This window comes from Periophthalmus magnuspinnatus, chromosome 16 (assembly GCF_009829125.3).
Source record: "Periophthalmus magnuspinnatus isolate fPerMag1 chromosome 16, fPerMag1.2.pri, whole genome shotgun sequence".
In the NCBI taxonomy this organism is placed as follows: domain Eukaryota; kingdom Metazoa; phylum Chordata; class Actinopteri; order Gobiiformes; family Gobiidae; genus Periophthalmus; species Periophthalmus magnuspinnatus.
In genome coordinates this window covers 13178478-13250566 of record NC_047141.1, presented here as the reverse complement: position 1 = coordinate 13250566, position 72089 = coordinate 13178478, and positions in this window count along the sequence as shown.

Sequence of the window (72089 nt, the reverse complement as noted above, 5' to 3'; positions counted from 1 at the left end):
CTGGTTTATTCTTATTTACAAAACACTGGATATGAATTGTTTAGGTTAATCATTTGGTGGTTTGATTCTCAAGATCATTATCTCATCAGACATCGCATTTGGATCAATTTCAATGCTGAAATCCAGTTGGTTTAAGCCTAAAAAGACTCTCTCCGATCTAAATCCTCACTACCTAAACCCCAGCACCTGCAGCTAATCATTTATCAGTGCTAGTGCATCCTCAGCTCAGAGAGTGAATTCTGGAAGTTCTGAGCTTTCACATGAGGTCTGTCCATATACGGATAATGAGAAAAACTGTGTTCTCTATCTGCAGATTAATGCAACTGACCAACCAACCAATGCAAGTTCACATGTGATTTTAGTACAAATTTTAAAACTGTAACAGCGCAAAATCTAAAATAGTATGTGTGTAAAAATGAACTGTGAATCTGGTGTCTGTTGCTAAGTGTGAAATGAATAATATTAAAAGGACTGCAGCACATCCACTGTATTAGCAACTTGACGCTAACAGATGTGTGAATAGATTTAAGACGATTTAAGATCATAAGTTTCCGGATAGAGGTGTAAAACTTCCTGATGATAAAAATATTCATCCAGGTCTGTTTTCGAAGTGTAAACATCATTGTAAAATAAAAGTTCAAGTTTAAAAACAGAATATGGGAGTTTTATTGAACAAACAACCCAATGAGAGAAATCACATATCCTCTTAGGCAGTCATGACCATTTCCATGTTCCTTCACATTACATTGAGCCTGCAGGATGTCATGGCTGGTAAGTGTATCATTAGGAAGAATCACTTGGGCCCAGATTTGACAAAGCGTTTGGGAAGGTGTATATTAGCCGATGGAAAAGGTTAAGTGCGCTAAAATGAGAGAGGAAATGTGGCGGACAAATTGAGAAATTAGCAACGTGCATGTGGGGAGAGTCTCCGAGGACCCGGCGCTGAGGCGAGACCTATTACGACACATGGCACCAGGCAGCTGGGTGGTAATTATCGTCATGTGTTTAGCAAGGCACATGTATGCAGACCAGCGTACATATATGGCCCATTTAGCTTAGATGAGTGGGGGATGTGAGGTACAGTCTTACCAGTAGGTAGCTCCGCCCTCCGTTGGGTCCTAAGCTGACTCCGGTGCAGGTGTGACCCGGGCCGAGTCGCTTGGGTGGGTGGGGTGTCTGCGCGGTGACCGGGTGTCGCGTTCTGTCCTTGGGGAGGACGAGATACTGACCCTGTGAAGATCCAGCTGGAGCCTGTTGAGGAGAAGCCCAGATGTGAGAGTTGTGCATTTACAGTGAAAATGTTAATGTGTGTGTACGTGTGTGTATGTGTGTGTATGTGTATGTGTGTGTGTGTGTGCCCACCAAACAGCTGGCTCCTACCATCTGCTGCTGCTGCTCCACGTAGCAAGTCTGTATGCTCTACACGTGGGCTTTCCTCAAGATGATTACAGCCAGGCGTGTAATATCAGAATGATTAGAAAATATATGTCAACGAAAGGAAACTTCGCCGTTGTTTTATGCGTTTTATTTGATTGGATTGTTTAAAAGGTACATTGTTGGCGGCCCATTAACTTAAACAAAAACTATCACATTTTATAAAACCAAGCAACTATCTGTGAACATACAACTTTAAGTGCTTTTAAATCAACTGCAGAGTCTGTCACCACTTCCATGGAGACAAGCAGGTGGACAGTCACATCCTTTTATTTGCTATTTGTTATTTTTCACAACAAAATTACGTAATGAGGCTTTAAACTATGGGTAAAAACACTGTATGTGCATAACTTTTCATATTAGCTATTCGATGCGACCAAAAAGTTAATGTTATCCATTAAAAGTCAAAACAAAAATACTAACGGAACGCTTGTAACCAGCTTGAAATCTCTGGGTTTCCAAGGTCCTTCCATTGCCAGCATAAAAAAACATCTCCTGTCATTTCTTTTTGAAGGAATATTACAAATGTACAATTCTTTGAAAGCTTAACCTTACCCATGTAGCGCACGTTAGCTTCTCCCTTTGGTTGTTAATCTTTGGCTCGGAGCAATCGAACAGACTAGGGGGAAAAGAGCTGTGGATCGGGAGGTTGTGGGGGGTTAGTATGCTAAAATCCACCCAAAACAAGGCACTGGAGACATATGGTTGTGCTGTTAATTAGGGAGCCCATATTACAAGATAAATCAGAGATGGAGGGAAGCTTGTGAGGAGCGGGAGACGAGGGAGGAGGCAGGCTGAGACAGTGTTGATTTGAGCAGGGCCTGGGGGCAGCCTGGGGGGCCAGAGTGGGGAATGATAGACTGGCTAACCACGTGCTGATCAGACTACTGCTACTGCTCCGTGTACTATGCTTTTCATCAATATAGGGAACCAGCACAGTGGCGAGTGTAAGTCAGTTAGGCACTCACTTAAGGGCTTTAAAGTGTGCATCAACCTGTCAAGTGTCACATGCTTTTACAAAAATCAATTATGCATTTTGAAGTGCTAATGGATGAAGTGTATTTCGCAGATGTAGTGCTCTACGGCGCTCTATGCAACACGTTTCGTCTTTGTGGTTTAAATTAAAGGAACGGGCTCATTTTGTGATGTGAGTGAGCAAGTTAGACTGCGTAAGTGACAGAATATGACTCAGATGTTTCAAAAGCCAATCATTAGGACATCGTTCGAGACGTTTCAACTGACATTTTCAAATCAGAAGGTACTGGTCCGAGAAGCTAGAACTTTACACTGTCCTCTGCATTTGATCCATCCTTGTATAGTCCTGCAGCAACCTGTCAGGAGCAGTGCGTGTCAGGATGCAGAGCCCAGGGACCCCATCTCCAGATCTTGAGCTAGACTTTGTCAGGACTACCTTAGCTGGAGGATTTTACCTATTGAGCATGTTATGGGGTGATGGGGGAAACTGGAAGTGCCTGGAGGAAACCCACCAAGACACAGAAATATGCAAATTGTGCACAGAAAAAAACTATGCATCAAACTCAGAACCTTCTTGCTGATTAATGTCCCTCAGGGTTGTAGCCAGAATAAAATTTTGGCAGTCGGTTCTAGGAGTTTAACTGTAAGAAATTGTTGTTTCGTGGAAGTTATTTTTTTCCTGGCAGCAACAGGTACGCTTCATGCTGTGGACGTACACCATGAAGCGTTACTTATAAAAGGTGAACTATGCAATCTGCTTTGCTCCTAGGAGATGTTATTGTCTAAAATTTTCCACAGTATGGCATTAAAACAACTTCTATCTAACATCTATATTGCACTTATTCAATTATAGATGTTTTCATACTGTGGAGCATTCTAGATAATACAATAACAATCCCATGTATATAAGCAGGTGGCAGATCTTTCACCAGAAAAGTCACGGAGAGCGCCTTTAAAGTAGGCATTTTGAGGACAATATTGATTTTTGATTTATTTATCCTCAAATACACTGTTCAAAGTTGATGACAGAAAACAGAAAATATCTTTGCAGCTATAATCGTCTTCAATTTTGTGCACACTGCCAGAGAGAGTACAGAACATCATCAAGAGTAAAAAAAAAAAAATCTATAGTCCACAACTCAAGACAACCCTGCTCTTCCTCCACATATGTACCATGCAATTACTCTACAAAAAGTATAATTATTATTGGAATAGATACACAGAAAACATATTCATGAACCACTGCAATATTTCCAGTGACCCAACAGGCTTCACGTTGCCCACAGAACAGAGTGATGAAAAATGGCGTTGTGCTACCTCCCCAAATCCTCAAAGTCTGTCCACGGCGACAAAAGTAAGTAATGTGTAATGGGAGTGAAGCGGAGGAGTGCGGCTCTGCTAATGTGTCCAGACCCCGCTGTTTGGGCTGAGGAAGACAGCGCTGGAGGGAGGAAGAGCACACAGGCGGACGGCAGAAGGTGTCGAAACAAGGCGCTCTGTGTGGGCCCCATTATTTCTACTCCCCATTCTCTTTTCCCCCTCTTTCCTTTTGAAGACGGCGGGATTTTTCTCCTCCTCCCTGACATAAAAGTAAACAACGTTGCCTGCAGGCACAATTTTCCCGGCAACACAATAAAATGTGCAGTGAATTTATGATGGTCATCCATTAGCTCTTACCAAGGAAACATCACCCGTATCTGTCGTCCATCATTATAATAGAGGGTTAATGCACTGAATTTACATAAAAAAGTCATATTGTCTGCATGAATTATTTACACCCTCAGCTGTTTTTTCCAATTTCTCGTTTTTTTCTCCCCTGCTCCGTCCTTTGGATCGTGGCGAGAGGGGTTTGCGTCCAGATTCTTGGGGAGAAAATCTGACAGTAAATTCAGCCGTGAGGTGATTCTGCGGAGGCCACCTCTCCGTACCAATATTTCTCTCCCTCCCTCCCCGCCTCGTACATTACTCTTCCCACTCCCCCATTTGTGTCGGGGGCCGGGGACAGTGAGCTGGGGGCTTTGTGATGGCTTGTTTATGACCCTCTGGTTGTTATACAGTCACTAAAATCCTTCACCGGCCTCCCAGATTCACTTGTAAACCTATTTTATTACAATATGAACTTTGACTGTGACCAAGGTGGACAAATAGAAATGTCACGGTCTCTTTGACTGGTTGCTATGACAGGGATAATTAGCTGGTTCATTCAACTAAAATTGGGTTATAGAATTTGCACTTGAATATCACTAAATTATTGGATTAATTGATTGAATGCATAATTTATTTATTTAGTTATCATATCAAGTGCTTTAATATGTTTTAGTAGCCATGCAAATTAGATGTTTAAATCAAATGACAAATATAATAAATAATAAAGATGGTTTGAACAAATATCAACCCGGTGTGCGCTGTCAGTGAGTTAGCAAGTGGTGCTATATAATTCCACAAAGGCCAAACTACATATAAACCACTTGAAAAATGCACATTCAGCTTCCTGTCTACACTTTGACGGACATTTTCAAGCACAGATAAGAGTCCATCCAGACCCAGTCAATGGTTATCTCCCCTCCTTCGAATTCTTTAGCGTTTAATCTGATAGAACTCGCGCATGATTGCTAGGGCTTACAGTAAGTGAATTATGCTGCTATCACACTCCTGTAATGAAGGCTTGTACGCACGGGCTGTTAACAGTTTGCCTCTCAGACCCAGGGGGAGAGCCTTGGTGATTGAGCAATTATGACAAGCTCAATTACTGTCATCATATTATCGCTGCTAATCCAGGCCCCTCCACGCTGCATGTGTCTCTTCTTCTACTGCCCGGATCGTGCCCGTCTTTTTCCCCACTGTCAGCGAGGAGAGCAAGTACTGTCGCCCCAACTGCTAACGCTACCCAGAACAAGCTCAAATACGTCAATCTACCGGTGGCTGTCTCTTTGCTATGCTATCGTAACACCAAGTCTCCGGGATGGATGTCTTAATTTTTTCTAATTCGGCCTGACAGTGCCACGGGCGTTGAGGCGTTTCTAGCTTGGATTTGTGGCCCAGCCCTGACAGGGAGCAGTTCTGGTGAGTTATCTGATATGGCTAACGTGCTAAGTGACGATCACAGGGCTAGCAGAAGTGGTGTGGTGCAAAGTGGAGATTAATGGAGGGATGTGACAAGGGAAAAAGTGGAATAAAAAGAGAAAAATTGCTAAGATGAAACAGATCATGTTTGATAAATAGCAACAGGAGAATTGGGGTCGTTAGCGAGAGTAATGTGGGAGATGTCAAATGGACACAGGCGTTGCAGCAGGTTGTAAATGGGATTGCTTTGATTTGCTAGATTTGTGCCGAAAGACCTTTAAAGGCTTTTTTTTTTTTTTTTTTAAAGCAACAAATAAAAAAAAAGTTCCAAGGTTTAAAAATTTCACAATCTTTCGAAATTGCATGGGCTGGCGGCGTGAGTGGAGCTTTTCATCAACGTGTAAGGCCTATCTCTTGGCTGGGTATCCATCTTTAAAACTTGTCAATTATTGTGCCATTAGTTTCGGTACGTAACCCCAATACTAAATCCAAAATAAAGGCAAAAAAATTGTAATTTTCAGAAGCACAACATGTAAAGATTCTGTGAAATAAGAGATTCCTGGTGCTGGACTTGCAACTATAGGTCTTGCATGAACCCACATAGACGTCCACCAACAATCAACTGTCAACCATGTGTCTACAATTAAAAGTATGTACTCCAAACAAAGTATATATTCATTAAGTCCATGGGAGATCTATAGACTTACACCCTGTCCATATTTCTTTGGACTGTTGAGTTAGCTCAGAAACCTCAAAACAACCCACAGTAACACATATGACATGCTAACTCCCCTCAGATTGACGCTAGCAAGCCTCAGGATCCCACCCACAATCCTTCTCTTGCTGTACGCCTCACATTACCATCAAATAATAAAAAAGGCATGAAGCAAAACAGCCAGCAGTGTCCGGGGGAGCCTGGGGGATATTTCTACTGCTCTGGGATTGACATGGGTCAGTCAAACAGATGCAGATAGAGACGTTGACGCATAAGTCCAAGCCAAATCGCTCTGAGCAGGTGTTTTGTAGATACAAGAGTTCAGCGCTGTGGAGTGAAGCCGGAGGTTCGCTGGAGAAGGTGAGTTGGATCAATGGTTTGCGGAGCCCGTGGTCTAACCTGTTCTCATCCATATAACATCTCTTTACAGCAGCGGCTCCCGTAGCAGTTGTCGGTCTTCTTGTTTATTCCTCTCGCCGGTGGAGCTCTCCGGAGGGGCCTGATCCCTGCTTGCCTCCGGGCCGCTTGCTCAGTGCTGCTAAGGAGCTGGGGATTAGAGAGGTCGGATAGGCGGGCCACCTCCACGGCCTGGCTCTGCCCTGAATCGATCGCTGTCCACTTGTCGGAGGAAGGAGCAGTGAAGGCCAGAGCGGAAGACCTGTTGAGGTGGGAGGTGAGGGAGTGACCCGGCGCAAGCTTCAGTGTGTTGTGGAAAAGGCAGTAAATAAGAGTTGCTTGTGAGAGGCTGGAGATGGGTAAGGAGTTAAAACAATCTGTAGTATTAAATAAAGAAAATATGTAGAGATGTGAATGTAATTGATGCCATTACAGATTATCTTTGATTTTACTTTATACTTTGCTAGTGTCTTTTACGGCATCTGCAGTCAGTAAGTACAGAACTATTTTGGCAGTCAGACTAGTAGTAAAGTGGTGAACAAGTTACTCTGGGGCCTTTCTGTGTAGAGTTTGCAGATTTTTTTTTAATTTTTTTTTTTGCAGAAATTTGTTCATTCACACATCACAATAAAATCATTTTCCACAAAGGTACTTCTAACCAACATCTGGAGAAGGGTCCTGGTGACTGCTCCTTGACAGGCTGCCTCTGTAGCTCGAACACAGTTGTTAATACTCTTGAGTCGCATTCAGTTTTCTATATTTAAACTACAGCATTTGAATAGATTAATTGCAAAATCCTATAGATGCTAAACCATAAAAAAACAATATAAGCAGTGTCTATTCAAATGGTTAATGTTCTTTATGGTCAAAAACTCCAATGTTTCTACGCTGATAGCTACTTTCAGAGAAGTTGCCAGAAAAGTAAACTAATCACTCACTTTGAAACAAAGTATCCCATGATGCTAAGAAGTGCTGAGAAGAATCCAGGCGGGTCAGCTTACTGTACAAATAGGGTGGCAAACAAATTTGCATGACAAAATTAAAAATCAATGCATTCCAGCTCACCTAATGACCAATCTCCCCAGCGCTGCTCCTGGGTCTGATTAACATTCTGGGAGGTTCAGGAGAAAATGTTAGAGCAAAGCATTAATCTCTCTCAGCAAAAAAGCTTGTATCTTCTGACAGGTGGGTCAAAGTTGCCGTTTAATCTAGCCCATAATTTCTGAAATGTGCTGACAGAGTGTATTTTAATACATTCAAACATGGCTCACTGTGCAACACCTCAACAGGAAGCATGTGTCCCCACTGCTGACTTATGGCACAGGTAAATATGAAATGAATATGACAAAAACATGAGAAAAACCTTGAGTGACTACCCTCAATACTGGTAATAAAAAGGTAATGTACACTGCTTGTTGAATGCGTTAAAGCAGGGCCAGCGTGAAAAAAGGAAGTAATAGGTAGTTTTAAGCTAACTTTGGCACATCACTAGTATTCACATGTGCAGCTTCAGAGTGACTTTTTCAGACGAGGAAGTGAAACAGGATGTACAGCTAATTAACTCTCATCTCAATCACAATAGCAATCTGATTTAGGGGGGGTAAAACTATTTATTTATAAGAGAATAGTTGGGTAATGCAATTTTAACAGCCAAAAAGCAATATTTAAATAAGCAACCTATTCCTACCTTCACGGTATTTGGTCCTATATTTCATACTATGAGCAATACTACTCCATAAGCTGAAAACCTGGCTGTTAGTACGAACCGAGAAAAAAAAAGATATTCAGAATGACAGTAATTTCATAATCATGTGTAAATATAAAGCTTAATTGCTTATAAAATGATCACCATTATCACTAAGCTGACGGGTAAAGAATGTGGTAAGACGGTGCAAAGATGCTATTTGGCGCTGTCTGTATTGTAGTTTAAACTTTGTCAGGCGTGTTACAGCAGACCTGTTATCTAGTTGAACCTTCAGCGCCCTGCACGTGGCACATGTATTTATGAGCTGGATGGCCCGCACTTGACTTTATTGCCCATTGGCAGAAAGGTGCCGTTAGAGGTGCCTCGCTGCTGGCCTATTGAAAAATGTGGCCCTTACCTCTTGGCCAGCCTGGTGGAAATAATATCACTCACACTGAGGGATCACGGTGTCAGGGTCAATTGTCCTGCAAAAGACAGGGGAGATGGGAGACACTTATTGATTTTTCATTTTGTTGGGGTAAGCAAGCACGTTGAGACCGGTGGCGCGTGCAATGAGGCAGAGACAATGTGCTGCAGCGCTCTTTCAGCCTGTCACCCTGAAGCCGCGGCCACTCCGAAACAATTATCACAAAAATAACATGAAGAGTCTGCAAATGTGAGCCAGCGCTTTCAAACTGACTGCAGGAAGCACGCCATCCGCTTCCATGATGAATGAGGAGTTTTTGGCATGAAGCGCAAAGGGAGAGGCACGCCGACGTCAGCCCAGAGAGGGGTGAGCCGGGGCGGGTAGAGGAGCGGCACGCTGGGCCTGCACAGGGTGGAAGTGCAAACGCTTGTCAAACACATTAGACTGTGCTCCAGGACATAGACATATCCCAGCAGTCCAGCCTCCTGCCCAACAGCTACAAACTATGAATACATCAGGACTGGGGAATTTCCAAAGATCATATTTTGGAGTTTTTCACGATAGTATGTACAGTATAATGTACATTAAGCATACATTGAAAAGTAATACCTTAACTGTATCAAATAACCCTTTAGTTTGCAGCAATCAAACAAAAATTCACACAGATGGTATTTTTAAATATACTGCAGTATTTGATATGGTGTTTTGATCTATTTTTTCATTATACCACCTGGAATTTTACGCTCACAGTTTTGTCTCTAGCCACTGGAAAATAATTTATTTCCTATGGTGCCATCTTCCTGCCAAAGACAAGTACATACATGTGGTTGAATTTGAAAGTTATTCCGACGATGATTATACCAGGAGATGATAAAGTGTTCACCCACTGCTCCAAAGGTTGACGGTTCAATACCCATTCTAACCAGCACAAATTGTTCAGACCTTGAGCAAGACACTTCTCCCTTGGTGTGTGTGTGTTAGTAGCCATGGTGACATTAAAATTCTCAACAATAAAATGTTACAAGTTTGTATTTTTGATAAGTACTCTTTACACTTTTCCAAACCCGTTCTGCAATTGCAAAATCCCAACTATTTTCAAAGGCAATCTAAATCATATACCAACTGTTCACTGTTTACTTCACCCACTCATCAAAAGACACTGCATTTGATAAGTAACAGAAGTGATTCCTATCCCACGCCATAGACCGGTGCCCTCTTTGACATTGCATCGGGGGGACAGTTGCAACACTTGGGGTTGTAACCTCTTCAGACCTTCAGATTTATCCCTGTTGGCTGGACAAAACAAAATGTCTACAACTTATTCCCGAGCATGGCGTGGCTGCTGACTGAATATACATAGCCAGGTTGAAGTCTCTGTGCTATTGTGAACGCTGCACCTCATTTGCAAAGGCTAGCGTCTGGTCAGCGGTCCGAAGCGTGACAGACGTGGAGAGGTGGAGAGCACTGCGGTCATACACTCACCTCCATAAATGATACAAGGCTTTGTCCAGCTCCTCTTCTGTGAGGAGGGGTCAGAGTGGACAGAGGGCAATATGGTTCTTCGGCTGTTTTCTACAATAGAATGTAAAATGTTGTTTTTATGGGAGAAAACACATTGGAGGAAGCATGTGTGTGACAACAGTTGAGCTCCAGTGATTTATAAAGATAAAATGCAAAACTACTCATTTGATATTGTGTAGTGTATATGAACAAATGTGTCTTGAAAACAGGGCTGTGATGATTATTTGATTAGTTTACTAGTCAAACCATTATTTCTATTTTACACTGTTTGTTAAATATATTTTTAAACAAATAAAGGTTGAAAAATGGTGACTGAAGGTTTCTAGATTAAAATACAATTATGATTCAAAGTTATTCCAGTTAATCGCTGCAGCTATATTGTAACAAATCTTGTAATATTGCCACTTTTCTTCATGCATTTCAGTTTCCTATTTATAGGCGCCATTTTGAGTACTCTCGACCATTTACAATTTAAGATAATGCACATTGTTTTGAAATGTTAATTGTTATGGCAACGGTGCAAGCTTGTGAGTGTTCGTCCACTGACCCACAGGTTGACGGTGTGATTCCAGCTTCCAGAGAAGAATGCTGTTGTTGTGTTCTTGGGCAAGACACTTAACCCACCTTGCCCCCAGTGTTTGCGTACGCTAGTGTATGAATGTGTGTGTGAACGGGTGAGTGGTCCCTTGACGTAAAGCGCTTGAGTAGAACAGCGCTATATAAAAATGTGACCATTTAACATTTTGGGAAAGTAAATAAAATACAAAATACAGATATAATAGTAGCAGTAGATGTGCTGTGTGTAGATGCTATTGTATCTCTCAGGTTTCTATTTTCCCTGTTCACATGTGCAGAGCAGCCACCTGTTCTCAGACTCTATCCTTACATGTCTGCTGTGCCCAAAATTCCCCAGACGCAATCCTCTCAGGTCAGCACTATTTTGACTGGGAACATTATATTCTAGCAGACCAGATGTAACCTTTAGGACATTCTTTTTACATTGATGCTCCTTAATTAAACCGTTTTCTCACTTTACAACTTATTAAAGGGTGCAATGCTGTCTCATTTCCAGACAATATCAAACCTCCACCAATCAGGCCATAAATCACATTCCAATCAGAGAGCACTTTGAAAGGTGTCCAGGACGATTCCACAGCTGCTGGGCATATCAGGGTATAAGTGTATGTCTCTCTTCTCTTACTCCCTACCTCTCCCTCCCTCCAACCCTATCCTTCTCTATCTTTCTCTACCACTTCCAACTCTCTCTCTGCCCTCTCCACCTGTGCACGTAGTACTTCCAGATCCTCACACTGAGAATTCCAGGTTGTTGAGACAGTGGGTGGATGGAGGTGAGAGAGAGGGCGCTCCGGCAGCTGCTCACCTGGGCTGACTCCACACCTGTGAGAGCACCGCGTTACACTGTTAACATGCAGACGTACAGACTGGAACAAAGGCTGATGCAACCACCTGGTAATGGGGCACGCATGAACTGGATTTGGCTCGTCTAGTGTTTTAAAGTGCACTGTAAAAATGTACCCAGACACGCAAGACTTTATCACAGTTCATATATTAATGAGTGCAGCTTGTGGAGATTGAATGATCCAGCAATTTTAGAACTGTTAAAGGTTTTAGAAAGTAAATCATACCTGTTTCACACATGGCGGTCTGTGGAGCAAACCCAGTGCACATTAGATTTAGTTCTGTTTACATCATTTACCCCAAACATGCACCACAAGTCACGTGAGAGTCCAGCAACTGATCGACAAACTTATTTAAATGAGAACGTGCTTCAAACGGACAGAGCCCCGTGAATATGCGGTGGTCTTTTCTTTCACCTGTGCCTAAATACACGTGAAGACTGTACATCTGTAATGATGATGGAGGAGAAAAAGCTTTTGAATGACACACAGACAGACCAAAGCTCACCTGCACAGACAAACGCAGGTGGAGAGTGTCACCAATATCAAAATGATCCAAACTGCCTCATCAGACTAATGTGTCAAACAGCAGCCCTGCAGTGTCGATTCACACAAATATATGTGATTCGAGCACTTTTTTGCTCAATTCTCCCTCACTTCCACTTGCACCACGGACTGCATAGGTCAGCCCAAGGTCGGCTGTGTTCACATCGCACTTGCCCTGCTTCACAGTGTGAGGCAAACCGCTCTGAGACCAGATGTTTCAAGCACGCTCAAAGTGGTCTTTTAATGCGCTACATAATGCCGCTGTTGGGTTCACACCGGCCCAAGCACCTCTCTCGGAGCAAATGCTTTTTTACATCGACCTAACTAATAGCAGTTTGAAAACTAAGAAAGTAATAGTAAGTTTTTGTCATTTACAGATTTTCTGATATTGGGAACTTTAAAGTGGAACTCAACACTAATTCCACTTTTGTGCTACTAAACTGTGTATATCCTGCTTTGATAGTATTATCTACAAGTCATTTTTGGCCATTTTAGTGCAAACTAGGTAAATGTGCAGCTTTGTGGTCAAAAACATATAGAAGTTGGTGTGTCCTGGCTCTGGTGGCCACTGTGCTTGATGAAATGAGCAGGACTGTCCTGATTACAGCCAGGTGTTTGTAATCAGAAACACCTGGCTGCAGGGGCGGAGTTAAAAGTGTGGATACCTGTTAGACCAATCACGCTGTTCTTTATTTCTCCAGACCCTTTCCATAACCCCCCTCATGCTCTTCTTTTGTCCTCCAGGTACTGTCCAGTGTAGCAGCTCTATTTGAAATGTGGTTGTGCATGGAGTTTATGTGTTGTCTTTAAATAAAAATGTATATTGTTAAAATCTTGTGTGATAATACGGCTTTGAACAGTGGTTCCCAAACTTTTATAAGTGGACCTGCTGCGAACTCCCTACCTGATAAATGTGGTTAATAATATGGTTGATTAATATGTTATAAAAGTGAATACTTTATTGAAGCAATTTACATTGTTATAATTCTAGTTTGGACCTCTTTTTAGAAACCCTAAACCCTTTTTATATAAATATTCTTCAAATTCCAACATGACTCCTTTAATCTGGATGAGATCATATGAGAGGGATATCTCTTAATACTAGTGTGTCAGCCATGAAGAGTACAGCAAACATGTCAAACCACATGAAATGCACTGTGTGATATAAAATACAGGAGTTTCCTCTTTAGAGCAGTGAGTGTAGAGAGATACATGTAAAAGTAGTTCAGATTCAGAGCGGCTGCAGCCAACACTTGAGGCTCAATTTGTCAAATTCACTTTGTGCAGAGTGACAGGCTGTATTACCCTGGTGAGCAGCTCTACACACTACTGTGAGAGAGTATGTGTGTGTGCTGGGAAAGGAGGGGGGATAAAAAAGTGTTTCTATAATACTACTTACAAAGAAAAGTTTGAATTACATAACATTATCAAAGCATTAAAAACTGCATTTGCCTAAGCATCTATATATCTGGAAGGGGGGGGGGGGGGGGGGGGGGTACATGGTTCTCTCCAGGTAGCTTGGCATCCCAACATCAAAAGTGAATATCTCAGAAAGAGCTCTGCAATTACAAGCTATCGTGCAGGGTGTTCACAACCTAATTCCTGTGATAGGACTTATTAATGTACAACAATGAATTAACTTTTTTGGGCAAAACAAGACTATAATGGTCAGAGCTTCAAACTTTGTCTAAATGCATAACATATATTATTGTGCTCTGTGGTATCAAAGGATAGTGTGAGTGAATCATTGTGGCAGCCCTCAATGGTCCTGGTTTTAGATCTGCTTTTGTGATGGTTTAGTCTTGATATTACTGTGATTGGCAGCTTCACACTTTGTCCTCGTTTAGTCCTGGTCTGATCCTGGTCCCAAGTGTGTGAATGGAATGTTTTAGACTCACTTTAGTTAAACCTGCACTGTGCAACTTATCTGCTTGTCTCCTTGCTACTGCCTCTCTGGAATCTTCCACAGAATGGTATAAAAAGTTTCCATCTTGCATTAATGTCATTATTGTGTATTTGTTGCTCAAAATTACCTTGAAAGTCTTAAAAGTCTTCTGATTCTGAAAAACATGTATTCCTTCTCTGAGCATAATCATCAAGCTACAGGTCTAACCCGCAACTTGACTTCAACATCTGTTTCCTTAGAGATAGTCAAGTTTAATACCATGCTGCTAAATATTCTGGACACAATGACATCCCACAAACCCACCACCAGAAAAGCTACACAGTGGATCTTTAAACATCAAATTAGTTCTAAAACAATGGTAACTTTGAGAATATGTACTCTCTCTCTCTCTCAAGTCGCCTGTATATACGCCTGTATATACCCCTACCCCTTCATGTATGCACCTGTCCAGCCAGGCCCTGCTCCTCGGACCTCTCCTAATAACCCCACTGTACATGTGTGTGTGTGTACACCAGTGTGTTTAATAATGCATGGCCCCTGCTCAGGACGGCCCTTTGATAAAGTACAGCTCAGCAGCACATGCATAAGCAGCTCCAGCCATATGCACAAAGAGGAAATTGATGGTGGAGATAAAGTCTGGGTTGCTGTAGCGTGCATGTGGGGGGAAAGGGGGGGAGGAGAGCTGTGAGGTGGGGGTGAGAGGGGAGGAGGGGGGGAGGTGGGTGACAAGAGGAGATTTATGGATTGTATCAGTGACTTTACACAACTGTCTGATCAGGTGGTGATTGGGAGTTTTTCTAAGGGTAGCTGCACTGTAAGAACTTGTGTAAATGACTTTGTTTGATACTTTGGATTAGCCAATAAAGAGACTAGGAGACAGAGAAACAGTTGAAGCCAGAAGTTTACATACACTATATAAAAAGACACATACACTTTTTTCTCACTGTCTGACTTCTTGTTTTAAGTCTAGATTTTAGAAATTTTTTCATGACTTTCTTTTTACAATGCATTTAAACAATTTGGGAAAACCCAGGCGGTGACAGGTATATAAGGTTCTGACTTCTGACTTTGAAGAAAGTAATGAAAAATTGTCTTTAAAAGTCCTTCTCTCATTATTCTGGCAGTTTGCAAATAGAAGTCATTTTGATAATCCTAACTGACCTAAAACAGGAAAGGTATAATCTGATTTCTGATTAATCTAATGTCAGACAGTGGGGAAAAATTATGTGTGCGTCTTTGTATATAATGTATGTAAACTTCTGGTTTCAAAATTTCATTAATATTAATAGTAGTACCATAGCCTTTAAACTGTATGACTTTGGTCAAAAGTTTTGGATATCCTTCCACCTGCTTCTCACAATAGTTGGCAGGAATTTTGGCTCATTCCTCTTGACAGAACTGGTGTAACTGAGCCAAGTTTGTTGGTCGCCTCGCTCAAACATGCCTTTTCAGGTCTGCCCGTACATTTTCAATAGGACTGAGATCAAGGGTTTTATGGACACTCCAAACATTGATTTTGTTATCCTTAAGCCACTTTGTAACCACTTTGACAGTATGGTTTGGGTTATTGTCCATTTGGAAGACCTATTTGCACCAAAGCTTTAACTTCCTGGCTGATGTCTTGAGATGTTGCTTTAGTATTTCCACATAATGTTCTTTTCTCATGTAGCCATCTTTTTTGTGAAATGCACCAGTACCTCCTGCAGCAAAACAACCCCACATTATGAGGGTGCCACCTTCTGATTTCACAGTTGGGATGGTGTTCTCAGGCTTGCAAGATTCCCCCTTTTTCCTCCAAAAGTAACAAAGCTCATTATGCCCAAAGAGTTCAATTTTAGTTTTTTCAGACCACAGGACACGTCTTCAAAACTTAAGGTCTTTGTCCCTGTGTGCATTTACAAACTGTAATCTGGCTTTTTTGTGTTTCTTTTGGAGTAATAGCTTCTTCCTGGCAGAGAAGCCTTTCAGTCCATGTCAGTACAGCATCTCATTTTACTGTGGATAATGACACATGCCTTTTGATTTTGTTCTTGGGTTGATCTGCACATTTTGGACCAAAGCACATTCATGTCTGGGACACAGAACCTGTCTCGTTCCTGAGCGGTGTGATGGCTAGACATTCCCATAGTGTTTATACTTGCTTATAATTGTTTGAACAGATGAATGTGGCACCTTCAGGCATCTGGAAATTGCACCCAAGGATGAACCAGACTCATGCAAATTCACAACTCTCTTCTTGATATCTTGGCTGATTTCTTTTGACTTTCCCATGATGTTACACAAAGACACTGTGTGTTTCAGATGTGCCTGCAAATACACAATACACAATACCACAGGTGTGTCTCAATAAACCTATCAGAAGCTTCCAGAGACATGACATAATCAACTGGGGTTTCCCAAATTGATCACTGTCTGATTTCATGTCAGACGGTGAGAAAAAAAAAGTGTATATGTGTTTTTATACAGTGTACTTCTGGTTTCAACTTTAAGTATAGATGTACAGCTTTTATCATAAAGTTTAATGCTTGAATGCTTGAGTTGAATGTGTTCTCTAATTTGTGATACTAGTAACAGTATAATGGTTTAGTTAAAATAATTACGGCTTTCAGACAAATACTATCTTCATGATTTTTCTCCATTAATATGATATTTAGATTTGGATTTCTTTATCACTATACTACTAGGCCTGTATTGAAAACCACAAATACAATAGTTTCTATCAGGGTAATCTTCTAAATATATTACATTTTTCTTTCTATCTCAATATAGGCAAAGTGTTGAACTCCATTCAGTGCCATGAAAACATGTATAATGACATTTAATAATCATTTAAACTCTCTTGAAGCCCCTTATTCACTTGGTAGACTGTTTCATATTAACCAAGCAATGAACTTACCACTCCATGTAATTTTTCTTAGTAGAACTCATAACTACTTACTTCTTGACTCTGCAAAATTAACTCCTCAGCTCTTTTATTGCATGCTTGCATATTGATAAAGCTGGTTTATATGTATAAGAGACATGATCACGTATTTTTCCAGATTTCTCAGAGTATGTATGTACCTGGGAATATTCTCTCTGAAGTACCGCATAAGTTTGACTGACCGGCTGCCAGTCAAACTCCAGGAGGTGAAGGGCGGCCGCTGAGGGGTCGTCTCACCCACTTTACCTGCCCTCTCTCACCTCTCGACATGGAGATCTGGAACCAGGAAGAACAAAGTGTGAGTCCACATTCATAAACAAGCTGCTGGGATATGCATATGCCATTCTCTTTGGGCAAACATGACCCCAGACCCTGCAATTACAACATCTGCACTCCTCACTGGCTTGAATTTATGATTTCTGTCAAGGGTGAGGGAAAAATAAGGTGTTTCAAAAATGTTGAGAGTCAAAATTAAAGGTACACTGTGTAACTTTTCTGGTGGAGGGTGTGCTGCTATCATGCTCCACTATAGAGCACTAAATGTATCTATCTTCATCTATTTCATTATCAGTGTTTTATTGCTCAAAAATCATTTCAAAAACTCCACAGATCTGAGCAGCAACTGTATATCTCCATAGAAATAGATAAGAGAAATAGATAAAGCAGACCTATTATACAAAATCAACTTTTTTTAGAGCTTTTAACCATGTTATAGTTGTGTCTGGACTTATTTGTGCATGTTTGAGCAATCTTTAAGTGCTTATTTTCAAGACGCCATATTGCAAATCGTTCCCCATTTTCACCACCACCGACATAAGCCCACTACTCTCTGCTTACTTCGTACTTCAATTTTAATCGGTGATATCTGTAGGACTCAGCATTCATAATTTTGGAACATTTTTTTTTTAATCCACTACTGATGTGCAGCTATTCATACGACAGGCTGATAGCTTCACGGCTCTTTGTTGCGATCATGCTCACAGCGACGTCGGCTAACATTGGGCACCGCAGTTTTCTAACACAGAAGTCAAGAATATTATGATTTAAAATGTCCAAGTTATAACGTAATGACGCACAGGTGTTGTAGATTATAACTATATAGCAGTCTTAAGCACAATATGTCATCTTTAATGCCATAATGTGGAAGATTCAAGGCAAACATCTCCATGGATAAAAGAGGATGTACTTTCTAGCAGAAAAGTAACATAGTGTATCTTTAAGAGTAAAATAACTACGTTTGAATAAAATTTAGAGAAATATATTGTTGTTTTTAAGCAAATCCTTTATAGAACGGTTATTTTATTGGACTGAGAAATTGGACTGAGATTTCCTGAATCTGATCAGCTCATTATAGGTTATAGCTTCAAAAGTACTTTTTACACACTGATTAGTTTGATTTTTATGACCATTATAGTCAATATTACATACTGTAGGTTCTAATCTATCAAATCAGACAAGTTGTAAATACCACAAAGTAAGATGACACCTAAGAGAAGAAAAGAAAAGAGACTAAGTACATGAATAAGTGTAACACCTCAGATTACATTTTATACACCTCAAAAGGCGACATTGATCAGTAAGTATGTACCAGTGGGGTTTTTTTCTATTACACTGAAACACACCAGAAACAGTCGAGTTTAATTCATATCATATCACCTTCTTTAAGCTTCGACCACCCGGATTTTCTTTCTCATCACTTCCAACACAGACCTCTCCAGGCCCTCCATCATTAGACTCCCACACTGTCTTCACCAGCAGCTTCCTCTTCTTCCTCACCCCTCCCCTCCTTCACCCCCTCTCCTCACCCAGTCACAAGGAGCACCCCTCTTCTGTACAGGAAGAGAACCAGAGAGCCCTATCTCTTTTTGTTGCAGCTTTAATTTACTTTGTGCATTAATATTTCAGGGCCCTCTGCAGGCTCGGTGGGCTCCTGTGTGTGTGGATAGGATTAATATTTCAGCGGGCCTTATTGGAGACGCCTGTATAGACTTCACTGAGCCACCATAGCATGTTGCGCAAAGTCTTTTCATTTACTTTATCCTATATGTGTTTTTGATTTAAATTATATCACCTCTAAACTCAAAATTTCATAGTTACTTTTACAATTTAATATTTTTTCTTATTGTGTAGAATTTTCCATATGTCAACACTTTGTTCTTCCATATTGTCAAACTATTTAAAAAAAAAAAAAAACAGCAATATAAAAATGCATATATCATGTTGCATTATTCAAAACACATATGGCAAACACTAGTGATAAAACCCACCATCTTTGCTTACCCAATGATTAATCTTTGTATTAAAGAAAAATGCATATCTGTACTTCAGTTATGGTTTTGTGTGTTGTAATTTTATGGGGTAGTAATTTCAGCATAAATGCACAAAAAATATATTTACTTTATACATACTTGATAACTTGGCTGTGTGTTTTATAATATCTGATACAACCACATGTCTAATATCCAATAAACTGGGTTGTGCTTCATTTTTTCCCATATTGTAGCCTAAACTTTTTCAGTTGTGTGTCTGTTAAATTGAACCACATATGCCATTCTTTTTCCCCATATGTATCAAATGTGTCTGATAGCTACTGTTCATTCCAGGTTTTGATAAATACTGACCACAGCAAACCAGGAATACAAGAGGTGAAGCTGAGTTGATGCCACCAAGACTTGCTGCCTCATAAAGATGGAGTTTTTTAGCTGAAATGCATTTGATATTATTGATAACTAAACAGCAAAACACTGAATATATTTTTTTCTGATTTCTGAACAGACGGTGGTGGGAGTCAAAAACATTTCAAACGTAGAACTCTTCATCCACTACAGGATTTCTCATATCTTAGTAACTAGTAACATTTTAGAAGGCTACAAAGAAATGAGAAAAGACTATTAGAGTTGTTGAGATGCTCCCCACATCCAGATCAAATCTATAGCAATGCTCTTTGCCACTTACATGTTCAAAATGAATGACTGTTAAATATGATTTAAAAATATAGTTGTTTTCTAACTTTTCTGCATACACCAGAGGTCTGTATGGGTGAGGTGTAAGCCTTACCTAATCTGTCCCTGCCTGGCCTAACACTGTGTGACTGTGCGTGATGTCCCCAGGTTCCAAACTCTCAAATTAAAAGGTGACTTGAATGTCTTTATTGCCAATATTAAAGCTAAGGGAATACAAGCAGCCACTACATAATAATGAAGTTGAATTATCTGTGACAGGTGCATTTGAGGAAAAAAATTGCAGACAAACTTTGACCTCCAAACAAATGTGTTCTGATATACAAGAGAAAATGTAGCATGCAGTCAATTTGGCCAAGTTGGAATTGGATTTTGAAGTTGGAAGAGGATGATGAGGATGTAGGGGCAGCTTTTATCACAGATCAGTGGCTCTCTGAGCGGGGGTCTCCCGGTCGCTGCATCAGGGGCGCCTGGCAGGAGGCCGTATTGAAATGAGGTGCCTTCCCCCGGGCTCTTAGCCACCCCTGACATTTGGATGGGAGTGCATGAGTGTGTGTATGTGTGTGTGTGCATGCATGTGTGTGCGTGCATGTGTGTGCATGGACGGGCGGGGCGGAGGCGCGTGTGTTTCCGCCCTGAGAGCCGATTGCCTCCGCTCCCCTGCTACTCGCTTCTATCCTTGCCCGCCGTCGCCCTTCTTCAATTGGGCCCCGTTTCTCATTTGCCTATTCATTTAAAAGCACAAAATGCCTACTGAGATCCAATATGGGGCTGAGGCAGGGGGGCGCGAGTGGGCCCTCAGCGGGGGGCCAAAACACAGCGACAACACGATGAGGACGGGGACGAGACGGAGGATGCCCGGACCTCCGACGGGCCCTGCCTTTAAATGGCTTCTTCTCTTGTGCTCTTTGTTTTTCCCCGCTGATGCTCTGCTCACTGGGTAGAACTGAGATGGGGAAGTGCAGCCCGCTTGACCCTGCACTAGGCCCAGGCGGGGGTCCCCACTAAACACTCTTTGTGTATGTGTGTCTGTTTTTAAAGGAACCTCCCTCTGTCCACCTCTGCCATTACTTCACGACTCACCCCTCTTCTTCTCAACACCTCAGAGGATCCAAAGCTCAAAAGCAAAGGCTCCCCAACTTCTGAAACTTCTTTCATTGGCCTCAGAAGTGCAGAGAAATTGCACTTTGTATAAATGCTGAAGGGAGCCGTGGTTAGCAGCAGTAGCAGTAGCAATAGCAGCGTGTGACATGTTTTATGCATGGACAGCAGGTCTTACAGGTCACAGAGTCTCACATCAACAAAGTGTGGAGGGCGGGCCGGGGCGAGAGGTGTGCCAGGGAGGGCAGGGGACCAGGGAGACGGGAGAAAGACAATGGGGAGATTTGGGAATAGAAGAATGTTAAGAAAAGAAAATGGAACTTCTAAGTTATAAAGAATATTTGACAAATACAGATTGTGATTTGCTCATTTAAATGTTTAATGTTCCTGACTTTAAAAGAGTAACAGGTACTTTTAATATGTGCTGAATTTCATGAAAATACCCCCTGAGATTGGCAATACATCCAGAGATAAAACCTGTATCAGAACACGAATGACTGTTTCATGGAGATATTTAAGTTGAATATACCAACTTTGTCAAAAACTACAATTTCAGGGACTACAGGAGTGCACTGAGATCTATTTCCAGCTCTGATCAAAAATGATCAAAATGTTCTTCTAATTACTTGCTATAGATGGTATTTAAGATCCCAAAATCAACCATAACTAAGCAATAATAACCTTATGTGGGTTTCTGATCACTTCAACAAAAGCCGTACATTTTCAAATTACATCTGCATCATAGGATTAGATTTACCTTCATTTAATAAGCATTGGAAGTAAAGCAGCCAAGTGATTAGTCACTAAAACTTTGGCAGAAATACTGGAACAGATCTGCAAACATCTGTTGATAGCTGTTGATTCAATGTTCAGGTCCCAATCCATTTAGCCTGCTCCCTGTTTAATATCTGCTTCGCACTAACAACCATTCACAGTAAACGTAGGCTATTAATCCAGAGCAGGAGACACTCTCATCTTTGTAACTAATCAGCATTTGAGGCATGTAATAAAGCCATCAACAGCTCACAGTCTGCCCCCAGCCCACACACAAGCACCTGGTTAAGATCATTATTTACACATACAATCATACTCTGGCAGCCGCTGGGACAGAGAGAGGAGAGGAGCAGGTGAGGGAGAAGTTTGGTTTCGAACAGATGGGGAATGTATTTTAAGAAGCCTATGAAAATAAAGTCAATATAATTTTTATTAACATGTTATTTATTTATTTATTTTTACTTAGGAGCACCAAGGGACCACCGAGCGACACTGAAGAGGAAACAGGTTGGCAAGAACTCAGACTAGAGTCGGTGCTCTCTCACATCAAGAGCAAGTTGGTGGGTGGCAAGATGAATTCTTGCAAAATTTGTGACTTCAAAAACTCACCAGAATCTATTTGGCCAGCCTTCTGCTGTTGAGATTGGGCTTGGGCCACCAGTGGTTCAGAGACTTGACCAGTCACAGGGCATAACTGCAGTTTGGGCAGAAGCCAAAGGTGAAGTGTTCAATCGAACCAAAACAATCAAGATGATGCCAAATGACGTACTTTTGTTTTTGAAAATCGTGCCAAGGGTAAGCGTTGTGCATTTGTGCAACTGGACTGAACAAAAGTTTGATTTCTTGTCTTGTGGTTCTGCCATCAATCAGATTTAAATATTTGTTGAAAATTTCAGCGAGAGCCATTCCACATTGATAATATGTGGGACTAAATTTAGAGAGCTACACATATCAATCTGGCATTTGCCCGGTTACTCATAACCCTTCTGCTGAACAGTAAATGGATGGATGAGGAGTATATTGAGCGGGGGTCTCCCACTCAAAATACAGACATTTGTATTTTGAGTTCTATCATGTTGCACATGCATTTTAGCTATTTCTGTTGTTGTTTACGATTGGAAGCCCCATAGACAAAACTTAAACCACGATAGATCAGCTCTCTGAAACCACTAGTGTTCTGCTGCTGTACTTGAATCACCTCTTTAATTTGAATTATGCTTGGTGTGTTACCAGTAGTTTGACAATAATATGTATTATCTAGGTGCTCCAGATCAATTAAAAGACATTTATCTTGCCCTATTCATTCCATTCATCGGGCCAATCTTATTGAACGAGCTTTAAGGACATCCAACAGCAGTACGATTGTGCGTTTCTTCCATATCAAAGGCGGCTGCCTTCTTCTCTTCCTTATCCTGTGTTAATGGTACTCTCCAACCAAAATGAAGCGCGTCCTCAAACCCCACTGAAAAGGAATAAAAAAACATTGTCCATTTAAGCAGGCTCATATTCACAATTACATACCCCTCAATAGCACCACGTATTGCTTTTAACTCTCCCATCTAACTGCATGTTAAATTGCAACCACTTAAAAACCCAAAAAGTTCAAAGCACCTCTACGTAGCTAGTATCTTTTTTCCAACATGCGGTGCTAGTTGAAATGCGCTCATTGATGGCATGTCCGCATTTATAGTCTATGTAAATATTTAAAGCGAAAATGGTAGTGCCACGTTTCGAGCGGTATTGTCCCAAAACACTGCAATCAGGCAAAGATCTCACATATGCAAAAGAGGCAATAGCGGACCTAGCGCACTTTCCCGTTTGACAGAGTACCTTTCTGTAGTGAATACATTACTGGAGCGCAGAATAAGAGCAAATGAATGCCGCCTCACTCCTCCAGCGTGCGGCGTCACAGCGGCACAGCACGGAAAACTCCAATTCATCTCCATTACATTTTCATCACACCTGCGGAAAACAATAGCACCCCACCCACCAGGAGGACGACTCTGTTCTCTTATGACCCGAGTACAGTAGGAGCAGGGGGAAGAGAGCTGAATACACTGGGTATTCAACAGGAAGGATACTGGGCTTGGGTTTTAAGGTTGAGCTCAGACTTCATATTTCAATTTTTATCATAAAACAGTATAAAAGTTGTCCAACAGTCAAAGGCAATGTAATGAGTGTAAACTTTCTATATGAAATCCTTGGTGAATGTTTAAATTAATTATTTTACATATATTTATATACTATATTGTATAGTTATTTTACCAACACTTCACACATAGTAAGCCTAGACCCTAGACCCAAACGTTTGTCACCAAGAAATTAGATTTCCAATTCTGAGTATTGCTCTAAAAATAATTAGATTTTTGAATCACAATTTGTTAGACAAGTGGAGTACCACTTTATAATGGGAAAGTAATTGCTACAACTGTAAATCATGTGAAAAGTTTAGAAAAGTTGTCAAACATGCAGAGGCAATTAGATTTACTTCATTTGAGGTAAAAAAAGGGTCTGTGTCTGTTTAAATTTTTCCTGAAAGAAAACGGGGATTTATCTGAGCGCCATATGATTTTCTTTCGGGAACGTGACCTTAATACAAGAGATGATAATCGTGTTAAAAATCACTTCTAATGTACAAACTCACAAAAAACACATTAGAAAAGACTTTAGATTCTACAGCTATTTCAATACTTGAAGCCCCTGTTCACACATGTAAGTGCCATAGTACAAGTCCATCAAAGTAGAACTCTCATTAAACCACTCCTAGATTCCAGCTCTCTCCCCAGCGCAACTCTCCCGAGAAACACTGCGGCATCAAAGTGTCCACAAACCCCACCATGATGAGAACGCAGGGGGAGCCGGGGGACCAAGAAGGACATCTATCCCCCTTTAAGCCCACCTTATTGGCGCGTGATGACCCTGGACGCGGGGCTATTGTCTAGGCTCCTTATCATAATGTAGGCTGTGTTGTCTTCTCCATTACACCTCGGCCATTCAATTAGCCCCCATTACCATAGTAATAGAGCGCTGCGATGCTGGGGTCAGGACTGACAAGGGGAGGAGGAGAGCGGTCAGAAAGAGGCAAGTCAAAAAGCGAGAGAGAGAGATGTCAACGCACCTGTAGGCACCCACGTCAACTTGTATTATGTTCCAAACCAGCGCGGGTCAAAGTCACTGGTGGACAAGATGGCGGAATGGACACACATTGAAGGACAAAGTTATAGTAAGGTGACACGCCTGAATTAGTAAGAAACTAGAAGACAGAGAACCAGACAACGTTGTCGAGAAGGGGATCTAGGCAATGACGGATTTTGCTCGGCTTGGTTCCATAGTGTCACCTTGGGCATCCAGACATTTTGATAGATGCTATGACCTTGGTTGGTGGGGATAGGCGGCGTTTTGAGCAAGCAATGAATTTATCGCGTAAAATTAAAGGAGAAGGCCCCAAAGAGAAGAGAAGCAGCTAACTTGATAGGGCCATTTTCCAAGACGTCAATAGTGACTTAGTGCAACCGGAGCTAAGTGGTAGTGATTACCAATAATGAGCGTTGTAAAACAAACAACTACACAGAAGAAGTTCAATTGATATAGCTGTTTTAAAGACAGTGGGAAGAAGAAATAAACATGTTGAAATGGATAGTCTCACTGGTACATCATTCAGTGCATTTTGGTTTAGTGGGTTGTTTAAATTAGACTTTATGGAGTTAAACCATATTGAAGCTGAGCCAATGGTATAGAAGAGGCGTTTGAATACTTGGATCATGGTCAGGTAAAGCTGCACTGTATAACTTTTCTGGAAGAAGGTACAACACCTGATTGTCTGCTTGTTGCTCAAATATACATACATTCCTATTGGGAGCTGGGGGTCATCTTTGCACAGATCTGACCAGTAACTTTGTACGATGGCTTTATCTGAGTGGTACATAGACAAGTGGATCATTTCAGGTAAAGCTATAACATCTCCATGGAGACAAGCGAAGAACAGTTACACAGTGCAACTTTTTTCGATAAGTTAAATTAAAAAGGTGAAAAATATTATGAAAATTATAAAACTGAAAACATCCACAGTCACAGACGCCCGTCTCTAAGATCAAGATGCGTTGACAACACAACGGGACGCAACTATCAGACAACTCCTGAGCAAACATCTTCAACATATTCATCATTTTCACGCTTTCATAAGTACTACAAAATGAACTGAAAGCCATGGTAGGTTTTCATTACCAATTTCCTGGTGTCACTTTAGTTACAGGATTGATTTCCATTACTGCACCAAATGAATGACAGAACATGATTGGTCAATGCACCTGTCAGTCAACCTATTGAAGAAATCAAACTACACTGGGACAACAATGACATATGAAAAATTATATAATCTATACAAAACATGTCAGCTCAATTTACTGAAGAAAATACATATAGATTACCAATACTGTACTTGCACTTGATAATTATGTATATTATGACTTAAGCTATGAATCTACAATTTGTTGTATTGACAGACATAGGTAGCACAGAAACAATGTACTCCTATGTATTGCCAACAACTACTTATTCAAATGTCACAATCTGTGGAGACAAAAGCACAATTGCGAATCAAATGTCTGTTCATACTGAGCTCTGATTGGTCAGAAGCTCGACACTTTTGCCTAATATGGAATGTTGTCAAACTAACTAATTGCCAGAGGTGGGCAGCACTCTGTTACATTTACATGAGTAACTTTTAAAGATATTGTACTTTTCAGAGCAGTCTTCTAACAGCATACGTAAGAATAAGGCCACAAGTGACAAAAGCTTTTATGATGACAAGGTTAACTTGATTTTTTTCCTCATTTTTGTGGTCAGTCTTTTGAAAATACAAGTTTTGTGCATTATTTAATGTTTTGTCCTTCTATTTACCTTCACTTTAAATTATAAATCCGAGGTTACGTCCTAATATTTTACTCTTAAAGTTACTCTTACTTGGTTTAGTTGAGTTTTTCCAGTACTTTTTTTATTCTTAACTAAGTAAATTCCCATAAAAATATTGCATAAATTACAATAACACGCAATATGTAATCTTTTAAACATAGATATAACGTAATATTTCTTTCTAACTTTTGTATTTATAGTCCCTACCCAATTTTTTTGCAAAACTGAACTGAGATGTTCACAGGTGCAATTTAGATATTATAAAATGATCTTATTACTATTACTATACTGCTGCAAAAAACTACAAATTATATTTTCGTCAGCCTCCTATTCCCGTCAAACTTGTCTCTTCCTTTGTGCCGTTCATGTAAAGAATTCAAACATGCTCTTGTTCCAAATCACCTGGACCTCTGGCCTTATCAGGAGGCATGCAGCTCACCCCGACCTTGCTGTCCCGCCCCCCATGCATATGTCTCTCATTGTTAGTCTTTTTCATGTCTCCATTTTTAAGACAAAAGCTAAGGATATCCGTGGCAGGGGTTGGGGGCTGGGGCCGGCGAGTGTAGGGATCGTTTTTTCATCCTCTGCTAATTGACGTGAACAGTTCTTTTGACCCTAATTAGCGCTCTGTAATCTCTCATTTGCATATCACAAAGCCAAGTGAATTTGCATATTTGTAAACGAGACGGGCTGAGCATCTGTATGCGTGGCCCTATGTGTTCTTGGCTTTCTTCTCCAGCCCTTGCGTTGTTCCGGTTGTCCCCGCTATCCCGCGCCCTGGTTTGGGTCCTTTGCCAGAACGTGCCAGCCACAACAGGGCGACACGCAGGCAGGGACAAGAGGCGGGCCCTGGTCGCCGCTGGTCGCCTGGCACGAGCCCTGGCAAAGGCGTTGATGGAGGGACACGAGGTGAAGGAAAGTTGGGAATGCATTATGGGAGAATGTTGTGGCTAAGGCAGATTGTAGTTGTAGCTGTCAGAACATCATTTCTTTTGCAGCCAGGTGTTTCTCATTACAAACACCTGGATGCAGGTGTGGAGTTTAAAGTATGGTTACCTGTTAGACCAATCTCAATGTTTCTTATAACCTTTGTTTTAGTCCAGATGCAATGCCCAGTTTAGCAGCTCCAGTTGAAACGTGATTGTGGGTAGAGTTTAGGTGTTTAGTCCTACTTTAAACTCTACACATTCAACAATCATTTCTAGTGATTTTCTGCAACTTTCCTGTTTGGTTTCAGTTATTTGTATATGCAGGTAGATTTATTTTGCAGAAGTAAAGGTCACATGGACATCACTCAGTCACAGAATATCTATAAATGCTTTGTCTTCCTCTCAATGCAGCAATAAATTTGTACAGAAATGTCCAAAATGTCTTGTGTTTCAATTGTAACTAATGATGCATGCAATATATCTTTTACTCTGGTCGGCCTTGCTCTTTATCTCAGTAGGTTCATATCTGGTTATATTAAAAAAAAAAAAAAATGAAGTAATCACTTAAAAACAAAAATACACCATAAAATAAAACTTTAGCCAGATACCTCCCCAATCCTCTATTCTTAATCATTCTCTTTTTCTTTAATCCTATATTTATTGGACAACTACATTTACAAAGACCCCTTGAACAAAGACCAGCATAAGGATTCTTCATAGGTGCATTAACTTCAACAATCAAAGACTAATTGCTAATATACACTCCACATGTTTTTAAGGTCAAATGTGACAGGACCATGACAGCATCCGCCATCACAAGTGGGGAATGCACTCTTCAATTCCCATAGTCCTTGGTTCTTCCCACCTGTCAATTACCGTCCCTTTTATTTGAATAAAAAATACAACCACTTCATTCAATGTGGGCAAGAATCTCTCCTCGGCTTGAATCATATTTAGATAAGGACAAAGGCTGCTAACATACAGGGTAATGGAGGATACAAAAAGATCAGGAGGTAAGTGACAGAACAGGCACACTGTCCTTCTGGCTTTTGTGCTGCTTTGGTGTGTGGCGGTACACAGGAGGGGAGCGCTCTTCTATTTGCATCCTAATGACCCCTCCAGTGGCCCCTGAGGCTGGGCCCTCTGCTCTGCCCAGAGATCAATTAGGGCCAGGGCCGACAGTGTGCTGTGGCCCATTACAAAGCAGCAGAGCCAGAGTGTCGCGTCCCCTCTGTGTGCTTCACCTGCTGCTCTACCGCCTCACTCCTCCTGCACAGGTACACATGCGGATTTAGTGACAACACAGGCCAATGCCCAATTATACTGAAGAAGCACAGTCGAAAAATCTACAGGGGGCCACAGGGTTCAAAATATAGGTTTTGATTTCTTAGCAGTCATTGTGTTCATCCCAAGCCCATGTACATTTGAGGATTCTGCCAGCAGTAGTGACAAAAATAAAGCACAATGTTCATCTGTTTTGTTGACATTACATTGACTCGCATTAATTTCTGCGAGACTGATTCTAACCTTAACCTATTTTAACCCATATGGTAGCTTTAAACTGTGTTGTCGAACTACTAATAAAGGATAAATCATTTTTGTGCAGCCTGGCAACTTGTCCATACTGATTCTAAAATGTTAAGCACTTTCCCAATCTTCCTTTTGTTTTACCATTTCTGCTTGCATGTGAACACACTCTTATCCTTGTGTTGACACCTTCAGGGCCGCTGCCTTTATGTACCCACAGTATTGTGCCATATGGGTCCATGTATTCTTCCCAGGTGTGAGCTCCTACCTTAGCCATGCTGCAGTGCAAAGCTTCACAAAGACCCGCTTGTGAAATGTACATCCTTTTGACAAAGCTGTCTGTTCAGGAGGCTCTAGTGTCTGCCAATCACAGCTATAGAAAAGAACCATGATTTAACAACAGGTATAGGAACTTCACTGGAGATATTCTGAGGCAAAATACCCCCAGGTTCTCCCTCTGTGCGTTGCATGAAGCCTTACATTTGATCAATTTTAGCACTGTGAAATATCTCAGCGGCCATACCAAAGTGGTGGGATGGTTGTCTCTCCTTGTCTGACCACAATGCAGCAGATATAAAGGAGATTGAGTTAGACAGATGTGCACGCACGCTTACGGCTCATGCATTACACACCATGTAAAAGGTCGGGGCTCAACGCACTGTGAAGAATAGCTGTTGTTATAGCCTAAACGCGAGGTCTAACATACAGAACAAGTGGTGTGACCTGGAAACACAGCGGGGTATTCACTAACATTACGTACAAGTGCAGAGGTGAATAAGACACTGTTGAATTTGATGGGGGAAAAACGGATGTTTGTTTTTTCAAATAAGGAGTGTCTACTATCTGAGCTGGAGTGGGCCTTTTTCTGACAATATGATGGGGAAATGTAGGAAAGATAGGTTACATTTGTTGCCCGAGGACACAAAAAATATGGGCCAGCTATCTTCTTGTTTTATAAAAATGAATGTCTTGGAAATTTGGAATCTGATGGCGACTAAAAAGTTAACCATGTTTTTAATTGGGTAGCACTGTCTAGCACTTTGGAAATTGTGTGTTTGTGATATGTACCATAAAAATAAAGTGGATTTGTATTAGCATTTTTATCACTGAAAAAACAAAACAAAAAACTATTGAATTATGTCCAAATCTAAAATCCAAATCAATAATGTCTGGTGACACGATTCTGAGATTTCTTTGGCAACACGGAGAACTTAAAAATTGGCAAGATACAAAAACATTTCATGAGGAACTGAGCTACGCCAATAATAATAAAATGACATTGTCAAATTATAACTGAACTGATTGGTGGGTTGTACAAGCAAACAATGAAGTTCATAGTTCTGACCCAAACTTTAGATGTTGTAATTTCCAAATGGAATTAGGGCTTCAACAGTTTGCTCTGCTCGTGTGTTTGGTTCATAAAACAGTGATAGAAGTAGTCTCACCTCCAGCAGTAGCAGTCCTCCTTGTGTGAGCGGAGCAGTCATGTAGCAGATCACACCAGTAAGTGGCCAATGCATATTTAAAGAGCCTCTATAACTCACTTGTCACTTGCACTCTTTCTGACTGACTCCATTATTGTTACACTGGCTGATTGTCGTCTATCATTTGGATCCAATTTGAACATTTTTAGCCGCATTTTTTAGCTACTCCCGACTGATGTCACCTGCGCCCTTCACACACTCTCACTCTTCTCTGTGATGCATGCACAAAGCAGACTTATTACAACGGCAGGCTAGAAATCGAATTACTATGGTTTACATGATTTTAATCTTTTTGGAACTCAGGTGAAACAGATTTTGGAAACAGAATACATTTTTCATGTGCTATTGTGAAAAAAAGTAATCAAATCAATAATGCAGGAGTTATGGTTGGGAAAAATACAGTCTTATAATGGAAAACAAACTGTTTTTGTTGAGGGGCACATACGTATAGTGTTCTTGGGAAAGACACTCAAGTCACATGTCATGTAAGAAATGTTTACAAACACTGATAATAATATAATATAATGCATCAGTAATGTAGAAAAGGATTTATTCACTCTTCACATGAAGTAGTGTTAAGCACATCATATTCATAGATGATGAAATGTCTTTGCCAGGGACACAACACACAACACACAACTTGAACTGCCAACCTGTCATGAGGAACTGAGTCACTCAGCCTTTCAGGGAGGTCATTTGGATTGGTGAGCTATTCAAGGCAAAGACAACAATATATAGTTACTAAATGTCTTGATGGACCAAAGCGGCAAGTCATGTGACTAATCCTTGAGTTTGATGAGGTGCTGAAATGCCCTGTGCGTCCTGAGATTGGCTGTGCACACTGGGCTCTGCTGCCTCAGCAGCTCTGAAGCCAACTTCCTACAATATTCATGTACTTATCCGGGCCAGATTACACCTCTTACTCAACAATCCTCAACAACACAATACAGCAGTCACAACATAAACAAATGTCCGCTCAGGAGAAATATGGAGGTTTCATTTCGCTGCAGTTGCATTGTGGGAAATGCAATATACATTATTCGCACAAGCACTGCAGGTGGGTAATAAAATATGTGTGCGATTTTAATGTAGCATGGCTGCAATATCTTACAATCAAAATTTTGGTCAAACTGTGCTAGGCATTATTGGTTGTCACTGGTCACGCAGTATCTGGTACTTAGGCTTCTATTGCTTTTCTTTTTTTCTTTTTTTTCTTTTTTTTTTTTTTTTTTTTTTGCTTTTCATCGTTTCATTTTCTTAACTTAATCTCAATTGGATTAGTCAAGTTTATTGTGAATAATCTGTTTGGTTTTGAACTAAACATGGTTTGGTACAAGTTTAGATTTATTGATTGTTTTGTTCAAATTTTCAACAAATATGAGCGGATTATTTTTTTAATGCTGTGACACTGTAAGGTCTGTTGGTCTATTTATCCACATGCCTCAAATTCTGTATTCAAATATTCACTTATTTGTATGAGACCAGCCTGCTAGGGGTAAAAAGCATTCATGCTTGGTTAATGGTTAATGTTTTGTTGTGCTTTGTACCTGTATAAATGAAAAGATACTGTACCAAAGTTTTATTTTATCTTTTTATTTTTTATTTATTTATTTATTTTGTGGCACTTGATGTAAAACACCTATATAACTCTTCTGACAACCTATTCAGAAAGTGTAGTCAAACTTTTGACCCGTATCCATATCCAGACAGACCTAAATGTTTACACAACTATCTCCATCCCACTCTGTCATAAAGTCAACCCACTTTACTAAAAGCATTTGTATGTGGAAGCCTACACCTCCAACCTGTCACAGCAGCTTTCAGCCACTTACAATACAAGTCTGCTGTGCTCGGCATCTCGAGCCCCCACACGCCCCTGCTTGGGCCCCTCAGTCTGTGATGGAGGCGGGGCAGGAGGAGCGCCTCGGGGCACTACGGCCTGACCCCTGCAGCCATGTCCTCTCATCCCCAAATCAGAGCGTGATGTGCCAGTCAGCAGCTGTCAATCACAGGCCCAGATGGGAGGTAGAGGGACTGAGTGAGGCCTCGTGTACTTAAGTGCTATAACATGTGCACCTGTTATTTTTGGTGGCATCAAATGGGAAAAATTAACATAATATTTTATACACATCAGTTGAGAATATTTCATTTAATAGTGCTGACTGATGAAGTACAAATATGTATAGTTACTATTGGTGGTATGTGGCTTTCTTCTGGTTTAGGAAAGTGTTAGTCCTCATTAAGAACTACTTTTACTCTTGGTTTTAGATTAGTTTAGAAAAAGGAAACAAATATGTTACAGTTGTTTCGATTAAGAATTATATGTATTGAAGATTTTGACAACATTTTAGTAGATTTCAGTTAATAGTAAAAAAAACAAAAAAAAAACCATTTCTCTAAAGTAAAAATACACGTACAACTTATATTATGTAGAAGTATATTATATATCTGCTATGTACTTAGATGAGTTTACTGGCACTCTATAGAACATTTGAGGCAGAAAAAGCTCCATGAAGACAAGCAAGTGATGTTACATAGTGGCCCTTTAAGCCTTTTGTTTTAGTGAGGGTTAAATGTGTACTTACAAAATGTAGTAAAACATTCTTTCAGAAGTAACAGGTTACAGCGATGTGATTGTGGGGGATCAGTCAGCTAAGTACCATTTCATTAACTATTATTTTGGCTGAATTATTTAGTTGAATTTGCATTTATTTGACAGTGAAACCAGCGTCTTATTAAACAGGGTGCTTACCGTAGTAAACTGTGCCTTGTAAAGCTCTAACCAGTCTGTGCGGTGAGGTCACAAGTGTGCCGGCCCAGCTAAAGACCAACATCTGCTTAGCCCAGGAGCTAAAGCCATTGTGCAGGTTATTGGGCTTTGGGGGGGGCCGCTGATCACTCCCATTGATCCAGGCTCACTCCAGTCAATTAAATCAATGGGGCATCTTTAGACCTGCTTAGCCATGTGTCAACTGTCAGCCTCCACTCTCCCCTTCATTTGTACATCTACAGCACAGATGGGCTCTCCGCAGCGCTCCAGTCCACCTACAATAGGAATCTGTAACTAATGAACCAGGACGGAATCTAAAGTTTTCTTAGTTGGATGAAGAACAATGGCCACTGTAAAATCCCACATGTTGCAAACTAAAGCGGAGACTAGATAATGGTGCTGGTTAAAAAATAAAAACAGCGGAACAAAGTGATTTTTGTATTGGCAGGTTCAATTAGAATGATTAGAGGCTCGTATCGAATGTTAGCTAATCTATTTGTGCAACTGTCCAGAATTAATGAGTTGTTTCCTGAGCGATAATTAGTGAATAAACGGCAAAGAACTAAGAATTTTAAAGAATATAAGTGTTAATATGTTCAAAGACACAAGATAATACTATGTAATATTACTAAGTCTATTCATATGCCAATAAAATGAACCAGAAACACAGATTGTTTTAAATGAAACTTGGGACGACTTAGAATTACTAAACTACTGCAATAACTACTACAACTTCTACTGCTATTACAACTACTCCTAGTACTCCAATTACAATGATAACTACTATTAATACTAGCTCTATTACTACTATTACTATTGCTACTACTACTGCTACTAAACTTTTATTGAAGAGTACACTCCTTTTCATTATAACAGTAAAGTTAAAATGAACTTGTCTTGTCCATTTTTTTTTTTTTTTTTTTTTTTTTTTTTTTATATTATGTTCAACTCTCGACATCATTGAAAATAATCTTTTGCATGTATATACAACTTTGATTTAGGATAGATCAGGAATAGCATTCATGGTTAAGACAAGTTTTTGAAGCTGCCAGCCAACAAGCTTGTTAATTATCCACCACGCTGGCGGAGTTTTGATTTTCTTTTCCAAGACCTGATCCCAAAACTATAGACCTCGCACAGGAACTCACTCACATCCAACTTGTGACCACCCAACAACATCCCCACTGCCAAGAAGAGCTATAATGAGCCTTAGCAACACGACCCACATGCCAACAGTGAAGTGCTGCTACCTCTGTGACCCCCCTGTCCTTCTGCACCCAGCCAGCGACACACACCCTCCCACACACACTCCCAGGTTCACATTTTAGCCCCCTCCCCTTCCCTCCCGACAGAGACCCGCGCCTGGACCCTGGGAGACTGCCACCCCTCCCCTATCCACCTACTGACCCCCTCCGAGTCGGACCATTGTTTACTTTCACTCTCCTCCACGGCCCTGCTGGTCTGGGGGGCCGGCCAATCGTTACATTATTGTCTGGTCGTCCCTCCGTCACCCCCTGTCCCCAAACCCCGTAGACCCCCCCTCACCCGCATCCCTCCCCTTCCGACCCAGGCTGACCCCATTCACAGTCCTCAAAAGCACCATCTGTATCAGCCAACAGTCAGTCATGGAGAGATGGAAAGAGAGAGAGAGAGGGAGAGACAACAAGGTGGGGAGAAAGGAGCTGACGGGTGAGGGAAGGGGGAGGCAGGAAGGGAGGGGGTGGGGGGTGTGCCGGGGCATCTGCCTTGGTGTGTGCAGCGCTGTCTGTCCGAAAGTATCTGTCACATAGTTTTCTCAGTGTGATGGCTTCCCCGCTGCTAGCCTTTCTTGCTACATTGTAATTATTGATTTTTTTTTTCTGCCTCCTTTTTATATCTCTCAACTCTCACACGGGTTTATAATCCTCAGTGCACTTTCTCACTGGTTCTGAAGGATTCTGAGGTTAGGATTGGTGTGTCAGGTTGGTTAAAATGAATTTGACAAGTCTGGTTTCACTCAACTGCCAGAGAATAGGGGCAAGTAGTCTTTACCAGTACGACTTTCAGGCCTTTGGAAAACTATGAAAAGGTAGTTGTAATGTAAGGCAACTGGGTGTCACGAGGTTAAGCAAAATCAGCATAGAAGTAATCTCAAAAAATGTCCTGAAAGTCTGAAGATACACTGGCTGGCCAAAAAAAAAGTTGCCACCTCGATTTAACTAAACAAATAGGTCCGAGCCTCCAGCAGTTGGTCAGGTCTAGGTTCAGCAACAGTCTGTGCTCAAAGAATGAGGTCAGCTGACACCTGAATATACTAAATGACCAGGTTATTCCATCAATGGATTTTTTTTCTTCCCTGATGACACAGGCATAGGCCAAGATGACAATGCCAGGATTTATTGGGCTCAAATTGTGAAAGAGTGGTTCAGGGAGCATGAGACATCATTTTCACACATGGGTTGTCCACCACAGAGTCCAGACCTCAACCCCATTGAGAATCTCTGGGATGTCCTGGAGAAGGCTTTGTGCAGCGGTCAGACTCTACCATCATCAATGCAACATCTTGGTGAAAAATTAATGCAACACTGGATGGAAATAAATCTTGTGACATTGCAGAAGCAAAATCGAAACAATGTCACAGTGAATGTGTGCTGTAATCAAAGCTAAAGGTGGTCCAACGAAATAGAGTGTGTGACCTTTTTTTTTTTGGTGGCAAATTTTTATTTATTTTTTGCCAGGCAATTGCACATAATGGTGATTGGTTATAAATGCTAGGGTCTAACTATTCTGATCTAGTCTACGCCTAACCTTGCACAGCAAGATAAATACTTGTGGCAATTGTGAGTTTCCAAACTCATTAGGACCTAGACATGCTCCCCTAATGCAATAGGGCCCGCCTGCTGGTTGGCAGACCAATGACAGAGCAGCACTGAGGTATGTGCACATGCCAAAGGCAAAGCACTCAAGCAAAACAAAACAAACATGGTGACGTTTATGTACTTCAGTCAATTTTAGCGAAAATATTGACTATTTTCTGAAAAATGTGCAGAAGGTAAACGCTTTCTGCATTTGTGGACAGGGAAGATGTCTGTGCTTTTCGCCTGAGTGGAGGTACTTTATTTTTGTGGGGTTGTTGTGGCTCTCTTGACCAATTAGATTCAAATATACATCATCATGATTGCAAAGGGAAAGCACCTGTGGAGACTAGGAGATAGCAGGCCTTCCACCAGAAAGGTTAAATAGAGTACCTTTAATTGTACTTCGCTGAAAGTTTGGATCATATTTTAGACTCAAATCAACACTTTACCTAACTTTGCTACATGGGTTGTTGTGTAAATAATAGGCCTAAAATGCATCTTGCAGATACTGGCATCAGAACATTGTCAGGAAGTCTTTGGAGAGTCTTTTGGAGGCTTTGCATTCGGGTTAGGCAAATAACAATCTAATAAATATTTGTGTATTTTGATTTTTTAAAAATCTGAAATGCAAGGGGTGGTTGGAAAGTGTTCTGCTTTAATAATAAAATAAAATATTATTTGTAGGATCACTGACGCCAAATAAACCTGCACTAGTTCCCCAATATTCCAAGCCCCAACTTGATGTGAGTATGTCTCAAGAGTTCTCAGACTAGCCCACATTACTGTCCCCTTGACCTGCTTCTTCTGCTCCCCATCTCAGTCCTCCATCTTTCTCCCAGGACCCCCCCCCCCCTCACCACCACCCTCCACCCCCACCCTCCACTCCACATCCTTCATCCTGCTGCAGTGTTGTCGGGAAGCAGGAGCATTCCATTCCAGGGCCTCTTGTATGTGGCTTGCATGTGTGAGGAAGGCGGATTTTTCCCATGGGGCCCGCAGGTGAAAACTGGGACTCGCTGTGTCCAACCAAGGGACGCCATCTGTCCCCATCCCGCTGCACTGGCTGGAGGGGAGGCCCGGGCCCCTCCCACTGCTGCTTGCACCCAGCACCATCCCTCCACCCCATCCCCATCCATCTATCCATCCCACCCCGTGTCTGTGCCCACTGCTGATTCAGCCCGGAATGTGGTGCTGTCCCCCCTCCTCCTCTTTCTCTCTCTCCCTCTCTCGGTCTGTCCTGTCGCTAATTCATACTTCATACTCCTCCGCCACTCCCATACGGCCACGCCCCCATCCGCCCCGTCCCTAATCAATCATCCATATATGACACCAGTAGCAAAATTATTAAATTATCATACATTTGTGATGAGCTGAGTGGGAAGGAGGGATACTGTTTTAATTGCCTGGCCGTGACCTCCAATTATGCATACCAGTGTATTAGTTTGATATTTGAAGCGAGTGAAAAGAACAGGGTTTGACATTTTACAGAGGATAGAGCGATGATATGCAGACAGAGACCCGCGCTTGTTTAAGTAATTGACAAACACTACAACCGCAGCGGAATGGATCACAGCATGGAGGAGATTTGGTAGATGTGATAGGGTTGAAATTTGTTCAAAATTGCTCAACAATTTCAGCAATCCCATTTTACGCATTTCCTATTGGAATTCAAACATGGGTTAAGAATATTTGGAAAATGTGCAAAGTTGTACACTGCATAAAATTCGAAAATAATCTAAATCACACATCTCCAATATATATTTTACAGCAAACTACAACACATGACACCGCAACTATTATGGGTATTGTTATGGTGTAGTGTGCAGATACTGTTAGCATTGTTGGATAGTTACAAATACAAATATGGGTGGAGGGAACGCTTAAATTTTTATATGACAGTTGAAACCAAGTATGTTAAGGGAAAATTTGACTTGTGAGCACATACAAGTGGTGCTCCAATTTGCTCCTATATCTTCCGTCATTTCCGAAATTCTCTGGCTTCTTGGGAAAAACAAATTCTGTCAAATGTGGCCTTTACAGAAATAAATGAGTATATATATTACAATGTTAAAATCCCATTATATTTAAACATTTTACTGCTGCAGTGACAGGCAGTGGAATTACCCATGCGTGTAAACATAAACAAACTGATAAGGTCACTGTGAGTGGTGGTCCTGGGAACCTCTGAGGTACAGTAAAGCGTCTTCAGACCCAGCTGTCAGCTTCTCTGCCCTCCGTCCCGCTCCGGTACTGTCCCGCTAACATTAACGCGGCTAACGGTCAGGGAAGAGCCAGAGAGAAGCACTTTCACGTGGGAACCGGACTGCAGACAGACATACGCCAGGGCAGCAAAGTGTGAACGCTCAAACTGTCAGCCCGCCCTCTCCGTCTCACCCCCACAACTCCCTCCCTGTGTTTCACCCCCTCCCTAACTCCCTCCTTTCCTGTGTCTCACCCCTCACACTTCTGCTCCCCCCTTACCCCCATGCGCCCCCCCCCCTGCTCCGGACACACACCCCAAATCCAGACAGACACGCACATATCCACAGCCACGCCTCCTGTCAATCACACGAGCACACACGTACATTCAGTAAAGTCTCACGCAGCGCTGGGTCAAAAGCACTCATAGCTCAAGCAGATAAAATATGTTTCTTACTTGGCAACAGCACAGTCCAATACGCCATAAACATATCATAAGCTATGGCTGCCAACAATCTTATTTGCCAATTTACAGAACGAAATCAAGTTAGGAAGAGGCCATTTTACATAAATTATTAATCTTTTCAGAATATAAGTACTGCGCCTTTTGAAACCTTGCTATTATGAGTTTGTCAGCTGCGTTAAGAACATTTTGCAGAGAATCTTTCTCATGGACCAGTGTTGTACAAACAACACATTTCTTGAGAGTAGGGGTGAATATTGAGCAATGTGAAAATCAATGTTTTTGGGAGGGATTTGTCAGATAACGATAATCAAATTATATTTTCACAACCCAGAAAAAATCTACATGTGCCTAAATATCTTGTTTGAGGATTGTACAATTAACAACAAAAGTGGAGCACAAAATGTACCTTTCTAATGACTAGGAAATACCCACTACCAGATAGATGAATAGATGGGTAGATAAAAAGATGGACAGACAGATAGACAGAGACACAGATAGATGGATAGATAGAATTGTCATCCCACGATTAGAGTAAGATGTTTACTTTCACTTTCAGAAGTCTTTATCACCTAAGGCCCTACTTCCGAGTAAATAGTGATATTAAAACCCACAATATAGTGCAAAAAGTGTCCTATAAGTGTCTTCGTACCCCCCTACCCCTCACTCCACCCCTCACTTTAAACCAAAAGAGAGAAGCGGATCAGGGGGAGAAGCCACGGGGTTAGCTTAAAAGAGAGAAGCTAAAAGTGTTCTCATTTTCTCACTAGCCCACTACAACAAAGACCCAGGCAGGACACTGCGCACTATGGTGGCCGTTTGGAACCAGGGGCCTCCTTCTGACCCCCCCAAAAACCCTCTGAGGTCATCCCTCCGCTGACCCCGCCTCGATTGTTTCCCGTGGCTCTGTCAGCTCTGATTGTTGCTGACTGGTTAAATGGCTGCGTGAACCAAAATGGAGAGCGGGGAGTGGAGGAATATAAAAAGAAGAAGAAAAAAAAGAAAAGCAAAGGAGGGTGAGAATTCTCTTTCTCTGAGCGGAGATAACTGACTATTTGACCCAAATAAACAATCTTTCAGCAGCAAAAGAAGTGTCATGAGGAGGCGGGTTCAGGGAGTTTACAGAGCAGCGGCTGGTGGGAGAAAAGAAGAAGACAGCGCCCTCTCTGTGTAGGCTACACTTTATGGACTGCTCAGGGCTGTCTGAAGGAAAGAATGAAGGGAGCGAAAGTTCATGGGGTGGTAGGGAATAGGGTAAGAACTTCATAGCCTTGTGGGGTACCTGCATATAGAGGACTGTCCAAAGAACTTACTCTGATAGTCCTGCTTTTTACACAGCAGTTGTTCTAAGGCAGTTTGAAAATGTAAGATCTTTTTAAAGAGGGGAGGATTACACTAAATAGATTTGTTGAAGCTTTCTACCATGTTAAAAAGTTGTTCCCTCATCCAGAACATGCCTGAAGGGGTTTTAGAAGTCATCCATGCATGTCTCAGTAATTTAGTGATCTCTCCCAGGTCCTATTCAAACCCTCTTTATGGTTAGCTGTAAGTTTCTGTCCAAAGCTCAGCCCACAATCTCCCACAGGACAATTCCCCTTAAATATAGTAAAAGCATGCACACTGATTGTGTTGTGAAAGTACTCTGAAGGGGGAGTGACTTAGCAAGGAGAGCAAAGTGAGGGGAGATTCTCAGAAATTTTATATGTTGTTCTGGTGAATATGGCATTTTCAAAACAATCAAAGCGAACATGGTCGTTATATGTTAACAGTTAATGCCCCATAGAAGTGTAATACCTCCTTTTTAAGCAACTGTAAGTAGCCTGCCCTCTTACAGTTTTAAAAAGGTACTACAATCACAGCTGAACTTGGGCTGTCAGTGTCCTAACCTGCAGACAGAGAACACATACAAGTTTTTTCTCATTCTCAATATAAGGAGAGGCCTCAGGTGCTGCCGTTTCGGTAGTGAGGATTCAGATCAGAGAGTCATTTTAGGTTTAAACCAACTGGATTTCATCATTGAAACTGGCAACCAAAATGAGATTCATGTGACACTCATTCTGCTCTATGATTGGATCACCAAAACACCAAACTGTAACATAAATAACTTGGCCATCATGTCCCAAGTTTTTATTAAAATAAATCAACATTACAATTGTTATCAGTAAAATCTATAATTGATTTAAAATGTCTACCTTATATCTGGTGAAACAGATTGCTAATGTTTCTGGAATTTAAAATCTTATGTGTGATTCTTTTAAAGGGAGATAACATTTGCCTTTTTTCAGAATTGTACTACAGTTGGGAAGTGTTTCAACTGTGACAAAATAATAATGGATAAGTCTTGCAGAAGTTGTGGGGAAATGCTCTTGTCAATGGCAGCCAACGATCAAGAAAAAAATAAAATAAATAAATTAAATCCAAGATCTGAATAGGTCTGTATATATATATATATATATATATATATATATATATATATATATATATATATATATATATATATATATATATATATATATATATATATGAGATAGATATATATATATATATAGCAGTGATGGTCACAAACTATAAGCAAATCAGTAACATTAAATCCACAATATCAGTTTTATTTATATGGGAAAAAATCCATAACACAATTGTAAACTGTGCTACATGGCTCATACTTGCAGTGACAAATTAGACTGGTGATCATATGCATCCTTCACTAAGAAACTATTGGCGAGCACCGATCAATGGAGGCTGAAATTGCCCCATTTTCTGCTTGATCAGCTGTAGACCAGTGACCAGATAGTGATATATCTGACTATGTCCATAAAACACATTTTACAGGCCATAAAAACCCACTTTATTGAGATCTTTGATATCTCAATGACTACAGTAGTGTGATCAAATGCTACTACCGCACACAAGGAAAAAAGGTTCTGTTTTGATGCAGGGTTTTCCAGAACATGTAGAAATGTAAATCAAACATTTAAGTTGGGTCATTTAGTGGAAGAAAACCACATCTGATCTGCACAAACTCCTGCTTAGCTCCTTCATGTTCTTCACTACTGGATAAGATAAGTGTTTAAAGACCTGGTTGTGATCAATTATGCAAGCATATCCATTCCCAGCGCTCCCATCCAATCAAACAGCTAAATAAGCCCGGTCCGGATGGGCCCTTTGGCCTAATTGGACAAATAGCTGGCTTAATTGATCATTGACTGATGATCAATAGGGAACATGTGTACTTGTTCTTTACAAGGCAAGTGATTGAAAGACAGCAATAAAATCAGTGGGAGAGTTTGACAGGCGCCAATGGCCTCTCATCACCTTACAGTAAAGACAGAGCAGGAGCTGTGCGAGGGATGCTTTAAAATGTATGAGCCCTGTTAAAACAATCCCAGCTCCAAAACAAACTGACCTTAAAAGTAAGTGGTGCAGTTCACCCACACAGCAGTAATATAGAGAGTGGACTGGCCACTAAATGCACTGCAGAGGGCGGAGGGCAACATGAAAGTAAAGCAGAGAAGTGCACTGCATTGTGAAGGCTCCCAAATTCTGTGTTGTGAGCCTCTCCATATGCGTATCACTTATCGGCCCAGACACCTGTTTGAGCCGCACATGTGTGTGTGGACAGTGGTGTATGGACAGTGGTGTGTGTGTGTGTGTGTGTGTGTGGACAGCAGCGTGTCCCGCAGAATAGGAGCTTTGATGTGTCTCCCAGTGTCTTGAAAGGACGGTGGGACAAATAGACAGGAGGAGAGCACAGCAGACACTTGAGGCCAGCTTCAGTGGGCTGCACCTCTGCCTCAGGTACATCCTTGTATTTGTGAGCCAGCTCGATTAAATATGAAACGCTAAGACAAAAGGACGCTCAGTGAAAGGGAGGGAGCGGGGGCCACGCAGGGCACCACTCAACGCCTTTGAAGAGGCTGCAGACAAGGGCTGTCGTGGGCTTGCGCACACGCATACACACACACTTATACAGCGCTCCAAATGAGGTGGGTGGATAGGACAGCAAATATCCACATTTGCATCGAGTATGTTTCAGAATCGTTTTCACAGAAATACCACAAAAGGAGCACAGTCACTGAATTACAGCTAAAAGGCTTTTTTTAGAAGCTAATTATACATGCATACATATGGAGAGGTGTGCGTGCCTTAATGGATGTTAACACAGCAGAGATTAAAGCCTCTTTACGGATGGAAGAGGGAAGAAAAGGAGCTTTTTGGAGAGAAAGACACAAAATCCAGATCTAATGAAGTAATTCAATTATGAAATGCAGCTCAATCTACCGGTATTACCAGTGTATTTACAAGACCGGTTGCCTCATTCCACCTGGGACCAAAACACAGATTTTAGCATGAATTCCAAATGTCTGTGTATTCCAAAATTTTATGATGAATTCCAAATGTGAATGTATCAAATATCTGTTGCCAAACATGAGCGGATTGAAGTCAGATCTTCTGTTTTAGGTTGTAGATAATGTGCATGTGCTATTTTCAGTTTGTTCTTTAAGTTGATGCTTTACATAGCTTACAAAATGTTGCTTGGTCCATCACGTCATAGAACAGATGATATCCATTACTTAATCCTTTCTTCTCTGCACACTCCTAAAGATTATTGAAGTTTAGGAGATTGATTATAGAGTATTGATGTCAGCCTGTTCAAAGTCATCCCAAATCCAGGAGGCTCCTTATATTCTTTCAGGCTAAGGCATCTGGTCTTAAATTTGCCCTCAGCATCTGGCCTATCTTTTAAACTCAATTCTTGGTCAGGGGTAAACCATTGGGGGATGTACTTTTTTTTAAATGCATTGTCTGAGGAACAGAGCACTCAGAAAACAGGATAGAGGTAAGTCCCACAAGGATTTTCTTGCTGTGAGGTGACAGTGTTAACCACTATACCAATGTAACAAACTTAAAGACCCTGTATTTGACTTTTTTCCATGTATTTGAGCAAAAATTGTCTTACCTATGTACAGATATACTGCATAACCAACTCTTAAGGTCAAAATTTGTCCCAATAATCTGGAAGTGTGCGGTAAACATGCTAGTTGTTGTCAGCCTTACTGTGACAGCTTTGGCCTCTGAAAGTTGTGAAAAGGCCTTTTAAACTAATTGCAGTGAATAATTAGGATGCTCGGAATACATAAGAAAAGTGAGGTTAACATTAAATCGTAGTACTTTGTTTTATATCGCTATGTGGTCTTACATCTGCGTAATAATGTTCCGTAGTGGTCCATGGGTGTTTACAAGTTGTATTGTACCTGTTCTGATACAGCTCATTCCAAAGCTATTCAGAAAGGGCTCATTTCTGACCGGAGAATGTGACTTTTTTAGTATCGACACTTGTTCAAATGAGTCTGATCTAGTTTCGATACTAGTTTTCGTATCAGTTAGTATCTAATTTTAGATACAACCCTATTTCTAATTAATATGCATCCCAGTGATTAATGCAAAAGTCCTTTCTAAATGTCTTTAACTAATTTCCCTCACTTGTTTGCAGACACACACTAGACTTTGATAGGACAGCGATGGTGACAGAGACAGATAACTTGATGTCCACTGCTAAATGAGCCCTATCAAGCAAACTTCAATGAGCTGTCTTTGGAAAACAATCAGGGATGTGCTCCTCCCCTGACCTTTAGCCACACCAGGCTGAGTCCAATCACACAATATTGACATTATGCACCTTACAAATGCCATTTAACTATAGAGGGCCATCCAAATACCAGCAGCAGGTGGAGAAAAAGGAAGGAGGGGCTTATCGAGTCTCTGGATCACATGCACAGGTGGGTCAACAGACTGAGGTTTCTCATTTTATGCTTGAATAGGTAGAGTTCAGCCTAAAGAAATACAGGTCAAAACATATTTAGTAGTGTGCAGCAACACGGTTAAGGACATTAAACATGCACTGTGTAACATTTCTTGTCTTCAAGGAGATGATGCTTCAGCTGATCTATCATGGAGACAAGCAGACCGAAGAAAGCAGCAAGTCAAATCTGTGGACAGGTGACCCTACTTACAGTAAAAATTTATGTTTTTCAAGGTATTTCTTAGGAATAAAAACACCTGTATTTGAACAAATTACTTTAAGGACAAACTGTGGAGCATTCCAGATGATGCATGGAGACAAGTAGATGGCAGACGCTCCATTAGAAAGGTTACACAGTGAACCTTAAAACTGGGCTTCTTTTATAATTTCCGTATTGTCACGATCCGCACTTTCCACTCCATGTTTTACCTCTTGTCCTGCTCCTTCCCTCCCTCACCTGCTGGAGCTGGTCTGAGCCCCTGGCTCCTCCCACACGCACCTGCAGCCCATCAGCGCGATTACCACCACCTGCAGTGGATAAGAGGGGCCAGGACCAGTCACTCGGGGCCAGATCATCTGCATGTCTACATCCTGCTCACTGGACCGTCCCAGCTCCTCTGCATCTGGCTCTGCTCCTGACCCCGTGTTCTGCTCCAGTATTGTCTGTCTTGTTTCCACCACCTTGTCTTATCCTGCACCCCGGCTAGCACCTCGCCTCCCGCTCTGGTTCCCGCTCCCTGCCTCCATTGCCCCTGGCTCCGTCCCTGTTCCTGTCTCCCGCTCCGGTACTGGTTACCCCCTGTTCCTGTCCCTGCTCTCCGCAACGCATTCCCGGATGCTGGCTCGCACTCGGCACCTTGCCCCTTGTCGGTCTAACCTGTACTTGTCTGACATTTCACATTCTCTAAATAAACATTGTAAACTTGCCCCGAGTTCTGCATTTTTTGGTCCCACCTGCACCGGCATTATGACACGTATGTTGTATTTATATTATATTTTAGACCACGGTTACAAATATCCTTCAAAATAGCCCAGACCAAATCTATCAGTGGTGGTAATGTAATCACTCAAATCTTACTCAATATCTAAAATTTTCAGTTTCATGTTTCATTTTTCAGTTGTTTTGTGTTTCATAGATTTGAAAAAAACATACCACAAATTCTAGATATGATTATAGTAGACTTGAAAGTTAACTTACATTAGATATTTGATGTATGTATGATGATACTACTGCTGTTGTGCTTAACCTAGCATTCCCTTAAAACAACCAAAGCATCCTTAAATTCCACCTCTCCTTATTTGTACACGATGTTACACCACTCAACATCCCCCTTTTCCCAAACAAAGAGGTAGCTTGAAATCCTGGACGTCTTACTCAGGCACCCTGGTTTTGTAAAGGCACCTTAAGGCCCCCTCAATCCTGCCAGATCACCCATTTGATCCCCATCTGGGTGTGCTCCGTCTCAGCAGGCCCGCGCAGGCACCATTACCCCCAGACGAGCTGTGAAATAGCCATTATGTGTGTGCAGGCGCGTGGGGTGGGTGGGGGGGAGAAGGGCTTGTGGGTCCGTACTAGTCAACAAAGGCCCGGGTATAGCAGCGGTCTGAATGAGCCCGCTAACACAAATACATTCTGCTCCTCCACGCACAGAAGAGAGAGAGACAGACAGAGAGAGAGAGAGAGAGAGAGAGAAAGAGAGAGAGAGAAGGAGAGAGAGAGGGCCACACAGACCTGGACACCTGCTGCACCAAAGTGATGTGGGAACTTGGAGCGTGGGAGAAAATAACAGCAATGATATAGCTGCCTGTCACATGTTGAGGTTAAGTTGAGGTGTTGTGTTGTGCACTCGTGGGTAGTTACATTTACTTGAGTGATTTTATAAATAAACTGTACTTCTTGGAGTAGTTTTCTGCCACCTACTTGGGTAATATTTAACAGTACTCCCAATTCAGCAAAGTTTTGGTTACTCTTCCCACTGTGAGTAAGTCTGTAAGTGGCCAGTTCTTTGTGTTGTTATTACTACATGACTTGGACATTTGCATTTTGTTGCTAAAATTATTCTTCGATTATTTACTTTCCTCTATCTGTGATTTGAAAATTTCAGAGAGTATGTATTGCTTGATGTTTTGTCCTTCCAACAACTACCCTCTTGTCTGCGCGATATACAACACCAGAAGTAAACACACTTTGCATCATAGACTGAAATGGGGAGATTTAAGTACAGTTGTCCCTCGTTTATCGCAGGGGTTATGTTCTAAAAATAACCTGCAAATACAATAATAATTACAATTATTATATATGTTTTAAGGCTGTCAACCCCCCACCACACACTTTATACACTTTTCTCAGACAGGTATTAACATTTTCCCACATTTCTCTCTTGTTTAGGTATTTAATAGTGACTCAGATCTATTTCACAGTTCCTCTGACTGTGCCTCTTCGTCCTGGTTATCATATGCTGTAAAAAAGCGTATAGAAATGCGCTGAAAAAAGACGCAAAACAGTGAGACCGCGAAGGGTGAACCGTGATATAGCGAGGGACCACTGTACTTAGAATTCAGGAGATTATAAAGAATGTGAGGCTCTCTGTGGATATTTATGTTTTAGTGAAAGCTCGCTTAGAAAACAAATTCTTACTTTGCAGTGTAATCTGGAATGAGTCAAAACTGCAGCAAATCCCTGCTATAGGTAGGTTTTCTTCTACTTGACAAAATAATACATGGTGAAATAGCATGCAGTAATATTTCCAGGCCTTCTGAATCATAGTTTAGTAGATACTGGCAGTGGCAATCCACAAAGAAACAAAAAAAATCTCTTTGCACCTAATGGCCTAGTAAACTAGATTTTATAGAGAAAAAGATGTAGAAAAATGTGTGGTCTGCATTTGACCCATTATTCAGTACCACCAGCATCCAGTCAGGATCTGTGCATGTTTTAGGTAAATAACGGGAGCTCAAACAGAAAATGCCTAGAGTTTTTTTTTACATTTTCATTTTAAAATAATATAAAAATAATATCCAACTTTCCAGGTTTTGTTGCAATTTGAATTAAAACTACTTGATTTCAATTACCATATTGTACTGTGTCTTTTATATTGAATGCAATGACAAATATCTCAAGTCAGCAGCAGAATAATTTCAATATTCATTTTTAAGCTGTATGAAAAATGTTTGTTGGGGGATCACTCAACCCCAGGGCCCGCTTATACCTTAGGACAGACAAATTCAAAGGGAAATTATCTGGACACAGTAGCTCACACATCACAATCCAATATAATAACAAAAAGCAAAAATATAAATGGTAATTGTATAATGTACAAGTAAAAATAAAAATATAGTAAATAAAAAATATATCTTGGCTGCATACAAAAGGTGGGTAAGGAGAAAGTGCAAAGATGAAATAGTGATTTACATGGTTATCTATGACATAAAGGTGAGCTGATGTACAGTTGTATGGAGTATGGTGTGAGTGTAGTCCTGTGTCTCTCACTGTTTGAGCGGAGCTGTAGGAGCCTGCTGAAGCCTGCTGGAGAATGACCTCCTCTGACCCTTTATAGTCTGTTGTAGGTGGGTCCATGATGCAGAGCAGTTTGTCCAGCGTCCTCAATGTGACAAATGTCTCCAGCTCACATATCAGTTTGTCTGTCTATGTCATGGTGCTGCTCTATCCAACTATCCAACTGGTAGAAGATCTCCACTAACTTGTTGAACACAATGAAAGACCTGATCTTTCTCAGGATGCCCAGTTTACTCATGCCCTTCTTGTGCACAGCATTTCTATTGTCCCTCCAGTCCAGCCTGTTGTTCACATGGACGCCCAGGTACTTGTAGCAGTCCACTATTTCGCAAAGTCAGAGAGCTTTTGCAGGTGTCAGGTGGCAGCTGTAGGCGCTACACCTGATTTTCACTGTTCCCAAAATGTGAAAAACAAAACTTTCTGTCTGCAGTGGTCCAAAGTTAGTCCTCACTTGCATTATGCATTCTGAGCATTCTAATTATTCAACGTCATGAGTCTCTCAGAGACTAGTACAGCTTTGCTGTGACGGTAAAGCTAACAACAACTTGCATGCTAACACGCACTTCCTGGTGTTCAGGCTGTGACGGTAAAGCTAACAAAAGCTTGCATATGCACTTCCTGATTTTCAGGCAATAAAACGCTTTAGAATTAGATGCAGACAGCACACGGCGGACCTCAAAAGCTGCTTATACAACATATTTGTACCGGAGCAAATTTAGCTCAAATACATGGGAAAAAAGAGTACAGGACCTTTAAGCATATACCTGCATATATCGTATACCTTATCATATTCTCCAGTAGCCTCCTGTGCCACGTGCCATCCTCTGCACCCAGCTGTCCTCTGCTGTTGTGGGTGTGATTCCCGTAAGATAAAACATAAAGACAAAGACAGGCAGATGAGAGGAGACACTTCTCCAGAGAGGCTCCTCGTTAGCTCCAGACAATGTGGGTTTAATGCTGGGACCAAGGGCCTGCTCGTCACACCTAAAGTACTTTGCATTCATTACACCTCATATACACAGACTTAATCACAAGTGCATAAGGCCCAGGCACGTGGCTCAGACAGAGAGGGAGGATCTCAGGTTGTGTGAGTTTCAGGTTTATTCGTGAGTTTGAATTCAGTGTATCTTGAGTTATTGTCCCTTAATCTGACTTTTTACACTATATTTTTTCAGTTATAATTGTGCATATATTTTTGAGCACTTGGCTGACGTGGGTGATGCCATCTACTGGGGGAAAAGGGAGCTATAGTAACACATGAGCCTGACAGACAGAAAAGAGGCTGCCAATCTGGCCCAACAGCCTCTACGATCAACAACTTACTCAAGCACCACATATAGGTAAGAAGAGGTGGAGGATGTGCCAAAATATTCATGTCACAATTCTCTGGATTAAGATTTCTACTTGATAACATTTCAAAGAGTTACATACAGTTATAGTTATCTATTAGGTATGGGCAATATATTGGTTCCAGTATCGGTGTGGGTTGATATTGACATTTGATACCAATATTTTTTGCAGCCCCATTCTCTGTGTGTCCACATGTCATTCCCAAATGCCGTCTGTGCATCATATTTGTCTTTTTGAACAGACTCATGAGTAAAAATGGAGATAGAAGAGTTTTATGGCTGTTTACACGAACAAATTATTAATTATTTTATATTCCAGATAGATTTTTTTGTTTCTATTTTTGCATAAGAGAACAACTCAAGATAACTATGGGCCTTGCTATGGATTTTAAAAGCAAAATATTGGTTTCTGCAAATATCGGTTATCGACCACAGCATCAGGCCAAATATCGGATATTGGTATTGGCTCAAAACATCCATATCAGCCCATCACTACTCTGTATATATTGCTTCTGAAAGTTCACCCTACACTGTGATTGGTTAAATCCACCTATCACTTACTCAGAGTATGCTCAAGGCTGACCAATAAGAGGAGTATGCAGGAAACAGCATCAAACAGAAAAAAGTATATTGTTAAAGAAATTAGATCACAATTCCATTTCCATCATCCTATTACCCAGCTGTACAGGTTATGTGTTACAACATAACAAAACGACACTGCAAACTAGCCAACTGATGCATGTACGAAACAAATACATGCAAAATACTTGAAATACGAACGCCTTAAAAGCATTGTTTATCCTACCAAGAACAGAGAGAACGCAGCTGCACTCACTCGTGGAAAAACCTTGTTCCTTGTTCCGGCAATAACAGAATCCACTTCTAATGATGTTGGAGCCTTGCAACATGCACTCTCCCTGCGTACAGTCTAGTAATTACAACTGTAGTGAATGTTCATTGTGTTTAGCTGTACAATCCTCGCTGAGAAATGGAGCACACATCTTGAGAACGACTTATAAAACACAGTTTTTACCGTTTGTTTTGCCTCTGGAGAACACAAAATAGTCCCTAAAACCAGTGAATCTGTCTTGTTCTGAGCCTTCTCCCAGCGCACACACATTCACACACACACACACACAGAGGCTGCAGAGGACCACCTGGCTCCCCGTTGCCAGTCCAACAGCCCGCGCAGCACACAGTCTCGGCCACATTAATTATGTGTGTGCTAATTGAATGTAGGGGGACTCTACAGGGATGGGTCATTAAACCGATGCAGCGTATGTTTGCCTGCATTGTTTATCTATCCAGCGCTAAGAGATACATCACGCTCACACACAACAAAACAAGGCTGGATATCTAATAGACTCTGTGGTAAAAGCACGGTCACTGCATTTCAAGAAATAACAACATGGAAGTTAAGAATGAAACTAAGACTTTTATGTTATCTGAATATTAGTGAAAGAATCTGTAATATTTTGGGCCTTTTTATATCTTAACTCTCTTCAATGTGTATTCTAATATTAGTTCAAGTTTGATTTAAGTCTATCTTGTCTTTATCTATTGTACAAGTTGAGGTTCTCTTGTCAATCAGTCAGTCCAACTTTACTTGTTCAGTGCTTTACAACAGCAACAACTGAACCAAAGTAATTTCCATAACTGCATTAAAATCTATTATTTTATTTATTAGTGTAAATTCAACCAGGAACACTTGTGACTGCCAGACAATTACGACCTACAGAATAATAACCTCTCAACTTCTCAAATCTTTGGTACAAATGCACTCTCTCACCTCTTCTGTATTTCAGTTATGTTTTCAGCTCTGTTTCTCTTCCTCCTCCGCTGCCAGAGCATAAGCCTCCTCAGCCTCTCCATCTCCTCCTCTTCCTCAGCAGCATCTTAATCAAACCTATGAGGTATAATAAATGTTTTCATCTTTTAAGTTGGTCTTAGTACAAGTTAGTAGATCTATGAATACAAAAGTCTCAGCCAAACTTGAGACAAAATTAAAGATTTTTATAATTTTTTTTTTTTTTTTTTTTTTTTTTTTTTTTAATAAGTTTATCAATTTTTTTAAGGCTAATTTTTGAGTTTTAATTTAAATATGCACTTGCAATTACCAAAAGTGATAGAAAACAGGATATAAAAATAATTTTGATGGTGTTTAATAGAAAATTCTCAGCAAAATAAAAAGGGAAACGTTAAGGTCACAGTTCATATGTAGTCAGTGATGGTAAAAATACTTTGTAATGTATGTCATTTCAGAGTTGTGAGTATCTGCATTAAATAGTATTTGGTAATGTATTCTGGATATGTTTGTTGCTCTGTTTAATATGCGTTTGCTTATCACTAATTAGAGAAGGAAAAATTACACCTGCACTCACCACAAGAGCTGTGTTTTCTATTTTTATACCATGCAGTTGAAGCCTAATATGTGTGATCAAGTACCACAGTATTTATTTTAGCAAAGTAAATGTATTCTGATTACCTCCAAGTGAAGTAATTGTATTCTGATTATGTATTTTTGGCACATGTATTTAGTTACTTCCCAAGACTGTATGTACAATTTAGTGTTTTATTTAGGCCAACAATCGCAATTCATTTCTCCTTTTTATGACTCTCTCTCTCTCTCACCCTCTCTCTCTGTCTCTTCTCTCTCTCTGTCTTGCTCACTCTCTTCTCTCGCTCACTCTCTCTCTTTCTCTCTCACTCTCTTCTCTCTGTCTCATGCTCTCTCTCACTTTCTCTCTCTCTCGCCTTCTCTCTTGTCCCTGTCTCTTCTCTCTCACCCACTCTCTTCTCTCTCTCGCTTTCTCTCTCTCTCAATCTCTGCTCTCTGTCTCTCACTCTCTTCTCCCTCGCTCTCGTGCTCTCGCTCTCCTTCTCTTCTCTCTCACTCTCTTCTTTCTCTCTCTTCTCTCTCTCTCTTTCTCCCTTCCCTCTCTCATGCTCCCTCTCTTCTCTCTCTTTTTCTCACTCCCTCTCTCGTGTGCTCACTCTCTTCTCTCTGTCTCTCACTCTCTGTCTCTCTCTCATGCTCACTCTCTTCTCTCTCTCTCTTTCTCTCACTCCCTCTCTCTCGTGTACTCACTCTCTTCTCTCTGTCTCTCACTCTCTTCTCTCTTTCTTTCTCTCTCTCTCTCATGCACAGTCTCTTCAGTCTGTTTCTCTCACTCGTGCTCATTCTCTTCTCTCTCTGTCTCTCTCATGCGCACTCTTTTCTCTTTCTCTCTCATGCTCACGCTCTTCTTTCTCTCTGTGTCCCCTTCTCTCGCTCACTCTCTTCTCTCTGTCTCTGTCTGTTCTCTCTCTGTGTCTCTCTCTTTTGCTCACCCTCTTCTCTCTGTCTCTTCTCACTCTTTCTCTCTCTCGCTCACCCTCTTCTCTCTGTCTCTCTCATGCTCACTCTCTTTTCTCTCTCTCTTCTCTCTCTCTCTCTGCTCTGTCTCTTCTCTTTCTCTCTTTCTGTAAACAACCTGTGCCTGTATCCTTTCCTCTCCTCTGCCTCACTCGCAGCACACTGAGCCCCCGGTGGCCACTTGCTGTCATTACACCCACGACTGAGCAGAGGGAGTGTGAGGCTCTCCATCAATCTTAGACTGACTGAAAGGACACGTCGGAGGTAAACACACCATAGGGGTTTGAATGTGGCATCAAACACCTGTATTCTCCCAGCGCACACAAATGCACCACCGCTAACACTGTCAACGCTGGCAGTAGCTTCCCATAGCTTCTTGTTAGCATGTTAATGTGTAGACCCAGGCAGGAGGAACTGTTAGTTAGAATAATTCGTCAAAGCTGAATAATGAGCCGGATGTTGGGTAGATTTTGGGCGTGCAGGGGCAGGATGGTGAACAGGGGATGTGGGGTGGTGAAGTTTTCTGCAAATTCGGAGGTTCAAAGGAGCTATCAATCACACAACAGTGGGTTAAACAGACTTTCAAATATTTCTCAAGTGATTGATTAAAGCGTTTGGGGCAGAGTGCATCGCTGGCACCTACGAGATGAAGTTTAATAAAGTAAAAATGTTGCACGCGTTGTCTTGACAAAAAGCTTACCATTTGGTTTTATTAAATATCGAAAAGAGAAATTAAATTAAGTTCGTTGCTTAATTTTAAAAAGTAATTGCTAAATGAATCAGACAGTGAGAGACTCATTATGATGATTATGATCTTCACATTTTTTATGACAAAAGAAGTTTAAGTTTTAATAACAGGTAAGTCTTCGTAAAATGAGCAGTATACTAACAAAATGCACACTGTAATTATGGAATCAAATGAATTTCCTAATTTCATATTAATAATTGCTTAATCAGAGTACCGGTACTATACAGGGTGTCCATAAATTCAATTCATCTTTATTCTGGACTCATGCTCCATTTTTAAAAACAGACAGAAAGACATGAAGTCTCTTTAAAATTTAACTACAAAGGCAATTGATAAGATATGTTAATTAGATTTATTCTGTTGTATGCAGTAGTTATAAAAGTTTTGTATTTCGGGAATCCTGTTGATTAAAGAGTTGTCCTTTTGAATGAATCCCTATGGCTACTCCTCAAAAGAACGCACTATGGGGCTAAGTTAAAGATATACATCGAACAAAGATACGGGACATTACTGAACTACAGCAAAAGATAACAGATGTGATTGCAACCATTGATGAGGCTATGCTACATCGAGCATGGCACAAAATCAAGTACCGTCTTGATGTGTTTTGTGCAATTAATGGTGCCCATATAGAGGTGTATTAAATGAGGTAAAAAAAAACAAAAAAAAAAACTTTGGAAACCACGGAGTACAATAGAACAAGTCTGATTAAGAGATCTTATCAATTGCATTTGTAATACATTTTTTCAGACTTTACAGACACCCTGTAGTTTAACACCAACTGAAATAATGCAGAAAAAAAAGGCCCATAATATACTTACTAATGCAATAATAATAATTACCATATTTCACAATGGATGCAGTCTGATAAGAAGGACTTAAATGACCATCTATGTGTAAAAGTCGTGTGTGTATCTAAGCTTCATTTTTGCTGAATTCATCAAATGCCATCAGCGCTCAGGCCTACAATCTATCTTGTTTATCCTATGACTCAAAAATCAGTCCATTCCTTCAGTCCAAGAAAAAAACAAAAAAAACACACCTTTATTATTTACCTCCGTCATGGCCCCCTTTTCTCTCACTCTCTCCCTCCCTCACTCTTTTCTTCAAAACACATCTCCCTCTCTCCTCTCCTCTCTTTCCCAGCTTGTTATGCAGATTCCCAGATTTCCCTGCTTTCCTCTATGCACACAAACACACCACACACACACGCATACATACGCACACACACACACACACGCACACGCCGCTCCCCAGGGGTTACCGGGAAGGGCAGAAGCGAGATGGAAATGAAGTCAGCCATGTTGCAAGTGGCAAATCTGCATCTGTAATTACCCCCAGAAATATGCCTCCTTTTTTTTTTTTTTTTTTCTGACAACTGGTGCCCTCTCCTCCTTCTTCTCCTTCTCTTATCTTTCCCCTATCTATCTTTCTCCATCTCTCTCTCTTTCTCAAAGGCTTTCTAAGTGATGCTCGCTGGGCCAATTAAGGTGAGTTGAAGTGTGTGTGGCCATGCGTACACCAGTATATTTATTTAATGCATACATCAAATACAGGCTTTATGTGTCCGGTGTCTGTCTGTCAGCCACCTTTGTGCATTGTTGTGTAATTCGTGTGTAGTCTTTGTGTCTGGGCGATGGGACAGATCTGTGCGTATGTGTTTAAGTGTTCCCTTAGGCCAAATGCGTCCGAACCGTCTCTTGAAGCGGGACAATATGCGATGGCAAAGCTGAGAATAATATCAATAGAAACGGCAGACAGTGGTAAAAGGACAGCAGTTGTATAAATAGAGGATTCATAAACAGAATGGAGAGGGGCCCGAACAGCGGAGGACAACAAGAGGTGAAAATTGGGTTATTTTTTTGAGCTGTTTGATCTGGTCTAACAATGGAATTATAAATGAGGTTAATGCATAATGTTGAACTTAGTATCAAAAGTCTGCTGCGGTTTCAGGGTTGTTTTATGACTGCCTAAATCTGCAGACAGGAATGCAGTCCAGGGAAATAATAGGGAAAAGGGAAGTAAATTTGATCATTTCGCTCATACACATCTATTAATTATAACATACAGTGCAGGCCGACAGTAGTAGTAGTTCAGTTGGTGGAGCGTTTGGCCACTGATGCTGCTGTCGTTGTCTCCTTGGGCAAGACACTTAACCCACCTCACCCCCAAGTGTCTGTGTACACTGGTGTATGAATGTGTGTGTGAATGTGTGAGTGGTTCTTTGATGTAAAGCACTTTGAGTGACTTGAAGGTGGAAAAGTGGTATATAAAAATGTAACTATTTACCATTTACCGTACAGTATTGATAGTGTAGGCTGTCGTATCGATACATTGCCATGCCATAAGACACATGTGTCAAATTCAAGGCCTGCGGACCAAATGTGGCCCTCCCCATCATTTTATGTGGCCCTCGACATGGTAAATTAAAAGGTATGATTTTCTTAAGATGTCATTTTATCAAGAGATATGCCGTTACACAGCCATATTTTTATATCTTTGCAAATGAATAGGCAATATTTGTAACATGTATAAGTAATAAATACAGAAAAAGTTAAAAATAGTTACATTTATTTTACATCAGCCATTTTGCTGATGTGGCCCTCGGTGAAAATGTGTTTGACACCCCTGCCTTTAGAATATATTTTGTATCCTTTTTTTTTTTTTTTTTTTTTTTTTTGCATGTTTAGGGAAAGTAAAAAGTGCTTTGATGATAAAACTGGAGTATTTAAGTTTGTGGAGGTAGAAATCATATCAAATCCTGAGGGACCTTGAGATTCCCATCCAATGTCAGTGTCTACGTTACTACAGCAAAATACAACTTTTAATACTACACTATAATCTGAAATTGGACAGTGTAAAGAATTGTTATTTTTTATTGCATTGCTGATTTAAATTTTAAGTTTTAAAATAGGAATGAGCGATGTTGAATGTACCTCAACAAGACATACATGGCGAGTTATATTGGGGGTAAGTTATAAGTAATTTGGGCCCTTGCTAAACACAGGGGCCACATATATATGTAGGAAAAGCCAAGAAGAGAATACATGGAGACAGGTCTCAGACATGATTCACTGTAGTAGAGGTGATGAGCTGCCAGGAGCCAATTAGAGCCAGTGGACACAGGTCTACAGTCACTACCACTGGGCTACAGCACTGGCCACTTCTGCAAAAGAATAAGGAGTTATATACATACTGTGCAACTGCATATGTCAGGTAGAAAATGTTTATAATAACTATATTTAATTTGCCTTAATGAAGCACAAACAAAGACTAAATCATAATGAACAAATAGCCAATGATCAATAGTCACACTTTTTATATAGCGCTTTTCCACATTCAAGGCACTCAAAGCGCTTTACATCAAGGAACCCATTCACACACACATTCATACACCGGTGTACACACACACTAAGAGTGAGGTGGGTTAAGTGTCTTGCCCAAGGACACAATGACAGCGTTCATCTGTGGGACCAGGAATCGAACCGTCAACCTTCAGATCAGTGGACGAACGCTGAACACTCAAGAACGGCCCAGGCTTGGTAAGGGGTTAGGATGCTAATTATCTGTGCTGTTTTTCAGTCCTCTATGTTATTTTATTTCTTTTTACAAATAAATCGCCATGTTTGTTTTTACACAAATGGACCCTGGTGTATCCCTGATTGGTTAATCCACCTGTCAATCACGCACATCAGAAACTGTGCTCACGTTTAAGAATTTGATAATGTCATGATTTCAGATGTAGGCCTGTATTATAATCTATGGGAATTATGCTGATTTGAAGGGTTAAAATCAGGTTGTAACAAGTAATAACATGATAGATTACATTTTTATTTTTTTTTTACAAACTCATATTAGCTCCTGTAAATCAGAACTGAGGGCACATGTTGGTGACTTGCAGGCATAAATCACACATGTGTTTAACCTTATTTAAAGCACCTCTGTGTAGTCTTTCAGGATTTGCACCCTGTTTTCAAATGCACCGCTGAGGCCTCCTGGGACCTATACCTCATTATATACTAGACTGTATGTATATCCTATATGCAGAGATATAGTGTTCGCAGACTGAGGTGGGACGCTCACTCACTCAGCGGTGTAGGAGAGGCAGGAGGAGGAGCTGCACTGTCTATAAACTGGGTCATTAGCAGGTTTATAGCTGATCAGGTTGACTTCACAGATTTCACAACATACTAAGAAAGCCATTTTACCACTGAGAAGGACGGCGGCTAAGAATTCAAAGGTATAAACTTAAACTGTTAAAATGCAGATGTTATGACACGGTTTATAATTTATATATCTGCAATTATAAGGCCTGTGTGAAACAAAAACATCAAACTGATTAAAGTATTGCATTTGTGGAGCTATATATTTGTGGGTTAGGTTTGAAAATGTATATAAAAATTCTGAATCGCCCGTAGAGAAATATATATATGCTATCTCCTTTGATAGAATTGTCCTATTTCAATTTTACTATCAGCTTCAGTATTGCAACTAGTGAAACATAAATACGTTTTTTTATAGTTTGTGCTCATTTCTTATAAATAGGCCTATGAAAGTGACAGTTATACTTTGCTCTAACTTAAATATGCTTCAAATAATTGTGGATTTTATTACTTTACAGACAAGATTAAGATTAAGATGAAAAAGTTTCCACAATTAGCTCAAGTGCACTAATCCAATCAAAATCTGGATGTCAATAATCTCATGACAGTTATTTGAATTACAACACATAGAGCTTCCTATGGAGTGGTCCCGGGCCAGACTGTGTGCAGTGCCTCTAACATTAGGATAAATGAACAGAGTGTGTGTGATATGGAGGAGAGGGAGGGAGGGGGCTGAATAATGCATGAGAGGCCTGGTCAATGCACTGTGATTCGCTTTAAGGAGGCCTTCTCTCGGCCATTATAAGATTAAACCCAACCTGGGTTTGTCTGGAGTGGCCCCGACATGCAAGAGAGCTGTCAACACCAGCTCTGAGCCAAGTCGGACCCAACACATGCAGGGTTGTTAGGGTGTGGGCCAAAGGATGTCAGTGTTTGGAATTTTAGGATTATTGTAGACAGAAACTATGGAAATACAAAATGTCTGTGACAGATTGTACTAAAACACTCAGTTTCATTTTATTTTAGATAGGTGGCATTATAGGTTTAAGGAAATGGTTTGCATAGACTTACAATTATACTTTGTGACTATCTACTATTATAATTCAATTTCAAATGTACAAGAACTAACATGATGCTTTGAAACTGTTTTAATAATTGCGTTGTTTTTTTGTTTTTTTTTTGCTTTGTCGACTTTGATTAGCAGGCATCGCAGTACCTTCCTCTTTGGGCCTGCAGTGCTCAGCGGACCAAGTACTCCATGGATATACAGTATTCATTCATATTCACATCGTGTTTTTGGTTAAGTGTTGCATATGTCAAATAATAGCTTTCTCTGAGTGGTCTGGTCATTCTACATTAGCAAGAATTAGCATTTTTGTCAAATCAAATGGAACACAATCCGTTCCTCGCTAGTGTGATCTGCAGCTATCCATAAGCGTGTCCGGCAGCTCCAGGACACTTTGTTGTGATGACGTTTACGGCGACGTCAGCTCCCACTGGGCACAGCAGTTTTCTAAAGCAGAAGTCAGTGGTCTTGTTTCTTTTATTAAGTCACTTTACATGAATACTGTGATTTAAAATGTGTAAATTATAACGTAATGATCCACTGGTGTCATAGATTGTAACTATATAGCACAAGCACAAGGTCTTAAAAAAACAACAAAAACATAAATATACTAAGCGTTTGTACAGTTCTAACATTGGCAATTGGTCCTAATAATAATAATACTAGCTTCATAGAACACTGTTGTCCGTGATAGAAAGCGTCACCAGGTACACTATGTTTTTGCTATAAATGTGACTATTTGTCTTTTTTCCCACAATGCTGGACTAGCTACTCTTAAAACAGTGATAATATGACAAGATAATATGTTACTGTATATCTTTAATTCACTAAAACATGTCATCTGATGATTTTAAACAACTTAAAATATGGTAAATCCTAGTCTTTATACCATAAAATTGTGATACACCCAAAGTTAACCACAAAAGAAAATTGCGATGACCAGTTTAACTCTTATAACAAATTACATAAAAGACCGCAGAGAGGACACTTAGCTTAGGTCTTAGCATGACGGCAAAGGCCCCAGAAAAGGCTTCTCAGGAGGAGAGGAGGCAGCCTGTCAGCTCCAGTGGGATTGTGGGTAAATTGTGTCCCTGTCCGCTCGATTCCACTCGGCCCAATACAGCAGCTGTGACATGCTTCAATCACTCTTTATTGAGCCCTGGGTCCCTCTCCTGTTCCTTCAATCAGATCTGTTGTTGTTCCCAATCAATGATCAATTTCCCTGAGAAATAATGGGGGCCGGTGCAGGTTTGGGTCACGCTTTGGGCCTTGACCCTCATGATAGGCTAATGGTGCGTCCAAAAAGGCCCTGATGAGAGAGGAGAGAGGAGGGCGATTATGAGCCGTGACCCTGGAACGGCAAGAGGCTGGAGGGAGAATGTAAGGAGACAGTCAGACCAAGGAAGGAGCTTTAAAGAACTCTTTCATATGGTAAGAGATAATAACTGATAAGCTGTCTCAATTTTGTTATACTTTTACAACGAAACAAAGATTGAACTATATAGAACTACAGAAGATCCTGGGCCTTTTCATTTCAAACCATCAGACAGTGGAATCAGCTCCAGACAGTTTGAAATTGTCTGTAGATATGAATAATTTTACTAGACATTTGAAAAAGTACATTTTAGATAATCAAATGTGTCCACCGCGGTCTAGTTCATTTGTAATATTCTGTATTCACTGTAAAAAACTGAAAATTTTTTAAGTTGGTATGGACTGTAGGAAACATACTGTATTGGACATTGGGACATTTATTGCATTTTACTGATAATGTTAATGATGCACTGTTTGTCTTATATTGTAATCGTAATTAAATGTGTATTTTATTGTGTGTTCACCTGCCCAGGGACTGCACATGGACAGTAGCAGTAGCAAAATCTGGTACAAATCATCTCTTCTTTTGTAAGATCAATGAATTTGTACATGATCCCTGACAAATAAAGAATAAAGAAAGAAAGAAAGAAAGAAAGAAAGAAAGACTTTACTTAACCTTTCTGCTTGACTAAAATAAATAAAAAGGGGCCCCACCTAATTGACAAAATAAGTTTAATGCCATACTGTGACACATTTCAGGCTATGTAAGAACATCTCTGTGGATAGAGGCAGGCGGTGGACGTTCACACTGGAAAAAACGTTTCGTAGCGCAAAATTAGCTTTAAATTTTGGGTTTGTGTTAGACAGGGCATCTGACGTATACAACAGCAAACATTATTCAAATCTCTGCACTACATTCTTCTGATGGATATGTTGAGTTGAATGTGATGATTATTATTATTATTTGAATTGATATTTTTAACCCAAAGATAAAACCTATCCCTAAGGAATCGTTGTGAAGTCTGACACCAACTAATCAATACAAATGTACAAGGATACACAAGGACACACAGTCCTGGAGATCTAACCCACAACCTCTTTAGAGTGAAGCAACAGAGATGAACGCTTTTCTGCCTTTCTAACAATAATAGTTTTACAGTACTATAGAGATAGACTTCAGGTTTTTGTAATGTAACACACATTCACACAATTATTCTGCACAAAATGATGTCTTCTGTAAACTATAGAAATAGCATTGTCACATGAAAAGCACCAGAGCACTCCACATGGCAATTTAAATTTCAAATACACCACAAAGATGTTTCTTCTCCAACCACAAAAGCACAAGTGTTCAAAATGTGTTGAAAATGTGCGCATCTAAACTCCCGTGTGAAACAAAAGCAAAGAGAAGCAGAGTTTAGCGGCACATTTAAGACGTGCGCAAATCCCCAGAGATCTTGTCTCCATCACATCACCAGAAACAGAAGACGTTAAGGGGGAGGGTCTCAGTAAATACACTCAAAACTGAAAAGTGGTTGTCAATAGCGACCAATACGATGCGTAACATAGTTTCATGTTCACCATTACAAAAAGTGGGTGATACAGTGATCCGAAGTGATACATATCTTAAAGGGCCTGTACTCAGATTGTTAGCTCCGCCCACTAATTTACTTTTCTCTATGATATTGAACCATAACAGAGAAACAAATGTCAGAGTTAGTCGCAGGAAGTATTTCGGCAAGGTTCTCAACCAACGCCGCCTCTAATTAGATAAAATTGTCGATCATTGACAACCATCATTGTTGCAACCTTATGGTCTTTATCTGACAAAATAACACAAGCAAATGTATAGACAGTGTTTCCCACAAATAGCTGTTTTTACAATATATTATAGGAGTAAAAGTCAGCTCCAGGTACCTCTTTAAATAGTAATTCCAGCTGAGAACTAAACCAGGCCTAAACCATAACCAAACCACAGCACCAAGCAAATATTATGAGTAACAAAACTATTACTAGTACTTCCCACACTTGTGCATACATTACATCTAGTATGAAATCTAAACTGCACTGGTATAGCTCTCATTAGGCCTTTGAACATGCCCTCTCAGTTCTACCACTACGCCAACCTAAAATATTCATTCTAATGTTCAAACAAAGTGCTCCTCTGACTTGAGCCATGTACAGTGTGTAGGGAGGACCAGGGCACGAGAGAAAGAGCGAGAGCGAGAGGGAGGAGAGGGAAAGCAGACGCTGTCAGTGAAGAGAGAGAGAGGGGTATTTTATTATTCACACAAGGCATAATAAACCAGGCACGTGCGGTTAGCAACACTTAAACTCCCCGTGCTGTAGCGGTTAGTGGCTAATGCGACAGCACTCATTTGGACATGTCCTATTAATAGTGCAGGGGAGGTCTCCATGCATAATAATGGAGGAGTGGATCAGCTATTAATAGTGGCCTGGGGTGTGTGTGCGTTTGTGTGTGTGACAATGGGTTCGCGATATGTGTGTGTGTGGGTGTGTGTGTGCGCGCGAATGGGTACAGTTGGTTTTTGGAGTCGTCAGCAGTGATGCAAAGTTGACGCTAGCGAGTTTTGAAGGAGGAGGAGTGGAAGAATGGAAAAATATGGCTGATAAGTAAGATTTTGGTGAAGAACAGGGTGTGGTGAATCTCAAGAGGTTAGAACATGCAAGTCGAGAGGTAACTGTTTTGGTGTGAGCGCAGTTATTAATTCAATTTTATTTTTGTACAGGCCTCAACGTAGTTGCTTCACGGGGCATTCCAGACTGTTGATTCGGTCAAAGGGATTAAGAGTCTGAAAATCAATTAATACAAGAAAAAAGTCGAGAAAATAAGATGAGTGATTATTATTATTTTACTTTTTGGCAAGGAAAGACTCAACAAGAGAGAAAACTTACCTTTCCCTTAGGTGAAAATTATAAGATTTATGCTATAATCTGTTTTTGTTGCACTATTTATGATGATTGTGCAGAAGAAGTAGAAAAAAACTGAAGAAAAATGCTTGTCTGGTAAACGTTTTACCAATATAAAAACTTTAAACACCAGATATCAACAGTACTAAGCAATATTGAGCAACTCTAATAATATTTGCAAACTGGATTCAAGTCTGTATGGAGCTTATTCAGACGTTTTTGTTCATATTTGTTAGAAACTGAAGGAATAAATGAGCCAAACTGGTAGTAGTTTTAGAACATTCGAAACTTTAGAAATGATAGTAAACCATCGTACACAAACGCTAAAAGATTAGGCTGAATGAGACTCCCTCCAGCGAATACACAATCAAAACCAGACCAAAGTAAAAGTCGCTTAACCGAGCAACACTTCTCCTCCCTTCCACTGGCGGTACATGAGAAAGAGAGGCCGGGTGGAGGAGGGTAGACCTGACAGCGGGCGGATGGTGCGCTTTAGCAGTGGAGGTGATGTGAAAGTTTGTGGAAGTGTTGAGCTCTCCACCTCACCATGGATTTTTAATGCTGTGAGACCTGCACTGTAGACCCAGGGACCCTCCACCGCACCACCCCTTCTCCGCCCCACGCCCTTCTGCATCCCCCCCTCCACACACACACACACATATAACCCATGTACCAGCATCAGCTCCAGGCTTCAAGCAGAATTTTAGAGGAGTCTTCAAGTGTTCATGTGAAGAGATCAGAATTGGCTCCTGCCTCATTCCTGAATAGAACATGGTCAAATCGAGTATGCGCTTTAGTCACGTCCAAACCACTTAATTAAAGTTATGGAGAAATGTAACTGGGGATTACTTTGACTAATGTGAAGAGCTGTGCATTTTCAAATTTGGTTCTAAATTTCAGAAAACTGTGCAATTGTAAATGTATTATCCAACATGCGTAAAGTATTAAGTTTTATTACAATAGTTTGAAAATATGTGCATTTAATCATAATGAAAATGTTCTATGGCCTAGTACAGCTTATTCACTTGATTTTTTGTACAAAATTTGTGTTACAGCTCTTGAAAAGTGCTTATAAAATCATGAATAATTAGGATGTTCGGAATGCATAAGGTAAGTGAGGAATAACTTTGGACCATTGCAAACTGTTTAAAATCACATTTTTAAAACCATAAAAATTGGATACAGTGCCTTCAACACAAGTTAAAATGAAGAAAAAATAAAAGAACAGTTTATTGTTTATTGTAATTGTGCATGAGTAATTCTACATTAGATTAGATTTCACTTTTGTTTTATTTTTTTAGACAATTTGGCGACAGTGGCTCAACTGAAGAGTCCCATCTGATACGTCAGGCGTGTCCTTTGTCCAAAACACTACACCCACCTTGCCAGTGTGAAGACGGTCGAAGATGATGTGCGTGAGTCATTGAATTTTAGTTAAATATAGCAGATTTTAAACCATTTCTTTCTTGTTGCCCTGAATTGCCACCAGTTTTCCAGAGGCTTTCACATTTGACATTGCGCAGACAGGTCATGCTCTAACCTGGGGCAATTATCACCTAATTGCTTAAATATAATTTTCCAAATTTGTCCCATTTTGCATAATTATAATTGCACAAACAACCTCAACTTACCTGTATTAAATTGTTGGATTAGGCTAACACAAATGTCATATTTGTGCACAGTAATTGTTATTGTTCTGCCTTTTAATTACAATGACTAATTACGGGCCGCTGTGACAGGAGTGAACAGTCCTCAGTGCTTTTGTCTCTTGCTTTTGAGTATTGGGGTAAGATTAGTTATATAGATAATGCTTAAACTTAAATTATCCCTCAATACTATACTCACAATTATGTTCTTTTGAATTTTCAGCTTTTAATAATAATAATAATAATACATACTTCACTGAATATTTCACCTTTTAAGTTCAAACAATCAGCTTATTGCATAAACCAGTTTCTAGTCGGAAATGTACATGATAAATGGTCATATTTTTATTGAGCGTTTTTCCAACTTCTATGCACTCAAACCGCTTTACATCAAGGAACCACTCATCCATTCACAGATTCACACATCAGGGTACGCAGACACACAAGGGGACGAGATGGGTTAAGTGTCTTGCCCAAGGACACATCGATAGTATTCATCTGTAGAAGCTGGAATCGCATCGCCAACCTTCGGATCAGTGGAAAAACACTATAAGCTAATACTGTCTCCACTGTAGAAGCAACTTGGATGAGTGGAGAAACATCTTTAATCCAAAACTTAATTTTCATTTGCTATTGAGTGAGAGTAGTGATGTGACATTCATGAACGAGTCAGTCTTTTGAACGATTCCTTAAGGTAAATGGCTGGAACTGGATCTCATTTTTAAAAAGAACCGAATCTTCTTCTTATTTTTATGCAGTTTTTTACTGATTAAAGCTGAACCAACACAAACAACACAAGAATCAGCACAGAAGCAGAGCAGGCAACACCAGTGAGAGCTTTGTGAATAATAAAAAAAAAAACATATTTGGCTTCATAATAACAATTAGATTTTTTCTTCTTCTTCTTTTTATTATTATTATTGTAGTACAGCGTTTTATTTAGATTATTCATAATTTCAAAGGGTAAACACTGTCCCACTCTCAGTTTGAACCATTTTAAACACATCTGAGCCTTGGTCGTCTCTCTTGGTGATCATTTGTAGTTAAAATGAGTTCTCACATTGGCTTCTGTCATATAAATACATAGTAAAAGAGCCAGTCTTTTGAACCGCTCTTTGAAATGAACGGATCCAAAAGATTCAGATTCCCTAAGAGAGCCGAAAGTCCCATCACTAACAGAGGGATTACACAGTCTGCTCATTACATAAAGTTTAGTTGGTGATATATATATTGTAGTTGGTTTCTTTCATTTATGAGAAATAACTATGAGCCTTAAATATGTAGTCAATCCAATAACTACATATTTAAGTTGCAAATCTGTTATATATTAAAGCAATATATATGTAGAGACTTTCTGTGGCCACTAAAACAGCACGTTCATGTACAGTACCCAGAGAGAAAACAATGGCAACCACACAGGGAGGTCTGGATACATTGAGACAAGAATGGATTTGTTCATTAATACTTTTGCTTTGAATGAACCATAAAAATTGTTGTTCGGTGTTGTTTTCCCTATTAGAAAAAAAACATGTCAGCTTTGAACAACAAAAGAACTGGCATAGTGCTTCTAAGGACACTCAAAGACACTTAAAAGAACGGCACTATTTTTGAAAAGCCCTATCAATTTAAACATTAATAACTGTAACCTTGCACAAGTGAATATTTCCCATTTTCTCTCAGTGGAAGTAATTTGGCGGCGCTGCTTTTGTGGAGCAGAACTCGGAGGTAATGTAGTGCGCCTTGTCCCAGCAGTGATCAGGAGGAGGGTGTGTGTTGTTTTGGTTTGTGTGTAGTCGGGGGGCGTGTGTGTGTGTTAGTTTGTGCGTTGTTGTGAAGGAGCATGCACTGGGCAGGTGTGTGTTGACAGAGGTGACTGTTTTCTCTCTCCATATTTTTGCACATAACCTCATCACGCCCACATTAAAACGCTCACGTGTCGCACAAACACTGTTACCTTATTCCATACTGGGATGATGAAAACTCACATGTGATGATTAGATTCACATAATCAATTCATGTACAGGAGATTGATCTTGTTTGCGATGCTGGACCAAACACCACTATCTTATGGTCTTGTTTTGGACCAAAAAAATGACCTGCTGCGCAATCGTTTAGTGCAGTAGTTCTCAAACACCAAGTACTTCCTGTAATATTTGTCTATCCGAGGACTACAAGATCTAAACACAAACTATATGAGATCTGCAATGTGAAGAAACCAGGTGTAAAATGAGTAAACGTAGTTCTAAATGAGCCAAACTTAACCCAAAGGAGAACTAAGACGTGAACTAAACCTTTCAGGATGACAAATTTTGAAGCACGGTATATTGCTACAGAGAAATATCATGATAAACGATAATATTGAACGTAGGATAATTAACCTCCCCCCCCCCCAAACAGTTCTTTTTAGCTGTGCATATGACTTTAATGTTAATTTCTATGATGATTATTTGTGATTATTTATGTTTTGATTTGTTGTATTGTGATTTTAATGTCTTTTTTTTTTTCCTGTGAAGCACTTTGAATTACCTTGTGTACGAATTGTGCTGTACAAATAAACTCGCCTTGCCCAGTAGTCCAAAGAAAATGTACACATTGAGTCCCAAAATATATTGTTCCATCCATCACAAATATTATCATGAAGGGTCTAACGTGAACAGATTTGTCTCTAAATAAAAGGAAAAAACAAACAAAAATACTTAAACTGCAGTGGGCCATGCATACCACTAGAGGCAGGCTGCATATATCACCAATGGAAAAGTGACCACAGTTTGAGAAACACCAGTCTAATGGTCTAAGCCTGGCTCTGTACAATTTTCTGAAAGTATCTCCACTCTTAACCCAAGCGTACATCTGTCCTGCCCGATAAAGTCTGTTTACACCCTGATTATTAAAAAAAACAAAAAACACTCAACTCTTATACTACAGATAAGTCTATTTTGTTAAGTGAAATGTATGACCTTTACCACAATTTCAACATCAGAACATAGGGTAACAAAAACAAGTCAAATATCTAATTTCGATTCATATCAAACCATTAGAACAGGTTATGTATAATGGTTCTAACTGGCAAATGTCCACTTACCTGTAATCTGCATCCTTTAGTTGACTTTCAGTAATAAAAACATATATCAAGCAAGACCAGACACTTTTAAATTGATCACCGATAGAATTAGAACAACCGCCCATGCAAGCCAGACCTCCGTTCCATCTTTACCAGTGCAATAACACACTACCCCAAATCTGCATACGTGTCTTTGCCGTGCATGCCTCCACTCACTGCTGAATAGGTATTGTTTTCCCCGGTTCCTCTGATGGGGCAATTTGGCAGGCGGCTCGGGGAGGGGACGCTAATGCGGATCTAATGAGTCTACGGGCCTCGGGATTGAGAAGTGTATCTGTGCTGTAATGTGAGGAGATGGGCCCCGCGTCGCCTTGAGGGATTATGGCTCTGAGCGGCACTAGTAGATGGGAGAGCCCGGAAAAGGACACTTCTCTTCCCTCTCCGCGTGCACTCATTTCCCCAGAGCGCGGCCCGGCGACACACCCGCCTGGGAGTAATTGATTTCTGCACAGGGGCCGGTGGTGCAGTGGCAGAGAGGCAGAGAGGAAAGGATTTGAAAGTGCGTACACCTACATGGAGAATTACACTGGCACACGAGGATTAGGTTGGCAGGGAGTGGAGTGCATGGGAGGCGAGTATAGAGAAGCAATGGCATCTTTATAGCATTATTTTTGAGGAGTTTGTTGTGTTTTTAGTAAATATAGGTACCAAGGACACGGAATGCTCCAATCAGGACTTTCTAACATTGCAAAATAAGGTAAGATATACGTGTCTACATAGGGAAATTGTCCTTTGCATCCAATTAATAAACCAGCAGTGGGTGACGGTAAGCCCCTGGTGACCCATGTTCTGATCTTGTATTAAGCTTCTGTCCGCTGGTTAAGTATTTATTTTATTTGTGTAGTGTTTAACATGCTGTGACATCCACCTGCAGCCCCTTGTCCATTACCTTATCTTTAAATATTTAGCATGACCCACAAAAACCTCATACGGATAGGCAGGAAGTAGTGACGCTAACAGTGATGTTGTTGGGCACTATTGTGCACAGAGCCTATTGAATTAAAAACTTCTTGCTAATAAATATGCATCTATCTACGCATTCCATAGGCTCAAACTTTCTATGAATCATTGTTGTACAAAAGTAGTAGTTGGGTTAGGTCTTGCAGTCAGAAAGTCTCCAAAACCCTCCAACATAAACCTACCTGCATCATCAGGTTGTATGAGGTACCAGGATGAATGGAGGGTCCACAGTAACTCAAAGTAAAGTTTTGTAAAAGAATATTGCATGAAAAAACAACATAGTAAAAGTAGCTTACGGTACACAATGTTATCTACCAGCATAGTAATGTGTGATATTTCAGCTCTCAAACTAACCAGGCCTTCAGCTGGTATGTGTGTGCGTAGTGTAGGGGTGCGTGGGGCGGGGGTGCTACTCTTGTGAGGCTGGGCTGTGCCAGTGGGGTGATCATGTCTCTGCATTGATATTCAAATATGCCCTGGAATACAAACCCTTATGTCAGGGATCAAGGACCCGGCTGGTTCCAACACAATCACTGTGCATGGCTGCCTCATAAATAACGGAGCGCCGCACCACTTCATACCACTGTCTTTTAATTATTAACATACAACCACTGAGGTTATCTCTCTGTTCACTGCCAGCAACCAGAGAGATGAACGCATTTGAATTTCTGCCAGCGCAGGGCTTCGAGAGCAGCGCTACAAGGTGGCACGATGAAGGACAACACAACTCGACTCTATCGTCCAACAAAGTTTCATTTAAATGGATCTGTGTAGTTATTTGTTTTGCTTGTTTTAGTATGTGTTATTCTGTATTTTAACAGGACACTCATGAAAAAGAGTGTCTGATACTCTCTTTGGGCTCTCACTGTATAAATAAAGATAAACGAAATGAAAGTGCATGAACAAAAGTGAAGGATTAGAATGGGTACGCACAGCAGCTGGCAACAATGTAGAATTGGATCTTTTAGTTGTTAATAAGCAATACAATAATCAATATACAGCACAGTGATGAAGTTTGTAGTAAGCTTGCATCAAAGCAGCAAGGTACACAGTTGGATTCCTGGACAGTTACTGAAAATCTATTTGAGGATGTAGAAGCAGGGCTGGGATAAAAAGGGGTTGATGATAATCCTTTGTGGGACATTTTATATAATCGGGATAATCGCCAACAAAGATAAAAAGCTATATTTTAAAAAGTTTAAAATGATAGATTGCAAACTATACAATAAAACAACAACCTTTGCCATGCATTACTCGGGCCACTCATATAAATGTACTGACCCTTCCACTATCTTGCAGTTACTGTCATGTACTCCAGCTATATTCTGTCCCATCTCTACCACAGCAGCAGAACCAGCAGCCACCTCAGAGCCCTGTGGATAAATAGCTTTGCACACAACTCCATTGATCGCAAAACTAACACCCAAGCCCTCAAACAATTACTTGTACTAATGGCATTTATTAGCAAAAGTTAAACCCAGTTTCCTATCTTACATTCCCTTATCAAAGAAAAACAGCACGGCGTCCAAAAGCCACAGGTGACTTGATGGATAGCAGTTGATGTAGATGTCCCATGAAGTGAATGATCATTAGCGTGAACACCCACATACCAGCCACAGAGCCGGTCAGCACTGTAAAAGATGATCGCAGCTCGCACCACATTTCTTAGCTCATTAATTTGACCAGAGCCGCATTATTTGTTTCGCTGCGTTCATTAGTCAAAAGGGGCTGACGCGACGGGCCACCACAGTCGGGAGGTGAGGAAGTTTTCTCAGTTTGTAACCACAGCGATGGGAGGAGGGACATTGCATTTAGAGGTGTATTATCTTATATATTATTGCCTGTTGAGCTTGGAGAAAGGAGGTCCTGAGATGGTGCTTGGGGGGGCTATACCTGCATCGATCACCTCTTTTTAATCGGGCATAACAAATACAACTTCCCTCCAATCGAATTCCCTGGATAAACCGTTATAAAACTAACCTTGTTATATTTATTGACAGGACACTGAAATAAATATTAGGGCCGGGGAGGAGGGAGGGGGGGACGGTTCCAATTCATTGATTTTTGAGAAAAGAAATAAAATGCTATAGTGATCCCCTAACAAAGCGTATACCTACACGGCTTCTCTCCCTCCCCTTGCCACCATTTTCATCCCCTGCTCACGCTCCTTAGCATATTAGGTGGAGAATAATGTGAAAAAATGCTTAGCACACGGGAACGGGGCAGCAGCGTGCAGACGTGAGAGTGGGTCCCCCGAGGGTGCGCTGGAGCCCCTATCCCATAAATCCAAGCCGTGGTGCAAACAATCAATTTTCAATTTTAATTATTTACCACGGGCAGTCGGACAGAGGCATTTATTTCCCCGTCCTGTCTGGATTAAAAATTAAAAATTAAGAGATTAATATTTGGTAGAGAAGGCAAAAACAAACACAAAAATAAAGATTGGTGATTTCTTTGTATTATTATCATACCTTTATGCGTTGGTTGAAGGTTAGCGGTACAAGTCAATCAATAACTTCATAAATTTCCAGAGCTCCATCGCCTGGACGCTGCCACCTATGGGCCCATTGCTATTTTATCCTGGTTCCTTCTGTTGTGTGAGGGACATTATTAAGGTGTGTGTGAAGGGAGTGTGTGGTAAAAAAGTGCTGCTCAGCATTTTGTGGCCCTGCGCTCCGGCACTGGCCCTCTGCTGTTCTGTTATTTCATCTGTAAATTTAATTACACAACCTGGAGCAATACGGGCGAGCTATCCCCTGTCAAGCTCTCATTCACTCTCAAGCACCATTACAAGTGGCACCCCGCAATAAGGGGTGCCTCTGCAGGAACGAGGGCGGATGTATCGGTCAGTCGGCAGATAGACGACAGCACTTTTAGTATCATTTTAAAAGGATTCAGAGTGTATTTTACATATTACAATTCACTACCACTTCACTTAAAGATCCACAGTTTAACTTTTCTGTTTAGGGTTTGATTCTTTGCCTGGAAATTTCCCACAGCATGGCATTAAAGTTATCTATCATACATGTACTGAATAACAGGTGGTTTATTGATCAGAGTAATCTTGAAAAACGTGCATTTTTAGTGTGAGCAGGTTTGCTTCTCCACAGATAAGATGTTACGATACTGTTGAATATTCTAGTTACAAAGTGCACCTTTACTTTGCAAGAGAGTTCAACTGGTATAATCATTTCTGCAGTTTGATTGACAGGGTTG